The sequence below is a fragment of the Osmia lignaria genome, chromosome 11 (genome assembly GCF_051020975.1).
Source record: "Osmia lignaria lignaria isolate PbOS001 chromosome 11, iyOsmLign1, whole genome shotgun sequence".
In the NCBI taxonomy this organism is placed as follows: Eukaryota; Metazoa; Arthropoda; class Insecta; order Hymenoptera; family Megachilidae; genus Osmia; species Osmia lignaria.
The window spans coordinates 1,308,329-1,380,417 of record NC_135042.1 but is presented as its reverse complement, the minus strand read 5'-3'; the positions used below and the strand labels follow the sequence as shown (position 1 = coordinate 1,380,417).

Sequence of the window (72,089 nt, the reverse complement as noted above, 5' to 3'; positions counted from 1 at the left end):
AAGTCAAAACAGCTCGAGAATCGCTAATGCAACGGAGTAATACATAGAGATAAGTGACGCAGAAGGATACAACTCAAAGATAGGTTAGGTTATGTTGGTTTACATAAGTCAACACATCCCATACCCTACTTACATCAGCAACCGATAGCAAAGCCACAAGGATTGTACACAACAGGTGACCATAAGGCAAGGAATTAAATTAAAAGACCAATCGTGCCATAAAACATGAGAAAGCTGATCAAATGAGAGGTAAAGTAACGCTATACACTAAGTCTGTCAGGCTCAACATCTAAGTGATTGCAGGCAACCAGAGGCGTCCACCCTATCCTAGGCAGGGAGGAAGGGAATAACAACAACCGAAGCACGCAACGCACCAGGAATTTTAGAATGCTGCAATACGCAGCCACCAGCTTCCAGTGCAATTTGTATTTGTATCGTAAAGAAGGTACACCACAAGCTGCAACTACGAGAAGCAGCTCATAGATGATAACACCAGTAAGAGTAAGGTACAAACTTGTAACTCAAACAACTGAATAGTCAATAAGCGCGAGACATAAAGCTAATCAGCGTTTGCCCTTAATTGATTTAAGGAACATAGCCACGAATGAGCCTAGGATGAACAAGACACCTACCTATGTAATGTATTGTCCGCCAAAAGTGGTCCGTACCTCTCATGTAGAAAACTACCAGACGCATTACTTGATAGTAACACAAATAAATCAATTCAAAATTAATAAGATAATTTATAGTACAATTGGACATCCAAAATAGCTTAGTAATTACAGTAGCAACGCTGATAGAGTCTACATTGAACAGGATTTGCTTTACAGCTTCTAAATCATAATAGCAATTATGCAGTCTGCGCCGGGAAGTACGACTGCATAGACCGAGAATCAGCTGCGATCCACGGCCAGATCTCACCTAACATCAACGGCAAGCTCAACGAGTGAGTAAATGATCTTATAACTACGTAAGACACAGTAGAATAAAGCAACAAATAGTTAACATTTATGTTAAATGATTGACGAGTCGACGGCGACTTAGGGGAGAGAGAAGAGGGGAGATATTCCTAATGGCAATAACGATGGGTATTAAATTGCAGGAATGAGAATTTACAAAGCAGCCGCGCTCAGCTCACCGTCAACCCCGCACTACGAGACGTAAGAAAGGATAAGGCTAACAAATCAACACCTACAAAAGAGCAGGTACAATGCATCAATTAACAAAGATCGCTATCAAACTATTCTACCAGGCGTAACAAAGTTAAGGCCAATACTTAATCAATTCCAATGGTTACATCAAGGTGACAGGGAGTAGAATGCAGGGGCGAGCATAGTATTAGCAAATATTGGCAAATGTAAAACCTGATATAAAACCTAAGAAGAAGGAAGGAAGGAAGGAGAGAGATTCATTGTAAGAAAATCACAGGAGTAGCAATGACAAAACATTGCAGCAGTACAACTGATGCAGCTAATCGATTTATAAGTTAAACAGTGTCCCCTCACCATACACGCATTAACAGAAATTTCCAAGGCGAACAGCAAGCACTGTAAACATATACAGCCATCACCAAAATAGGTAATAGCCAGTACTTAGCGAATTAGTTAATCAGCCAATCTGAACCTGCAATCTGTGAATTTCCAGTGCGCACGTTACACTGAGTCATACAAGGAGGGTATACTTGCACAAGGTACAAGCTACAATCTCCAGAAAGTGTCATCCATGCAACAATAACTACAAATGTAAGTGAGGAGTACAAATAGGTATTGCAATCCACAGTTACAATTGTAAGAAAATCAATCAACATAACCACACACCGAGCCCTCAATTAATAGTCATCAAACACAATCGAGAAAAGCAAGGACAAGACGTCTGCCTATATAAATATAAATGCATAATCAGCTCAGCAGCCCGGGGTGACCGCTCATTAGCCATGGAAGGTAAGAAATAGCAAGATATACCATTCAATAAATTTTAGAGGATAACATCCACCTGCAGAATAGACTATGTCACCGATCAGGATCAATGCCCATAGTGATCCCATGGCTGCCGGGAGCAATCGCACCATAGCTAGAATAACTTCAGTGATGTGCAGCCAATTACTCAAAATAAAGTAAGTGCAGAAACAACCTCATAAAGTCCCGTCAACCCCCATCCTCACCATTCGCACAATCATACCAGCACATTGTTCCCGCAGGTAAAAGAAGGTAGGGATAGGCCGGGGATAGGTAAGCGCCCAGAAACCAATGATAATAGCCAATCAACGCAACAATATTACAGCCTCACACTGCAACCAAATTACCGCAGGTTAACCGCCAATCACGAATCCTGCAGACGCGGTACAAGTCAGTAAAAGAAGCCAATTAACACCAGACGATGGTAGGTGATAAATGATAATCATGCGTGCCAGCCAATAGGATACAGATGATCAACGAGAAATGGAATGGGTATGCACAACAAGGACAAATATTATCAGCCAGCCATTTATTAGCTACAATATAAGAATGAGACGCGCCCAGAGGAGTTAAGGAACGATTAATCTCGCATTTCAGAAAGCTATTATTATCATTCGATAGGTGCAGGGATGACCAACAGCGACCGTAAGTAGGAGAAACGAAAGAAAAGAAAAGCATGCGTCTTACAGTTAGGCAAGGCATATCATAACTAAACTCAAATTTACAGGGACACATACACTCAAGAGAGAAAACCGGCAATAAGCAAGATTGTCAAGGGAGGAGAAACCATCAGTAATCAACAGGAATACGCAGAATTGTGACCAAGCAAGATATCACACATGCAGAATAGATAGTAATACCATACGTGTACCGGCCGGGCAATCCACACTCACCAACAATGCTGTACCAACATATCCCATTTCTAACCCTATTGTATTCCGCACCAACAAGCACCGTACGCCGGTAGCATAGTCAATAGAATTCCGTACGACTCCATGTAATAATGAATAAACAAACAATACTGTAGCAAATTGAATCATAATAAGGCCCCAATTCCCCAATCGACCGATTGAACTGCACTAAATATTACTAATTATAAATTATAAGTTGAGCATCAAATGACACACCCATTCTATAACAGAACAGCGGCAATACTTACCAGCCATGTCACCCAACCATCACGAAAGGTATTAACAGGAATCAACAGTATTGAGTAAGCATGGATCAAGAAATTCAGAGAATTAGTTAGAATTGATAGAAGAAGGGAGGAATGAAGAAGCGCGGTGCATCAAGGAGGAATTCACATATGCAGTGCATATCACGCCCAACTCCCCTCCATCGTGTATAAGAATGCACCAACCAATCCCCTGCCCGTAAAGTCGGCCATAGCCCACACTCCTCTTGCATAGCAACGACTCGCATAACCCATTGAATCGTCACAGAGGAAGGTTTAGTAGAGATTTCAATACGACGCATCAGTCAACGCATCGAATTCGTACAACGCATTACGAGCCTGCTTTCCGTAAGTAGCAGCCAGTATAGAAAACACATCATTTAATCAGTCGTAAATCATACAAACTCGCGAAGTTATTACATACAAACCATCCGTGCTAAATCCTAAATAACCGACCCAAAAGCACATTTACTCGGTCGCCAGCCCATTCAACAGGCGGTCAGAAACATCCATTAAAACCCTGTGACAGAAGAATTAGCACGAATACACACAAATTCACACGCCCGCACACCGGAACCACTTCGAGTTCTCAGAAAGAAAAGAGGCCAGAAGAAGGGACAACAAAGGGCGTCACAGAAAGCAGGATCAGGAAGACAGAAATTCTCCCCCGATTTACAAGTATGTAAGCTACCAAATTATTAGATGAAGTCAATACCATTAATGCCATAACTGACACATAGAGCAGGCAAACAAGCGCAATATCTAAGCAATTGAAGTGACGCATAAGTAGACAAAACGAACAATACTAATATCTCAATTTGATTCGCAGAAACGGAACGATAACACGATAATGTCCTCCTTCACCGTGCTGCAAGCGAACCTAAATCACTGTCGCGCAGCACAGGACATCCTTTGACAGGCTGTACACGACTATCAGGCCGACATCGTGATTATCAGCGAGCTGTACCGCCCACGCCCAGAATGGTACACCGACCCAAGCGGCACCCTGAGCATATGGTACGTACAGCGACCGCCGCCAATCACCGAGCTAGGCGCAGTACGTAAGATACACACCTCTGATGGCTGCGTCGGCCTAGAAACCCGCGACTTCGTAATATTAGGGTGTTATTTTTCCCCCTCCCTGACGGTGGCCACCTACGAGAGCCAATTGGACGGTTTGACGACCGGAATCGTCTCGACCAACAAGCCCACAATTATAGCCGGAGACTTCAATGCACGATCCGTACAGTGGGGGTCAGATCGCACCGATGCACGCGGTTATAAGATACTTCGCGTCTGTGAACAAACCGGCCTAATACCCGTTAACAGCCGAGGCGGCCCCACCTTCATACGTAACCGCCAGCAATCACGAATTGATGCGATGGCATGCAGCCACGGACTGCGATCGCGCCTGGCCCGTTCATTCGTATCCACAAAATATACCGGCTCTGATCACAATTATTTAATTCACCGCTTCGCCGCCAAACTCACATTCACCAACTCCTCAATGAATTCCGAATGGAATATACAGTATAGGCCACCCGATATGGAAGAATGGGCATCCATAATAACCACTAATCTGTCCCTTCCACCAGAAACGCCCATGTGGATTCGTGAGCTCACCATACATAATTTCGAAAGCACAGCAGACATAGACAATGCCATAAAAGAATTGGAATCGTGGTATGAGGCTGCACGAGTACCGAGAACCCTGAGAAAAAGAAAATATGTGTCCTGGTGGAACAGGGAATTGTCAAAGCTTCGATTGACCGCAGCGCGATCACGCACAAAATGGCACCGCACGGCCTCATGCATATCTAACGTATCAAATGTTCTAGAACACCCCCTGCGCCAGCGCATGCTATCCGACCGTCGCGTTTTAATTAAGGCTATCCGCCAAAGCAAGGAGGCCTCATGGACCGACATGATTAACGAAATAGCCCGAGATCCATGGGGTAAACCTTATAAAGCCGTTATGAAAAAATTAAAAGGAAACTCGCAACTAGTTCGCCTTAACGAGATCGAATTCAAATCAGCAGTATCACAGTTATTCATTACCGAACCCCAAACAGTTGCGCGGAGCGAACCAGCCTTTACACCCGCACCCATGAATTACTCAGTAGCTGCCTTTACAACCGTCACAACCGCAACTGCACAAAATCGACCTCCCAGTCCACAACCCGGGCCCAGCAATGCCCGCCCAGGATACCGGTCCTCAATAAATTCAGATATCCCGCCAGTTGACAATGGAACCACCTCCACTATGAATGTCGTTCCAAACCTAGCAACCAGTATACCAAGCCACCCAGAAAGACCGGAGGACCCACGAGTACCCTATCCGTTCAGCACTCGCGACGTTGTCACAGCCCTAGGAAAAGTTGCAAAGGAAAAAGCGCCCGGGCGCGACGGAATAACTGGAGAAGCCCTTCGCCCCATCTACAAATTGGCACCAGAATGGGTACGCGACTTGTTTAATGCATACCATCGCTTAGCATACTTCCCCGCGTCCTGGAAGGTAGGTCGCCTAGTATTAATTTCCAAACCCGGAAAACCCTTTAACTCATTTGCAGACCTACGCCCTCTCTGTATGTTGTCCAACTTCGGCAAGGGTTTCGAATACGCCCTGCGGGAACATTTGGAAAAGGCCGTAAAAGATTCCGGAGATTTATCCCCCCGTCAATACGGCTTTCGTCAAAAGCGATCAACGCTGCAGGTGATGAAAGTGGTAATGTCTGAGTGGAATCGCGCCCGTGAATTTGGAAGCCACTGTCTACTAATTGGCCTAGACGTAAAAAACGCCTTCAACACCGTACGTTGGGAGAACATAATTTCCGCCGCCCGCTGTCGCAATTTCCCGCCCATTCTGATAGCAATGCCTCGCAACGTAACAACCATCGCGTTTGCAGACGACCTTGCCCTAATTATACTAGGTTTACTGAATGTAGTACGTGAAAAGGCCGAAATAGCATTACAACAACTTAGTATATGGTACCGCAGAAATGACCTAACCCTAGCCACGCACAAAACCGTAGCAGTACTTTTGACAGGGCGTCGAGTACCCGCTGGTCTGCTACTACAACATGAAACCTCCGTGATACAAACCATATCTTCTATGCGGTATTTGGGCGTAATGTTTGGCAACGCCCGCGCCTTTCGAAGTCATTTAGCGAAGGTAACCGACAGAGGAAGCAAGGTCGCGCAGAAACTAGCCTGGTTTCTGCCCAACCTACGCAGTGGGGGACGTACACCACGCATGCTGTATTACCGTGTTACCGAGTCGATAGTACTATACGCCGCACCGGTATGGCACGAGGCCGTAAAGTATAAAAACATGATCCGCTACCTATTATCCACACAAAAATTAGGCTTAATACGCGTAGCCCATTCCTACCGCACAGTATTACACGATGCCCTAACCGTTTTAACCAGCTGCATGCCCTGGCACTTGATAGTGCAAATTCGCCAGCAACTATTTGGTTTTGAAGCCGACACAGTGGATGAGCATAATCAACACAGCCACCGTACGAGGAGAGGCTCACGCCAGCTGTCAACGTCACTGGAATAATACACGCCATGGCGCATGGACCCGCCGCCTAATACCAGATATAGGATATTGGATGAAGAAAAACGGGCCCTTATACCTAAACCAGGTTCTAACCCAGGTTCTAACTAACCACGGGTGCTTTGCCTCATTCCTATACCGGATCCAGCGCAGCAGGACGCCAAACTGTATATTCTGCAATCCACCCGTAATTGATGATGCAGAACACACCGTGTTCCACTGTACTCGTTGGGCCGCCGAACGCACACGAGTGATAATGGAAGTGGGGGTACTGTACCCAGAGACCCTGATCGACTGCGTCTTAGATGAAAATCGCCGTACCCCCCTATTGACATTTTTAGCAGAAATCCTAAAGAAGAAGGAAAGCATCGAACGCGCGCGAGAACGTGGAGGCCTAATACCGGCTCGTCGCAGAGTGCGACGCCGGCGAGCATAACCCCTTCGTGCAATTATTAAGCAACACAAGGTAAGACCAAGAAGAAGTAGACAAAATTATCCCGCTTCATTCGGCTACCACCCATCATAGTCAAACAGCAAGGTAAGAGGCGTGTCTTAAGGACCACAGAATTAATCAATAATCCCCTAATCCCCCAAAGAAAACCCTTAAAATATAATCATTGCTCACAGACGCTGCAGCGTCTAAAAAAAATAATGAAAATGAATGAGAAAATAATGAAAATTTTGGAAATAAAGTCGAGAAATGAAAGGGTTAAATCCATGAGTATGAATATGATAGAAATAAATATAACCATAAACATGAAATCAGTATAACGTGTCTCATTCATTCAATTATCCCCGACACACCCCATCCCTGTTACCATTCAAGAACCAGCCGCTCTGGCCGTATGCAACAAAACATCAGCTGTCATAGAACGAGGTAGACAAACAAATCGCTGGACAGATGGACCAATGGACCGTAGTAACAACCGGACGCCGCAAAAACCAAGCGCAGCAAGGCGCACACCCTCCCTCCCACCTATTCACCATATTAAACGATTATAGGCCAGAACAATCAATAGAAAAGAATTCTAAATGCCAGAAAATTAAATTAAATTCTATATTACGGTAAACGATTCAGATATTAAACCAATTAGCCGACCAATTAACCAAGGACGCACAGTAGATGAGATGAACAGCTAAATTGATTAGCAATAAACAACACGATACAATCCCAAAACGCCATATTAAAGTCCAGATCAGTCTCAGATCCCAATTCGGCATGAAATTAACAGTAAGTTAGGTAAAGATAAAATAAACTTCAAAACCTGAAATAAACCTCAAAATTCAGAATCTCGTAGTTGCTTACTTTAGGTAGATGAATGGGAAGACCAACACACTTAATTTCCTAACGTTAACGTAAATTAAGCTGGTGAGTTAACTCAATACGCACGCCAATAATGTCCGAACAATAAATATCAGAATAGAAGAAGCAGTATCTCACCAACCCGAGTTCACCCTGAATTCAGATGTACACCCGCCAGATCAATCAGGCCGATCAACTGCAGCAGCAGCGCAAAGAAATCGACCCGAATAAGCAAGCAGGCAAATAGAGCGTTAAAACAATCAAGAAAGCGCTATCGATACTGGGATACCAATAATACAGCGTCCCTCTTCAATGTAAATCAGTCGGTGGAAAACCCGATTCATGAACTATCCGCATCAATTCAGCAGATTAAATAACAATGATCAGCAACAGGATTCATTTCTAAATACGAAAGTATCATATATACGTTATCAGGCTAATTGATCAGACCGAATTGCCTGATCGATATGTAACAAAAAAATGCTGTAATAAGATGAACAGTAACAATTGACCATTAGCAAATAGTACTAATACAATCAAATTCACCGAATCAGCCAAATCAATCAACACAACAGAATCGAGAGTGAAATAATTGAGATAATAAATAAGTAATTAAGGAGCAAAAGAGTAATATTACCCCTGAAATACCACCACCTGCCCAACCCCGATCCAAGCAATAATCGAAGCCCATCCATTAGTCCGACAACCAACCGATGAACCCGAGTAAACGCGTGAATTAAATAAAATAATTAATAAGTGAAATAGTTCCTGGCCCGAAGATTCAAGGTCCCAAAAACATGAAAGAGAGAAAAGAAAAGGAGTAAATAAATGAGTAAGTGAATAACTAAATAATAGTACAACCTTCAAGAATCCCAAACGCCAAACTCAAATCATCAGACCGATGAAACCAGACCGAGTTGAACCGCTCCAATCAGTCAGGATTGCGCAAGCTCACATTCAAGCATACATGGTCAACCAGGCCAGCAAACTGTCCCAACGAGTAATAAATAGATGCACGCTCAATTATATGATTAAATGCTAATTAGTTAATGAACCATGATATCAGTCACAAAATCCATCATCCCGCACTAATCCGCCACAATTGATCATGAATCAGCAAAATAAACAATCAATTGCAGGCCTACACATTGGGAGCCTAATAGGTTAGCAAACAAGAAAGCAACAGGAGTGGTCATCCACATTCCAGATCAGCCGTTAAATCGAAACCAACCCAGTCCCAACTGCAGCTTATCAACCTAAATGAATTGAATCAATTATATAAAAAACTTAACCACCTGAAACAAAACCATCAGGGAAAGGGAAAAGGGAAAGGGAGCAGTATAAGCCCCAGAATTAGGAATACAGAAAACACCCGCGAAAAGATCCTATAATCCAAGTCCAACTGATATCCGGGTTAGAGTCATACTCGATTAACCGGTCAAGAGTAAACCAGAATAAACAAACTAATAATTTAAATGAAGAGCATATGAATAAATTAATAATAAATAAAGAAAGAAACAATAAATAAAATAAATAAATAACTAAATTAAAACTAGCCATACAAAGCCCGAAGTCACGAAGCACGCTTGAAGCCGTCCCTCATCCCACCTAATTGGCAAGGCAGATCAATCATTCAATCGATTAGCAACCTAAGTCAGTCAACCCGACAACCCGACCACCGGACAACATGCAATTAATAGTCATAAATTATAGATTATAAATTACAATGTATGAACAAATATCTAAGAAAATGAAGAGAAGAATAGCGTCAGCACATATATACGGTAGTTAGGATAGGGAGCCGGAACCGAAATAAGTAACCAGAGTAGCAGCCATCAGGCAGATCACATCAACTTATCTTGTCAATCAGTCAAACCAATCAATTATTGTTAACATCAACGGGTTATTGCATAATGTACATAGGTGTAGAAAGCACATGAAGCACCTACGAGCATGCGTCAGATGGCTACCGATGCCAACGGACAACGTCAAGGTAGAATATATGGATATAAAACAGGTTTAAATTTAAAGTATAAAGGTACAATGAAGAAATAATCTGAACATAAAGCAAAAGCAAAATTAGGTCAGGATTTAAAATTAAGATTAAATTAAGAATTAAGAATTAAATCAAGTCGCAGCCTTACTTAATAAACGGGAGCAATGACTGGGGATGTAAAACAAATCATGGTAATAACACAAATTTCCCAAAGGGGAGCAATAGTTACGCATAGAGTGGACAAAATTGGAAGCAAGCGTAACAAACTTAATGTAGAGAATATGCAAAGAAAGCAAAGCAATGTTGTTTAATGCAAAACCAAGGAGATAATCAATATAAATAATAATAACACCGTGTATTGAGCACTATAACATGTGCCATAGTAGAAGTGATAGACATAACCATAAAGAGATATTAGCGTTATAATAGGAAATTATCAATAACAATAAAATAATTTTTAACAAAAAACAAATCCGACTTCGAAATGCACTAAAAAGTGTCAAATAATTTCTATTTCATTTATAGCAATATTCCATAGCTATTAATAATATCTACTTAATCGTTAAATAGAATACCAAATACATTTCAAAGTTTTCGGAGGCGGCGCAAAATTAAAAACTTTTCCTCTACTAAGAAGATCCTAACTCGGGCGTCGGCAACCTATGATAAATCACCCATTTGATAATTTCAAGTAAATAATACTCAACGGGAATCAACAAACCCATTGCGAATTAACTATACTGCAGTTCACAAGTGACCGCACTTAACTCGCGCAGCTAGTGACCTACTGAGGTCTAGGGAGATTTTTAATAGTGCGTGTGAATCCCCTTTACAGCTTGCTTCTTACTTTGCGTTCACATCAATTTTTTTTTGCGACAAATAATAGGAATTTCATTGTATCGTGAAACTTTACAATATCATCACCGGTTATCAATTATCGTACGTCATATATTTCTGCCCGCCATTTATATGATCGCAAAGTATAATAAGAAGCAAGCTGTAGAGGGGAATAACACACGTTATTAAAAATCTCTCTAGACCTAGTTAGCGGCGCGAGTTAAGTATGGTCTCTTGTGAACTGCAGTATAGTGCATGTACATCAGGAGTGCTGCTAATTTCTCATACAATCGTTACAATTACAAATGTTTTCAGCCGGACCTATAATTTTTCTCTTACGGCTTATTAATTACCAAGTTTGCCCTATCGCAATCAAATCGTTATTGGCAGCATCGTTTGTTCGGGTATTTTTAATTTTGCGCCGCCTCCGAAAACTTTGAAATGTATTTGGTATCCTATTTAACGATTAAGTAGATATTATTAATAGCTATGGAATATTGCTATAAATGAAATAGAAATTATTTGACACTTTGTAGTGCATTTCGAAGTCGGATTTGTTTTTTGTTAAAAATTATTTTATATCACACTTTTTAGTGAAACCTGTAGTATTTTTAGGATAATGTAAGGTGATTTTGGGTTTCTGTTATTTAGCTAATAACCATAAACCTAAAAAATATTGACCAAATTTAAATGGTTAATAAACAACCAATTTCATAAATTTTTGCAAGTGGGGTAATCGCGGATATACAGAGTGTCACGCGACTACCTCTACAGCCGAAGAGGGATGATTGCTAAGGTGATTCTAAACAACTTTTTCCTTTTCCAAAATGTTGGTTAAGGCTTGTTCTTCTAGTTATTAACAAAAAACACCGACCAATCCGAGCGCGTACAGCGCGCGGGCCCAGGGACTGCAATGTCGGCTATGAAAACCGGGCCTGACGTAGGTCGCGAACGAACGGCTCGGCACCCCGTTGGCATAGCACAATAAAAAAATTGGACGAGTAGAACATTTTTAGTCGTTGTTTAAAATGAATGTGGAACCTAATCTCTTGTCGCCTATCATAATGTAAAAAATGAAATTCTAAGCATTCTAAACAACAAATGAAAATGATTGAAATGGAATAATTAATAAACATCTGAATTGGAAGCCACGTTAATGATGAAAAATTTGAAAACAATATAAATGAAACTTTCGCATTCGTTCCTAAATTAACCTACTACGCTGAAAGCAGATAATTGTCACTGGGAATCGAGGAAACACGTTCGGTAGAACAGCAGTTTTCATGATCGGGCCAGTGCACTCCCCTCATTTATTGCACTTAGGTGTGAATAGTAGGCGAGGAGTTTCCTCATCGAATGTCCAGAATCGACACAGTGATCTAGTGGGAATTATTTGCTTTCAGCGTAGCAAGTTAATTTAGAAACGAATGGGTAAGTTTCATTTAAATTGTTTTCAAATTTTGCATCATTAGCGTAGTCTTCAATTCAAACGTTTATTAATTATACCACTTCAAACATTTTTATTTGTTGTTTAAAATCCTAAGAATTTCCTTTTTTACATTATGACAGGCAATAAGAGATTAGGTTCCATATTCATTCTAAACAGCGACTAAAAATGTTCTACCAGTTTAGTTTTTTTATTGTGCTATGCCAACGGGGTGCCAAGCCGTTCGTTCGCGACCTACGTCAGGCCCGGTTTTCGTATCCGACACTGCAGTCCCTGGGACTGTGCGCTATCCGCGCTCGGATTGGTCGGTGTTTTTTGTTATTAACTCGCAAACCAAGCCTTAACCAACAATTTGGCAAAGGGAAAAGTTGTTTAGAATCCCCTTAGCAATCATCCCTCTACGGCTGTCGAGGTAGTCGCCTGACACCCTATAATTCCTACCAAATATGAAAGATTTCATCGCGAACGATACATTCCTTGCAGAGTAACATGAAGGCGTAGATTTTTTGCTATGACAGTAGTTATTAACAAATTCAATAAATTTTTGCAAGTGATATCATCGCGAATATACCTCCTACTAAATATGAAAGGTTTCATCGCAATCGGTACATTCCCTGCAGCATAAACGCCAGAAGACATAAATGAAGTATTACGTTTTTTGCGATATGAGTCGTTAGGAATGAAAAAATACAAACATTTTTTTGCGAGATCAATCGAGAAATACACTTTACAAGATGCAAAATTTTTGATTCGATTGGTCCATCCGTCTCGCGGTAATCGGTAAAAAATATAAGTCAAGCATTACGTTTATTGCAAAAAATTCGTTAACAATGAAAAAATGCAAAATGTTTTTTTAACGGGACCAATCGGGAGACATACTCTACAAGATGCAAAATGGTTCGTTCCGATTGGTCCATCCATCTTGGAGTAATCGGCGAACATATATTTAGAAGAAATAGCCGTTAGGAATGAAAAAATGCAAAATATTTTTTTTACTGGACCAATGGGGAGTTACACTCTACAGGATGCAAAAAGTTTCGTTCCGATTGGTCCATCCGTCTCTGACTAATCGGCGAACGTACGTCGAACGTACATCACACAGTACGTTTTTTTGCAATAAAAAGCGTTCGGGATGAAAAAATGCAAAATGTTTTTTTAACAGGACCAATCGGGGGACATACTCTACCAGATGTAAAAGGTTTCGTTCCGATTGATCCATCCGTCTCGGCGTAATTGGTGAACATACATTAAAAAAAAAAAAAAAAAAAAAAAAAAAAAACATACATACACATCGCATTGAGTATCCTCCTCCTTTTCGAAGTCGGATAAAAAATAATAATAATTTTCCAATTAGTAATGCAGCACACATAAAAATTGAAGTAAAAGTAAACATTAAAAGCAATAAAATAATAGAGAAATGGTAACATAGTATAAAAACGATAAAACAGATACAGTACAGTAAAAATACCTCAGATACACTTCTAATTCATATATAATATAATATAACACTGACGCGACGAGGTAGCTAACCAACCAGGCCAGGCCACTAAACGATAGTCGTCAGCCACCAGTCGACAACAGTCCGATGATCCGGTAAACCACATCAATAACGGCCGCGACCGCCAGACGATCCACCACCCCCCCGCCAGACGATCCACCACCCCCCCGCCGTCGCCGGGACCCATCGGCAGAACCAACTCTAGCCTGCGCGCTCCGTACGTCACCAGAGGAAGCCGCAGACCCCAAAACATCATCGCCCTCCCTCTTCCGCTTCCTCTCCCCCCGCACGCGTTCGCGCTCGCAAACATTTTCGCGTTCATCAGAACCATCGCCGCTGATTCGTATACACGCCGTACTCCAACCAATCCGTAAGTTGCCACTCAAAGCAATAACCCGTTGCAGCACCTCCTCAGCACATTCCAATTTAATCTGCAGCCTGCCAGAGCAGTCAAGTCCCGAGGAAAGAAGCCGGATATTCCTATCATTGTCTACCTTAGTGTCAACTGCACCCACTGCACGGCTAACGATGTGGGTGACCTCCTCCGCCTCCACGGTTGGGTCGACCTCAGAAACATCTACTGTGAAGAATTTACGCTTGACCCAGGCTTTCCAGCCTTGACCGAGCCGATTCGCAATCCTGGTAACAAATTCATCAGCCACGCGCTTCATTCCCTCAGCAAAAATGAAAAGGATCAATCCATCCTCTATCCGACGGATTCCGACCACAGTGTTCTCACCCACACAGCCGCCTGCATATTTCTTCACCTTGCGAACAACCTCAACGTAGCCATAACCTGCACTGCACGTGACCTGCACCACCGTCTTCTTTCCCCCTCCGTCTTCAATCGCAACAGGCGGCACACATACAGATTCAGATTGTTGTTGCAAATCAAGTGGTTCTAAGTGCCTGACAGATTCCGGACGCATACCAGTTTCCATTTCCATTTTTCCCGGAACTACCTCTACCTCATGAGGCTTATCACTGTTGTCACCCTTGTTGCCTTTATTGCCTTTACTTCCGCAGTTGTCATCGTCTTTGCTGTTGCTGTTGCCGCCGCTAGCGTTTACCGCACCAGTAACAGTACCGCCAGCGACAGCCACCACCTTAGCAGAAAGCGCCCCAGCAGAGTCCAAACCCGAGGGCCTCAATGACCTTGCCACTTTTAAGGGAGGAAGTATGGATTCCTTATCGCCACCGTCGCCATCATCGTCGTCATCAAGAATTTCAACCACAATGGCCGGCTTGCCCCTGGTTTCACTGGCTTTACTGGCTTTACTGGCTTTACTGACTTTCTGTCCTTCCAGCGCACCACTAACTCTACTAACTCTACTAATCTTATCAGCCCTTCCCTCAACTGGCAATAGCAATAAATCCTTCTTTCCTCTTTTTCCTATGTGCCCAGCAGTAGCAGCATCATCCCCGAAAATCTCAGGCAAGACTTCCTGAGTCTCCGGGATCACACGCGTCCGCACCTGCAACATTCCGGAAGCCTCCGGCACCCCAGGCGCTGCCACCCCTACAGCCGACGTACCAGCAGCCGCAGCCGCGAGCGCCGAGGATGTCCGAGGTGATACAGCCGCCCCAAGCACCGAACACTCAGATAGGGCGCTTAGCTTTTTCAGGGTAGCAGACGACAATCCGGATCGCCCTGGTTTATGTTTCAATTGGATATTCGAGCCTGTTCGTCCGCCTTTTCCTCCCTCGGCGGGCGCAACGTTCCCTTTGAACTTGTCCTTAACCTTATCGTGTACTTTCTCAGGTCGCGGGGGGCACAAGACGTCCATTCTCCGCACCACCGGGCCAAGGACCCTGCCCCGCGTTCCATGACCCCAGTCAACGCTCCCGTTATGGAAGGTCCCTTAACCGCCCCGAAACCCTCACGAATCCATTGATCGTTGCGAGCAGGCAAATTATCGAAGACATCCGAACTACTTGAGACACCCGTAATACTCTGCGAGGGCGCGATCCTTTCACCCCCCTTACCCTCTTCCTTGTCGTCCATTGTCCCGTACACACTGACCCTCCCACTCGCGTTCCCGAGTATAGGAGAGCTATCAGCCGCCGTAGCACCCAGGTCACTGCCCCCACTCCCGGATCCAGACCAATCGGTCGCACAAATTTCCTTAAGGGCCTTAGTAAAATGATCACTTTCCTGGCTAGCCATGCCAACTGAAAACAGTAAATGTAACTACCAAATGTAGTCGTAGTTATTCCGATGACAAAGTCAAGGTTGAGGTAAATCAAATATCAGATACCGGATGCCGTCAAATAAATAAATATTGTAATGCTATTGCTACTGCAATGAACTATAGAACCAGCTGGACGGCAGTTATGCCAGAATGTAGAAACATAGGGCAGAGACCACACAAAGGCTATATGAAGGTCCAGCAGCAGATTGCACAGAAAAAACACGACACTACTAAAAGTAACGAGCCAGAAGCAAGAAGAGACAAAGTAAGACTGTTATAGAGAATCCGTCACTGTTCCCTAACAACTAGAAATCAACAATAGGCAATCAGCCAAAGGTGAAGTGTATACTCAAAGGTACAAAACAGAAGTAACCGCTCGCAACACGTTGACAATTCCGTATCCATCCGCAAGCACGCAAACCCTGGTAATTCCCCCCCTACAGTCGGCAGTCAAATCGCCAATCGCGACAGAGACTCCTCCCTTGCTTCTATCTACCAAATACAAGGATGGCAGCACCAGGCGGCACCCATGCACGCACCTCAAAAGGGTATCGCTCACGCGCTTCACACGTCCGCACAAATAATTATCGACAATGATAAACCTCAGAGCATCTAAGGTAATAAAGTAAAAGTAGAAAAAACAACAAATCGTAAATAGATAAGAAGAATAAGGGATAGATAGAATAACGAATAGTAAACAGAATTATCAATTATTAATTAAGTAGAGCGAAACATATAATAACAAGTAAATGAGAGGGTTTGCCACGATATCAGAAAAAACACACCAAGGTCACCATTATCGAAATCTGCTCGCATACATGACCAAACTCAATGAAAGAACAGAGATGCCAGATAGCGCGCCGGCCAATCGTACAACGAAGCAGTGGACCCAATAATCAAATTCGCACACCGTACACACCCATAACTGGTGCCGACACAGTTAAAAGATGAAAGGCAAAAGCAGCCAAACACCAATAAATAATAAAATAAAATAAAATAAAATAAAATAAAATAAAATAAATAAAATAGAATAACATAAATAAAGTGACTCAACACTTAACATTTAGTGATATAAGTGAAATGAAAAGTCTAACCGTAGGATTGATATTAGAATAAAACTCAATAGATATATATAAGCACCAATACTCAGGAAGCTAGAAGCAACAGAGGCAATAGGCAGGAAATACAGTACAATACAATATCGGCAGCACAAATTAGGCAAACATCACACATCAAGAGGCAATTTCCCCGTAAGAGACAAGCTTAACTTAATGACATAGCATAAAACAAAGTATATAACATGTATTCAAGGTGAATAACCGAATAGATAAAAACATCGTATGACCGCAGGTTTCGGATGCCGAAAGACAAAGTGACACTAATCGTAAGGAAGTCCAATCGTAAAAGCGACTGCAAACCCCGCCACAAATGAGGCATTGGACCGATGAAGACCAGGAAAACTAAAGAAACAGCAAGCAACCAGCAACATCTGGCAACAGCAAGGCACCAAGGTCACGAATCGCAACAGCGTTGTTAAAAGGTAGGCAGTAATGTACAAGTAAGAAAAGATAAGGAGGGGTCAGATAGCAAAGCATAATAACATAAAAGCGCCTCACAGCGATGTCATGAGATTGTTCAAGAAGCATAAATAGCTGAACGGAATGACTGTAACATAGCATATAATTCATTAAACATAAATAATTAGATACAATACAATACTAGAATACAATACATCGAGCTTGAAATTAATTACAATATCAGCACGAGAATCAATCCATCCACCCCCTCAATCATAGAGGGTCCGATTCAAAATTGAGAGCAGTAACCAGGGTTCCAGTTGATTGAATGGGGTAAATTCAATATAAAATATAAAATAAATAAATCATGAATCGGTGCCTCGCTGACCAACTAATAATAGACTCAGAATTGACAACAGAAAGTCATGAAAATGTCAGCAGTGAAGAGATACCGAGCAATGAAAACAATCGTGATCCCAGCCAAGTAAACAATCCGCTAGAGATAAGGCAAGCGAAATACAACCATGGAAAGAAAGAAAAGGTCGCTTGCCCAATTGGAGAAGGGCCGTAAGCAGATATAGCCATACTATCGCGTTAGTGCCAATCCCATTATTGCAGAGATTAAACAAATTAATCAAATAAATTAATTTCCCTATGCTATATCAAATACAAGTAATATATTGGCTGCTGGATATACATTGAGCGCGTCAGAAGAAGTGAATAGTAAATAATAATAATAATGGGAAGCTGCTGCTGTTATTAAACAAGGCAAGACGAACGTCCCGTCTAAAATCAGGGTCAATCCAAAACCGTACCGAAATAAAATATACCAAGTAAATCATCGAGAGTAAGAACAAGCCAACCATAATTTAGGCGGTGCCCATCGGGAATAGAATAAAATTTACAAATTTATTGCAGTTGCAACGAGGGTAGAACCAAGTTCAACCAAGCTGATGATAAGAATAAGACCGAAAATAATAAGGTCAACCAAACCGAAGCCAGCAATCAGCCTATCCCATGATAGGATAAAATTGAGGCAAAATTAGGACAGTTCATGACAAATCATATCTTATGAACCCGAGTGCATTAAAATCGAAACCCTAGTTAATCGACAGCGAGTACTCAATCAGATAAAATAAAATTGAACTGATATCAGGGCCGTAATCAATTAAATGAATCCGCCATGAACCAAAATTGGAGAAATGTAGAAAATCAAAGTGAAATAAGACAACAGAGATCAACACAATCAAACTAGAGCAATATAAAACGGACAGGTACCAGCACACCGCACACTTAAACGACTAGATATATATAGCATTGTAACATCACAGCACCGCCAACATAGCAATGCTGACAATGCAGTCAAGTAGACAAACATGACCAATAAAGCATGCAGGACAACCGGAATGATAAGTAACCACATCATTCCAATCGATACAATAAATAATTGTACATATAAATAAATAATTGAAAATATAATTACAAATATAAATACAAATACAATTTAAGATAAAAGGCCAACTCCGGTTCCAGGACCACAGCCAGTCAGCCTGAAGAGAACAATAAGTTGAATCTAGATTCTTAAGGGGTAACACCACTGTAAATTTTTCGAAAAATCGATTTTTTTTTTATTGGCTTAAAAGATGCTTTGAACCTTCTAGAATATGGGGCAAAAGCGTTATTACCTGAAAGAAATTTGTTTCATTGAAATTTCGAGCTCTTTCCCAAGCGCGTCGGACTGCTTCGAAACGACTACCGGTGTCAAATTAATCCGTGTTGGGAAGGTACAACCTAATGTCCTACCTTTTGATTTCTACCTTCTCTAATACACAATGGATGTCTTTAGAACGTTTTAATGTTCAGTTAGAAGCATGTCCAAAGATCTTATTCAAAATCTTATTCAAGCGGCAAAAAAGTCTTGAAAATAGCGACTGATATTGCTGTGTGCAATTTTAATGATGGCCTGACAAACATTCTCCGAATTATGAACGTTTTGGAGATAGATATTGGTGTCCAGTCATACAATTTTTGTCTGGAAGCCGACGCTAAGCGGATCAACCACGCCGAGCGCTCTTTGACAGATGCGGCAAAAGAGGCACGCTCTACATTACAATCTTCGAGGAAAGAGAATGAGGAAAAATATTTAAACATGGAAGGGGAGCTTTATGTTCCTGAGATAGCAGATTAATGATAAAAAATTTAAAACAGTCGAATTTTTCATTTCTTCATGTCCATAACACATTTCAAAACTTTAAACGCGTTTTTCTCGAAACACGATTTTTCAAAACGGCACGCAGCATAACTCGAACAATTTTCATTCTTTTCATTCGAATTTTTAACAATATCTTTAAAATAACATTTCGAAGTGAAATACGTACGGGATTTTCGATAAGTTAATTTAAACATTACTTATTAACAAATGATTGTCCTCTTTTTAGAGAAAATTGAACGCTTTTTATTCAAATACTCACCAATCACACAAAAATCAATATTTTTAAAATCCCATACGTATTTCACTAGCTATAAGCATGTAGATTAAGTGATATTTTTTTCTTTCTCATAGATTCAAATTTGCACCAGCTACACTGCGTGCCGCAGAGCGCTGAAAATTAAACATGCCTTGCTAGAATGGCTTCAGTGCCGCCATTTTTAAATATTTCTCAATTGAAATTTTTTTTTTTTAATACCTAAATATATGCTTAATAACTGCCCCCAATATTATTATTCTATTACTTTTCCTTCCATCCAAGAAAAATTGCCAAAAAAACGCTTCTTTTCGAGCTGTTACAGTGGTGTTACCCCTTAATGAGAGTAGGGCTAATTCCAGCACATGTCGTACTAAATAGTGAAAATACGCACTGGCTTCAAATTATATTAAGATTTCAGCCAAAATGGGTCCCAAACCTAAATCAGCATCAAAATCACAACCAATCACAATTGGCGTAAAAATAAACTAATTACGAGTAGAATAAGCATTAAGACCGTAGTCAGTATCCAATCAGTGCATCAGTGTAATAAACGAAACGAAACCCGACTCGCGCCAGGTTCTGCTTAGAATCAAATAAGATAAGATGAAGATTGTGGGGTAAACAAGCCTCATCAGATAGAATCGAGTGGATGAAGGTGTAAACAAATGAAGAAAAACTATTTCAGGCGCAGCGCTAACTAGATCTGAACAGGTCAAGCAAAACGAAATCAAATGAAAGGAGAAGCGAGGCCAAGACATAACCAGCTTGAAAGCCACAGGGTAGGGTCACGCCGTCCAAGTTGCGTTACGAATTCACTCATGAATAAAGTAAACAAAGCAGCGCGGGACTAGAATGATAATGGCAGCAAGGGTCATCAACTGTCGATCCACGGTGAAGTACCCACTTCAGTAAAATGTAAATAAAATTGAACAAGGACCGAAACTGAAATTAACTCGGAATGAATGTCAAGAGTGATGTCTCGATCAGAGCCGAAATCGAATGGGGAATTAAACTAAGATTAGGTTCGAGTGCAATTACACTAAGACCAGATAAATTGGACAACTATATAACTGAACCCAGAACTATTATAGTCTCGGATGGACGAAAACAATTGTAAATCATAAATGAGATTAACAACAAAGCCCACAGAAGATTAAAATAAATACAAAATAATAAGATTGATTCGATTCAGCTGTACATTGAAGTAACGAATTCAAAATCAGAGGTAAATAAATAAACCTATGCATTGAAAACAAAGAGCGAAGAGTCGAAGCTAAATCAAAATAAGAATCGAAATTCTTGATGCAATCAGAGCGGATCACATTGCATATCAAACGATCGACAGCCAGGCATAACAGACCTCGGGTCACTAAAGCCGTCGAGCCAAGTACCAGGGTAGCTCCAAATCCTGAACACAAAAGGAAAGCAGGCAGAGTGACGTTAAGGAAGTTCGACCATAAAGTCGACTTCAAACTCTGCCACAGATGAACCGGTAGACCGGTGAACCGATCGAGGAGTGGTCAAAGGAACAGCAAGCCATCGACAAACATCTGGCTATGGCGAGGAACAAATAACAGGCTGCAACAGCATTCTTGAAGCGATAATGAAGTAAAGTAAGAAAATAAAAGGGGAAGAATCGAGTGATAAAGCAACATAAATAAATAAAACACCTTATAAATAAAGCTCCTCACCGTGATGCCATGGACATGTCTAGAGTTATAACCATTGAATATTGAATACAGAACAGTAATGCAGTATAAACAATTTTATTCAATTCATTAGACATGAATGATAGAATATAGAATACATCAAGCTTAAAGTAGGTAGTTTAACGATACAAGGATAGAATCAAAATCCATACACCTCACTCAGTCACAGAAATCCGGCTTTAGAGTTGAAACAGTAATAAGGCTAAATGGATTGAGTGAAGCAAGTTGAAGCACCAGATAAATATAAATAATAATCAAATAAACAAAATAAATCATAAATCTGTGCCCTATTACCCCAACGATAATAGGCAGTTCATCAGGATTTGCCAACATGACTCCGTGAAACGTCACATAATGCAAGCAGACCTAACAAGCGAGGTGGACGTAGTCCCGACCAAATGAACAATTCACTAGAGACAGAGTGAACAAGAAAACAACAATATAATAGGAAGGAAAGAAGAATACTCATATAGTGAGGTTACGAAAAGGCCACAATGGGATACAACATATATTCGCACCCGCATCGGCACCAAGCTCATGGCAAGGATGAATATAAATGATATGCAACAAAACAAAATAAAATAAATAAATAAATCACTTCATTGAGTTGTGTCAAATAAAGCAAGCACCTTAAATATATCTAAATATTAAATATTAAATATATTATTAAACCCACCAGACACGTCAGACATTGAACGTGCATTGAACGTAGCGGATATAATGGATAATGGAATAGCCAGGTAGAATATCGATATTAAAATGAGATGACATCGCGTCTAGAATCGTAACCGGGTGAACGCATACCGAAATGAAATACCCTAAATGAATAAAATAAACAATAAAATTGCATTTAGAACAAAATAAAATTATATTAAGTCAACATGGAGTAGACGGTGAAATTGAAAACAGATCAGAATCAAAATCGGCCATAATCATAATCAAAAGCGAGACCCTGAGCAAAGAATAGGGGTTATATTGAGGCTACACTAGAGCTACAGAGAAGATAAAATCAGGTTCAATTAAGTAAAACAAATTAAAGTGAGATCGAATACAATAAAGGCTAACCAGATCAGAATCAGCATTCAGTTCCCATGATAAGACCGAAATGAAGACGAAATCAAAACAATTCGAGACGAATCGGCAATCATATCATATGAACCCGCGCTAATTAAAGTCGCACCCTGGTTAAATCGCGTCAGGAATCAGGTAAAGGTAATCAGTGTCGTGATTACATTAAAATTAAAGCGAGCCCAAAATGTACACCCCACCCCCGGCTTGTTTCGCAAATTATCAATTATTAAAGAATGAGAGCAAATTACGCGAAAATTAAACGAACAGAATACATTGCGCTTCCAGAAAAACTTGTTAATACCCATTTATACATCTATGATGCACAATATCAATCATAGTATTCGCTCGTCCAGTGAAAACACTGACCTTGAAGTTCGAGTTTAATCACAACAAATATCATAAATCCGATTATTTAATAAAAAACGTTAAAGTAAATAACATAACCATTTGATAAAGCCCTTGAATATGCAACAATCAGGATTTAAGGAACTTAATTGAAATTACAAAATACAGTAGACGAACAAACACTAGTACCAACAGTGCACCACGATAAAGAAGCCAAAGTCAAAACAAAGCATCAGCATACTAATGTCAAACATCAATGAAAGAGGCTCCACTAGCACACAGCAATGGAACAATCAATTGTTCATCTCAGACAAATCACCGGGAACCCAAATTGAAATTTTAACCCAGATTAAAGTAACTACAGAATATAATCGACAAAAGAATAAATGTAATGTAATGTAGTACAATATTAAGTATAACATTAAGCAACAAGAAACTCAGGGTGTAGACTACGTAGATCAATTATAAAATTCTGAACTACTATGTCATCACAGCAATATCAACGCTTTAAAGTAAAAATAAATAATGACACTGCATTACAGTGCGCAATGCAGCTGTACCAAATTCCAAAATGAACAACCTTATGGATCCACTAACACTTCACATATCCTTAAACGTGGAAACGTGGAACTAATGCCGTTTAGTAATATGAATTGCCAAGGTAAGCAAGTAAAGTAAAATAAAGCAGAATAGGCAAATAAGGTAAGGTAAAAGCAAACAAAGTAGGGTAACGGAAGAGCATGCAATATAATGTAAGGTGAGGTGATGCGCGAATAATAGAAGAATTGAAATAAAGAGATTGAGAACACAAAATGGGGATTGACCTGCGAAACCAGTCTCCTCAGTGCCATCAAGTAGGCCCTTTCCCAGCCATGTAAAGATCCAGGATCAAGATCTTAGTCATAAATAGGCTCCAATTCGCCACATAACTAAAGGTAAATGCTAAATTAACGTCCGGTGCGACTAAGAAGGGTCAGAAACGTAACAACGAGAAAGTTAGATAACCAGACTACCCTAGAAAAATAAAACCGTGAAGATAAAGCACGCAATGGATACCCCAATAATATGGATCAACAGAACCATGCAATTTCTGTCGCATTGAGCAATTGACTCAATAATCAACTAGCGGGTAACGAAACCAATTGGGTAGAAATGTTAATAAGGGAAAGAGGGCAACCTCAAATTATCCTCGTAAAACATTGCGAGCAATTAAGATACAAAACAATCACTAATTAGTTCTCTCAATCCACTGCAATCCACGCTGGACAATCCCCATTTAGCAGCAAACTGAGAAATTAAATTAAACATATGCAAATGAAATAAATAAGATACAATCTGCAGATGCCCACAATGGGATATAAATAAATCATATCAAAACCAGTCAAAAGGTATCAGGAGGTCCCACCAGCAGTCTCATGTCATATGCAAAATCGCAGCAGGTTAGACTCCTCAATACGCCAACACCAACACGCCAACAGGATTACAAGGATTAGCGGACGAAACAATTAATAAATTACACACGTCAATTAATAGTTTAATTAAATTTAATCGACAAAAATCATTTCACGCAATACTTCTCCTTATTAAACCAAATACCCGGCACGCATACGTGAATAAATAAACAACACGACCACGAGGATTGCAGGCAAGATAGAAAACCGAGTCAGGTTTGAAGTTAAGTTTGACAAGCAGCGACACGCGACGTAGCGGCGAGTCAGCGAACCAAGAACTAGTAACCATAGACTATGTATAGGTCCGCCATCTTGAAATTTAAACTTCGAAACTTCAAATTCAAACTCAAATATGTACCCCATCTCCCAATTCACTTAACAGCATATCAATTTCTAACGAAGTAAGATTAAATAGCAAGCATAGTACCCCACACTTATGGGACAGAAGTACCCGTACCTGCTCGCAGCCCATTATGATTCAATGCATTGCATTATGATGAGGAAGAAATATCGAAGGAATAATCAAAATCGGACATCAATATGCTAATGCGTAAACTAAAACATCAATGCAGATAGTTGCCCTGGCATGCTGATACAGAACAATCAACCATTCACCTCAGAAAGGTTACAAGTCACCCAGTTGAAGCCCCAAAAATGCATCCAATTGGCCTCCAAAAGTAAAGCGACAATAGAATAGGAAACAACAATAATTGACAGGTGAAAAGAATGTAGTCTGAACAACCCAAAACAATGTAAGGCGTACGATTAATTAAATCAAGTTCAAGATATAAATTGATCAATCAGTTCATAACTAAACTACTATACTGTGACAGCAGCATTAACACATTAAAGTGGATGAAAGAAAGAAATACTACTAGACGTTATACTGTAATATATGAATGCAGCTCTGAGATTTCTGAACTGAAATGAACATCCCAAACCCACCAGCAGTCGCATTCTTTAGCAACATGAGACTGGTACCTTACAGTAACAAGAATAGCCAAAGGAGAGCACACTGAAATAAAGCAAAGGAAAAGGAAGCATGTAAAGCAAATAATGTAAGACAGTGGGCGAAAATGGATGTAGCAACGAAATGCACTATTGCAATCACAAAAGTGGGAATCATATAGAGTAACTGAAAAGAGCGAACTCCTCATTGCAATCAAATAAGCAGTATATTTAAAAGAGAATTATATTTAAATGGTGATTATAACAGAAACTACAATCTACACACCATCAAAGCATTCGGATGGACAAAGACTTTCGAAACCATTAACTCTAGAAAAGCAAATGCACTGAGTGAGTTAAATGAGACAAATGAGACAAATGAGACAAATAACAAATCATATCATAACACTTATAACTTCAATAACAGGATTGGTTGGATAAATGAATAGATAAATAATAATAAATAACAAACAAGTAATAGAGGCTGCCGAGTCTGAAGATGAATGAATGAGTGAATGAATGAAGAATGAGTGAAAGACAATGGGTAATGAACAAATTAAGGAATAAGAGAAACAGTAATTGAAGAAAAGAAAGGAAATTAAGGCAACTAGAAATTAAAGAAGAATTTGACGAAATTAAAGAAAGAAGGGAAAGAAAGGGAATGAAGGAATGAAAGCAGTTAATCGATCAATCAAATAAGCCTAGTCGACCAACAGATAGACGCCATACATTTATCGCATCCACCACTCACTGCACTGTACCATTGAGACTCACACTTGACATAGAACTGGAACAAAACTAAACTATAAAAGGAAACCATCTGAGCCATCATTGGAATAAGAAATGAACGCAACTAAAGTGAGGAACGGGGAAACTGAAAACTGGACCGAAGACTGTGAAGTTGAAAAGCTGAGAAGCTGAAAGCTGTGCAGTAACTGAAAGGAAAATAAAGTGAAGGCAAACAAGCAGAGGTAGTAAGTACCAAGGTACCAGCAAACCAGTACCAATAACTAAAGCGAGAATTAAACTGTAACTAAAACTAAGACTGGAACTAAACTAAAATAGAACTAAAGCTGAAACTGGAACTAAAACTGAAACGTGAAACGGAAATCTTAAAACTGAAGGTGAAAACTACGGCCAAAACTGTGACTAGAACTGAAAACTGAAACGGAAAGCTTAAACTTAAACTGAAAACAACAGCCAAAACTGTAATTAGGGCTGAGATCAATACTGAAACTAAAGACTGATAACAAAACCGAAGGCTGAACACTTAACACTGGAAAGTGAAAACCGAAAACCGAAAACTAAAACTGGAAAACTGGAAAACTGGAAACTCAAAACACTGAAAGCGCAGAAAACGCTGAAACTGAAACACTGAAAACCTGAAAAACCTGTAAAACTGAAAACCTGAAAACCTGAAAAACCTGAAAACCTGAAAACCGGAGGGTAGTCAATTAATTAAAGTAAACTAAATAAACACATAGACACGTTCAATCGCAATAGCAAAATCAATAAATAAATAGATAAATCAATCAATGATCACATATTCCGAATTGTTCAATTCATTCATTTAACGACACTTGGACACATTTCATCTCACTGCACCGCCGCCTCGTTGCGAATAGGGAAAATAATTTCGATGCCTTGAACAAAATAGAATATTATTAGAAGAAGCAAGAAACATGAAACTAATTATGGATCGCGAACTGAAAATAAAATCAACCAAACGAACCAGCCGAATAACCAAGAAATTGAGAAATCGAGAGACACATCGAGAGGCATATGTCAAGATAACACAATATGCAAGCCAAATGGCCCATCACGTTGTACCATTGACAATAGAACAATAAGAACAGTAATGATAATTAAACACGGTAATAAGGTAATGGACGAACAATAAATATAAACAACTGTAAACACGCTCAGTGCAGTACCAATGCACATAAGAACCAAATAAATGAATAAATAAAATAAATAATAATAATAATAATAATAATTAGAACTAGTAAAATACTCGCGGTACCGTAACGTCAGTGTCGTGAGTATGAAATATAGGCGTACAAAATATGAAAATGTGAAATTGTGAATATGTTGTATTTATTTATCAATTCCCAATCGGGATTTTCAGGCGCTTTTGATTAGGAGCGGTCCCGAACCTTTACATAATCATTTCTCCTCTTGCCGCACCTGTATCAAAATATAATATCAAATATCAACTAATGACTATAAAAATATAATGCAATATCAGACTCTACCAAACTTTATCAACACTTATACCCTATGCACTTATCCTACTATACATTTAGATTGCAACTATACTTATAATACTGCCGCTGTATCACATTGCCTCCCGTGTTTCCTATCAGACCTACTCTTGATTTCCCTTTTTCCTTAATCTATCAGTCTTACACTGCACACCACCTCCCCATTTACTTTCCTGCCTTTCTCGCTCCTACTTTCTTTCCTCTTTTACTTTTCCCTTTCTCTTCCCCTTATTCTCTGTCCTATTCTCCGCATAGATACACTGATTTTAAACTGAAAATACCAACTAAAAACTAAAGATACTCTTTGGCCATAAAACAAAAATCAGAACAAAACAAAATATCAAAACAAAATAAAATATCAAATTAAACTACCATACTATAATCCTACACTTAACAAAACAAAAATCTATCTTATCAAATTAACCTAACTTAACTTAAATTGTCCATGGTTTTGTACATACTTTTCTGGCCTCAACTATTCTATTCTTTGCTTAACTTATACTAAACTCTTAATTCTATGATTTCGCCTTCTTCTTGCTCTTCTCTTCGCTCTTCCCTTGTTTTCTCTATTCTCTTCCCTTTCCCTCCTTGTTCCTGTCTTCTCCTCCTTCGTCTTGACCAGTCTTCATCGCTTTCTCAATCCTGTCCCCCAGTATTTCCTTTCTCCATCCTCCTTCGTCCTCGCACCATACTAGCTCTTCTCCTTCCACCCAAATTCTTCTATTGTTATATACCACCCATCTTCCCCTTGCCCTCTCTTGTTTCGCCTTCTCCTTGATTAACCATTTGACCTTTCTTTCTTCTTTTGAAAGGTCCTCATCCACCTCCACACCCCACCTTTCCCAGATTCCATTTCTCATCCACACCATTTCCTGTTTTCTTTCTTCTTCCTCCAACTCTGTTATTACAATTCTTCTCCCCCCATCCCCTTCTCTTTCTATTGCGGTCCTTATACTTGTCTTCATCCCCAGTTCCTTTTCTAAAATCCTGTTTATGTATGTGATCTTTTCCTCCAAGCTCTCTCCCTGCACTCCTTTCCAAATTAGGCTTTTCTTTCTTCTTTCTCTTCTCATCCTCTCCATACCTTTCTAACTTCTTTAATAATACTGTCATATCTTCTTCCCTCTCCGCCATTAACACCACGTCGTCTGCATAGGCCAGGGTGCATATTATCTTCTCCCCGATCTTGATCCCTCCTATCCCCCCTTTCCTTATTTCCTCTTCCAGGTCTGCCGTCAGCAGATTATATAAAATTGGGCTCAAGGGGCATCCTTGTCTTAGGCCTCTTGCCGTCCAGAACGGTTCTGTCACCCCTTCTCTCGTCCTTACCCTACTTTTAGTCTCTCTCAATACTTCCCTTACCCTTTCTCTTAGCCCTTTCCTCACCCCTCTTTCCCTTAGCGCTTCCATCAGCACTCCTCTGTCCACTGAATCGAAGGCGGCTTTCAGGTCGACAAAGCACGCCACCACCTTCCCCTTTTCTTTCTTTATCTGCCTATTTACCACATAATTCATTGCATATATATTGTCCATAGTTCCCATTCCCTGCCTAAAGCCCGTCTGGTTGTTTGGTATCATTCCTTTGTCTTCAGCCTCTTTCCTTATTCTCTCCGTTAACACCGCCGCGTAGATCTTGTACAGTGTAGGCATCAGAGTCACTCCCCTGTAGTCACTGGTTTGCTTTCCTTTTCCCTTTTTTCTAATTGGTGCTATTATACCCTCCTTCCATCCCTCTGGCCACCCTTCTCCCCTCCATACTCTGTTACAGATTTCCCAAGTCCATTTCGATACTTCCTCCCCTCCATACTTCCAAACCTCATTTGGGATTCCATCTCCACCTACTGCTTTCCCATCCTTCAGCTTTGCTACCACTCTTCTAATTTCCTCTCTGCTTATTTCTTCTTCTTGCGTCCCCTCTTCTTCCTCCTCGGGCTTCCTCTCCCCACCCATCACCACTTTTTCTTCCGTTCCACCTAGCAGGTTCATAAAGTGGGTTTTCCACTCTTCCTCCTTTATAATCGCGTGAATCTGTTCTCTTTTCTTCCTTTCTCTGTTCACTATTCTCCATACCTCCCTATCTGTTCTGGCCGCCTCCACTTCTTTTATGAACCTCTCGTTTTCCTCTCTCTTTTTATCTTTGCATAATTTGTTGTACTCCCTCTTTGTCTTCCTGTAGCTTTCTCCCTCCGCCCGCCCCTTCCTCCAGTCTCTTAATACTCCCCTGAATTCCTTTTTCCTTTTCTTGCACTCCTCATCCCACCATCCTTTTTTCTTGGACATCTGTCCCTTTTCTCTGCTTTTTTCTAACCCTCTTTTAAATTGCTCTATCATTTCTTCCATATCCTCTTCAACTTTGCCACCCCTGCTTTTCGTCCAATTTAGTTCTTCCGTGAACTTTCTCCTCCCCTGCTCCGTCCAGTTTCCTCTCGCTATTGCTCTCCTTTCCTTTTCCACTTTCGTCCTCTGCTTCCCTCCAGCCCTCAGCTTCACTATCACCGGGTGGTGGTCTGAGTCCACATTGTCCCCTACTTCCATGCTTACTATTTTTTCCCTCCCCTCTGCTTCCGCTATCACATAATCAATCACCGTGTTTCCTCTTGCCCCTGTGTAGGTGAATTCTCCCTCTTCATCCCCTTCTATGTTTCCATTCACAATTGACCATCCCGTCTCCCTTAAGGTTTCGAGCAACCTTTTTCCCTCCCCGTTGATCTTCTTGTCCTTGGATCTTCTTCTCTCTTCCCCCTCCTCCTCCTCTTCTTTTTCTTGAGCTCCTCCTTCCTCTCCTGTTCTCGCGTTGAAGTCACCACCAATTATCGTCCTTCCCTCCCCCCCAACTTCCCCGAGACATGGTTTCAATTCTTCTATCTTTGTTTCCATGTCTCCATTTACGTACACCCCCACCAACGTCCACTTCTCCTTGCTCCCTTTGCATTTTGCCACCAATATGCCCTCACTTTCTGCTTCTTTTCTGAATCCTCCTCCTTCCCCTAACATCTCTTCTTTCACTCCCATTAACATCCCACCCATTGCTCTTCCTTTCTTGTTCCTTCTACTCGCTAGTTGTACCTCCCACCTATACCCTCTGGGTAGTCTATCTCTCATATTTTCCCACCCCCATTCCTCCAGCCATGTCTCTATGAGTACCACCGCATCCCATTTCTTTATTGTTTCCCAAAAATCTTCGTCTTTGTTTCTTACTCCAGCACAATTCCAGTATCCTACTGCCCATACTTCCCCTTCCTCTCCTTCTTTGTTTCTCTTCTCTTCCGCCCTTCTGCTTACTTCTCCAACTGCTTTTCCCTTCTTCTCACCTCTCCTTCCGCTCCCCTCTCGCCCTCCCCCCTCCGCTTTTTTTTCCTTCTTCTTTTCTTTTGCTTGCGTGTTCTTTCCAAGCTTTCTTCAGCCCCTATATCCCCTTCTCCTCTTCCCCCTTCCTTTGTCCTTCTCCTTGTGAGGCCTTCCACTCCCTCCCCTCCCAGTCTACCAACGCTCCCTTTTCCTCATCCCATCTCCACCATTTCCCCTCTATTCTTATTTTCCCGTGGTCTACCCACACGTATTTTCCTTTCTCTCTTTCTTCTCTTCCGATTTTTCTTAATGTCCATTGCATCTTCCTCTCCGCCCATGTTAGGTCGTCCTCTATCCTTTTATCCCGTCCTTTTAGCATCTTTTTGATTTCCATTACTCTCCTTTTTAGCTCGCTCGACTTTATTTTTACAAGTACCATGCTACCGTCTTTTCCTTTTTCTCTTTCTCCCCCTCCTACTGCTTTTGCTTCTTCTATTGCATCCTCCACTCCGATTATCTTTAGTATCTCCTCCGCCTTCTCCTTCGCCTCCTCTCTTTTCACTTTCGTACCTCTTATTATTATATTTTTCTTCCTCTCCTCTCTCTCTTTCTTCTCCCATTTCTTTTCTAACTCACTGATCTTTTCACTGACCTTCTCACCTCCTAACTCTTCTTTTCTTTTCTCTATAGACTCCTGCACCGTTTTGTGCACTTTCTGTTCTATTTCATTCCATCTTATCCCCTCTTTTCCTTTCTTTTCTAATTCCTCAATCTTCTTTATCAACATTTCTATCTTCCCTTCCATTTCTCTCTTTTGTTCCGCCCACATGGCCTCTCTTCTCTTCGTATCTTCTTTTAGCTTCTCCATTTCTTCTCTTACTTCATTTCCCAGGGCCCTCATATTTTCCTCCACCCTTCCCATCCTCCCTCCCAGATCTTTTCCTAGATCTTTTATTAGCTCCTTTATTTCCCCCACTCCTCCTTCACCTTCTCTTCTTTCTTTTTTCTTCTCTGGTGACCTTCCCGTTAGGCTACTCTCTCTAAACATCCACCCGCTTGTTTGCCTCCTCTCCTCCTCCTCTTTCCCTTTCTGGGGTCCTTCTTCGTTTCCTTCCTCTCTTTTTCTTTTCCACATTTCCTCTAAGTTTGACATACTTCCCAAACTCAGCGTTCTTTCCCTTCTCAGGACTTCTATATTTGAGGGCCTGCCTCTTTTTCCCCCTTTATCCGGTTTCTCGACTTCCTCCCTCGCCTCCCCTTCTTTCTTCTCCCTCGCCTCATCTTCCATTCTCTGTATTCCCGTCCTCTTCTTTACCGGCTATTCCTCTGTTCCTATAACCGCCTCTCTCTCTCCCCAGGTGTCGCTCCTTTCCTCCTCTCTTCTCTGCTTGCCGCTCTTTTCTATCTCTTCTGTATTCTAACCTCACCAACACTGCACTTACTTAGCGACGATTTTCCTCCTCTTCCCGCAAAAAATGCTTTTTCCCCACCCCCTCTCTCTATCCTTCCCGTTCTCGCTCACCCCTCCTGCAACCTTTGCACTTTGAATCTTCGCTTTTATAGCTTACCCTCTCTTCATTCGCTCCACTTATCTGGGCCCACGTTCTCACACGTCCGTCGCCTCTCTAGTCAAAAATACATTTTCGAAATTGTGAATATGAAATATGAAATTATGAAATAAGAAATATGGAATATGAAATAAATATGAAATAAATTCTGCATTATGAAATTATGAACTATGAAATAGAAAGGTGTGAAATGTGTGAAATTATAAGGTATGAATATGAATGAGCAGATAAATAAAATAAAATAAGAAACACAAATAATATATACAAATATATAAATAAGACGGAATAAAATAAAAAAATAAAATAAAATAAAGTAAAATAAAATAAAAAAAAAATAAAAAAATAAAAAGAAAAAAATAGGGTACTATGAATGAAATGAAATAAATATAATTAACGAGATAGGATGAGTAAAATAAAATAAAGTAAGATAAAATAAATGGAAAGAATAACATAAAAATAGAATTAAATGAGAGGAAATAAAACAAAATACATAATAGAAGGGGTAAACTAAAATAAGATAAGATAACGTAGTAAAATAATATTAAACTAAGCTAAACTAAACTAAACTACAGCGGATATTGAAAATACGAACGCGATACGGAATATAAAAGAATTATGAAATATGAAATATGGTCTGAAAATGAAGTCAGAAGCAAACCGAAGGTGAATGTCAATACAATACGAAATATAAAATATAAAAAATATAAATACAAAATATAAAAATACCCACACGACGAACCAACAATGTTGCAATGTAGCCACATAATTTGTCCTACTATATTTGTGATATTAAGCCGCCAAAACGAATCAAAACGAATAAAGAAAAAAGAATAATGGATAATGAATAAAGAATAAATAGCAATAAATAGCAAATTGAATTGAAGCAAGGTGAAGTAAAACTCGAAACACTAAACATCAGCAGCGAACATGACAAAATAACAAAACGACAAATGAACGTTAAAGAAATAAATAAATAAATAAATAAATTGAACAATCAGCCAAGCAGACAATTAACAATTAATTAACAATTAAGACGTTGATCGCGAAGGCTTATCAGACGATACATAATAATAATTATACCGTCGCAGATAGCAATGAAAATAAATAAATAAAATAAAATAAAATAATACGATACAGTACACTACAATACAACCGAACAACCGAACACTAGTAAGCAATAAATTAATAGTAATATCCAATGTAATAATAATAATAAGAATAAGAATAAGCTAAGGTAAAATGAAATATCAAATATAAATATAAATCTATATATTGTAACGTGGTGACACCCGTGCCCCCCCGTTACAATCGCTGCGCTTTCCCCACTTTACACTTCCACCTCAAGACCACCCGTAACCCTTCCCTCACCTAACCCTTTCCCCCTGCTCACCGGTGTCGGGCCGATGGAGGCGACGGAAGACCTACAAGGAACACCCGCAGAAGGAGCTACAAGGCCGGCGACAGACCCCTAACCCGTCCTCCAAGGAAACGGAGCAATATGGGACTTCGAAGAAATAGACGAAGCTGCCCAACTGATGCAAAACGTCCACCCGGAGCCATCTGTCGCCGAGCCCGAAGACCTCAGCCCACCCGTCATCGCGGGATATCCGCCAGCCCCATCGACCCCGAGCACCGGTATATCGAAGATCGATAATCGATCTATCCCGTTGCCGGAAGAGGCCCCCTTCCTAGTCCCATCCCCTCCCCAAAACCATCCCGCGACGGTCTCGTCGTCGCAGCAGCGACGGCGAACCGTCATTGAGCCCTAGGCTATCATTGAATGAAAGTAAAGAGCGTCAAAGCGAGAGAGAGAGAGATTTAGAGAATTCGGAAAGCGGTTTGCGATTTAAGGATTCGTGCGATTGCGAGCGAGAAGTTTGGGTGAGTCCCTTGGATTACTAATATTGTAAAGCGTGAGATCGAGGCAACGGCCACCTTCGCCCGCGTACTTACGCGTCCGCGTATCGTCGTGATTTTATAAAGATTTCCACGTCTTGCGAAACCCTTATCCAACCCCTTCTATTCCCCTCTGTAGTGATCCTCCTATGCGTAACGTGTACGAACTTCCTGGGAACCCTTCCTAACCCTGAGATCTTCTTTCCCCCGATACTCCTCCTTGCGTACTCCCCCGCGAGATATTGTAAGGGCGTAAGTGCCCCGAGACCCATCCCCTGTGAAACACCCACGATCACCCCCCTTTCCCTTCCGATTTCGATTGCCACCGCGAGTGGTTGGCGCCCAACAATTGTAACCGATTCTAACGAGGATAAAGTTTGTGTCAATAATTTTGTATAGAGTGAACCCTCGAAAAGGGTCACAATATGTATAATAAATTTCAGATATTGAAAGAAAACATCAATGCACTTTATACTTTATAAATCACTTAATAAACCGTCGCAATAAACGTAAACAAAAAAAATCCGAAGCAAACTAGATCCCAATAATGAAATGTAAACTAAGTATAAAGTAAATGTAAACTAATACGTCACTAGACCGCTGACCAAATTTCACATCGTCTGTCCTCTTCTAACCATGGCCCGAACCGCGCGTGCAGGTTGACTATCCTTGTCTAACCACAGCGGCCATCTTGAAAACCTGTCCAATCCTGCTTGCGTTTCCTTCTTCTAATTCAAATTCTTGTTCTTAAAATGTCTTAAAAATCGCATTAAAATCGCGTAATTTCACTGCAAATCACCACAAATCGCTTATAATTATCTATAGTGAACCCTAAATAATGTCAATGTTCATAATTAACGACTCGAACACCGGGAATACGCCGCGAAATCACGCGTAACACGCACAACGAATTTTAACGTATAATAATAATAATGATAATGAATTATTGCACTATTTAATCAAAAAACACATCAATAGCACTCCCGAACACGTAATAAATACTAATTTACAAAAATTTACAAAAAACGCGAATCAATAAGCCGCTTTTCACCGCGTTGCGAAACGGACCACAGAGCGACCACGAAACACGTCCGCTCTCCTCGACGCGCCGAGCGGGAATCCCCCTAACCCTAACCTTAACCTAAACCTAACCCTAACCCTAACCCTAACCCTAACCTAACCCTAACCCTTTTTTTTTTTTATTTGATAGGAGAGGAAAATGCCTTTATGCACGCGCAGGTTATCCCCTTGTCGCACTATTCGGCTAGAGGGGGCCCGGGCAGTGTGGGACTCATATCCCCTGAAGGGGGGCCTGGCTCCCGTTTGGTGAGAGCAAACCCAAAGAGGCAACCCAGAAGGGGCAATCTGATAGCCCAGAGGAGGCATCCGCGGCCTGATATACTACCCACTAAAAACCTCTCCCCTGACGTAGGCCGCCGGTACCCTTTCATCCGTTGAGGATATCCCAGTTGTACCGACGATAGCCGCAACGGCGCTTTAGCTCCCTAGCTTTCATATGCGCTTTCGTGTACCCTCAATCCGCCGTGCGCTAGGCAACCACAGGGGATTGAGGATCCACGCCATTACACCTCCGATCAAGCGGTAGGACATTTTCAACCTCTACGAGGATTTTTCTTCAGTCACGATCACAACCGGAGTACAAATCTACCGGGTGACCACCGGGGTACAAATCTACCGGGTGACCGTCCAATCTTCATCCATGATGATGTGGCTTATCCTCGAAGTCATCACGCCCACCTGACCTTCCACGAGGGCAGGCCATTTTTCTTCAACCACGACCGGCACCGGAGCTCCTGCTCAACGGGTGATCGGGCCGTGTCTTCACCAGCCTGCCATTAGCGAGGCCAGGAAACTCTCTCTTCGGCCACGACCAGGAACCGGAGCTTCTGCTCAACAGGTGATCGCGCCCCCACTTCACCTGCCTGCCATTAGCGAGGCCAGGAAACTCTCTCTTCGGCCACGACCGGCACCGGAGCTCCTGCTCAACGGGTGATCGGGCCGTGTCTTCACCAGCCTGCCATTAGCGAGGCCAGGAAACTCTCTCTTCGGCCACGACCAGGAACCGGAGCTCCTGCTCAACAGGTGATCGCGCCCCTACTTCACCTGCCTGCCATTAGCGAGGCCAGGAAACTCTCTCTTCGGCCACAACCAGGAACCGGAGCACCCTGCTCAACGGGTGATCGCGCCCCGTTTCACCCGCCTGTCCTGCGAGGACGGGTCTTATCTTTAACACGGCAAGGTCCCGGGGCGAGTTCTTCCCCCGGTCAGCCGTGCCACGTCTTTTAGACTCCAACCCTCGGTGTCCCGTTCTATACATACTCCCCACACACACACACACCGCCCCTAACAAGCATAGCGCATCAAGTGCTCAAACAAGCCAAGCAAGTAAGAGGAGGCGTGCAGATTACCCATAAAGAAAAAGAAGGTAGGCACATGTGAACCCGGCATAATACGAGTAACTTGTTCAAAAGAAGCGTCAGCAGTAATACCAACCCCAACACCAAGCACGTGGCGCCGTCGCGCCGCCAAATCGACCGTCAGAATAAATAAGAGAGTAAGAGAGGAGAAGAGAAATGCAGATCAAGCAAACCGCAAAATAATCAATAAATAACACGAACACGAGATAAATGTACCCTCAGTATGTTAAACATCTCAAATATATAATAAAGCAGACAGGAACAATTCTAAACATGTTTACAGGAAATTCCCTGAAAGGAAAAAGGAAAGGAAAAGAAAAGGAAAAGAAAAGAAAAAGAAAAGAAAAAGAAAAGAAAAAGAAAAGGAAAAGAAAAGAAAAAGAAAAGGAAAAAGAAAACTCTCAGTCCGCACGGCACCCAGCAGGGAAACGCCTAATGATCAGTGATCCGTTGATAATTGCCAAGTAGTCAAAATAAATTCAAAACTCAAAGACAAACGTTATCCTATGTAGATATAGATGGCCACGCATCGTCGCGAGACATTACCATTATAGGTACCTTTAATGGAGCAACAGCTGTATACCCAAAATTAAAGATTAGAGCGATAACAAAATATAATCTACAATAACAAAAGAGTGTAAATTGTATACATTCGACAGAATACAAGGAGCAGCATGTACAACCGAAGCAAAATATAGCTTACATAAATCATCATAACGCCCAAGATTATTATACCGCTAACCCAGTAATAATATATTAAATATTAGAATAAGGAATTTAATCCTAATTTCCAAACAAGTGACACAGCACAATGCATCATGTAAATGCTACCAGATCATACAAATTACAACATTATCGTGACCCCATTTGCATATCCATGAAGGAACTTAACACTGCAATTTACAGAAATAAAGTCAAAGATAGAAGATTACCAGCGACAATAGCCAAAACAGAGAAATGACTGGCCATACTGTATTAGTACAATAATAAGAAATAATTACATCCAAACAATCAAAATAAATTGGAAATTATGGAACTTAAATTAGAACTGCAAAAGTTAATTCAACTCCTTGCATTCCAGTCGAAGTAAACCGCTCCCAGGGCCCGTCAAGACTAATTTAAATCCAAACACGCCCTGTAGGTAGTAGTTAGTAAAATAAAGATAGTTAAAGTTAAATTGCCACTAACAAAAGAGTGATAACAAGCAACTGTAGCAGCGAGAGTAGAAAGTTAGTTAGGGGATTATAATAGTAAATACTAGACACACACGATCAACATCCAAATTAGATCGGCCACACAAGACTGCGTTGAGCTCTGCTGCATTGAGTAATAACTAAAATAAGCAGTAAAATAACTGATAATCGAGCTAGACTGCCAAAAGAAAACAAATAATCCTTTTGAGCGTAAACATCAATTTCTACCAACAATATTGCGCTTGCTTACTTTTAATCTACAAAACTATGTCCATACAATATTATGCAAAAAGAATTAAGTAAATGTAAGTTTATACATATACTATGTATATGAATTAATATGATCAAACATAACATAATAATGACACATAAGTAATCATGTAACACAATACAACAGAAAGCGCAAGAGCTCACGCACACCACGGATTAATAAATAAAGTATATTCATTACAATAATGATTTAATAGTACAACAGCCAATTTAATTCAGAGTAATTATATTTCATGTACAATTAAGCACCTGACAGATGCCAGAGCAGAAGTAAACAAACATACATAACCGATGAAGATAGGAGACCGAGTTTAACAAATAATAACCATAGACTATATAAACCCGCAGTTCAAAATTAACTCCTAAATTATTTCGTAGCAAAATAGCAAATAAGCAATGAATGTCGGGAACACCCAGTTCATCCACCTATCACCTATCCACCTTTTTTTCTTTTTTTTTTTTTTTTGGCGAGGGGATGGAAAATGCTTTATGCACACCGGGCAGGAGGGTGCAGGCCCGGTAGTGTGGGACTCCTGATACCCACTAAAAACCACCCGCCTCGTACTTACCTAGTGTCTGCAAAATGGATCCCCTAGGAAGCCGGAACTGCGTATGGCATTACTTCGGCTCCCTGGTTTTTGATCCCCTGTATCCCGTTACCTGTATATATCTTCTCCCAACCTTGTCGTTCATTGAACCTTATTCCCTTTCCTTATTCGGCATTTAAACCCTCCTACCGTGCCGTACTACTTTTATACTTCCATCCGGAGAGTACTGTTTCGTTTTCTGGTATTATTGATACGAGTAAACCCAAATTCCACGTTATCTACCTTCTCTCCCTTCCCTAGAGTGATTTTCCGTATGTAGGGCAGCCATTTCCCGGGTTATTTCCCTCTCCGTTTTTGTGCAGTGTCTGTTGCAATGTTATTAATTGTACTTATATTCTACACGTAATTCCTTGTTCCTACATTTTCCGCCTTTCTGTATCTAGTATCCTGCCTCCTATATTCGCTGTGGTTAACCTTCTGTATACTTCATCATTTTGTCTAGTCTGTATCGCATGATATTGCCACCATTTCCCTCTATATACTATATATATCATGGCCCCACTTATTGTGGAGGGTTTACCATCTATGTCCTATTGTTTCGTGTTCAAGTTGCTAGTTTCCCTTCTAACACGTAATACTTTATACCTGTCAAATTCCTTCTGAGCCGTAACTCCCCATATGCTGATATTTCAGCTTAAACTAAAAATAAAGGCCTTCCTTTTTCTAAACGTAGTTAATTGCTCGCGGTTTTTACTTTACTGTACTGTATTTTTGTTGTGCGTAGTGGCCAGTGATTTTTGCCGTCCACTCACATTCTTCTACGGAGTTATATCCATCTTCTTTGTAGGGTTATGTTTGTATACTATTCTTATGTCTGGTTTATTGTTTTACAGGATATATGGTTCGTTCCCTGCGCAACCGTTCCCTCCTCCCGTAGGCGAGGAGCTTTAAGGATCTCTACTTCTTTAATTGATCACCACGTTTCCGCATTTTATTTCTCGGTAAGTTGGACTACTCATACTTAATCCAACTTTATCTGCTCTCCATTTTCTATTTATCAGTTTTAGCTACTGTTATATGTAATTGACTCCTCGCTTGAACTAATTGGATAAATAAATAAATAAATAACCAAATAAGTAGGTAAATAAATAATTTATATGAAGACCTAAGTGAATAAATAAAAACCCAGATAACTATATCGTCAGATAAATAAAATAAATAAGATAAATAAGATAAATAAGATAAATAAGATAAATAAAATAAAATAAATAAAATAAATAAAATAATGATACGTCCCGGCGGAAAATTTGAAATTTATCCGCCTTGCGTCCCTTATCAAGCCCTTTTGGGTTACGAGAATTTCTCATGTAAGGGGCGTACAGGCGGGTGTTTCGGTTTTCCGCCAATCTTTCCATTCCTCCTCCGCCTTATACATTCTTGTCAAGTCTTTCGAGGTTACGAGGATTCCTCATGCGGGGATGTACGAGGAAGAGTTTGAGTTTAATTCTTTTCAATTTTGGACTTCCTCTATCGCTTTCTCTTCTTTACCTGCTCTACCCTGGAATCGTGTATCTTGTCAAGCTCTTTCGAGGGTTACGAGAATTTCTCATGCGAGGTACACGAGGAAAGGCCCTTTCCATTTTCTACTTTTCAATAGTTTACGTGACCCTCCTTGAAACTATCGTCGCCAGCCATTGTAATAAGAGACTAATACGCATAAAAACTCGGGTTAGTTCGAGTGAGAGAGAGAGAGAGCCGTAGCAATAACACCAGCGCTACGCAGTTAGCCAGTGCTTCGCATTTCGGGAATTTCCCTTGGTAACTGCGTAGAAACGGGAAAATCGTAATAACTCTTTTGTTAGAAACCTCTTTCTCACTCTGTTGCACAAAGCGTCAGCCGGTCCAACAAGGATCATCTTTACCTGATTGTAACAATAGTATGAGAGAGTGGATGGATGAAACAAATTTAAACAATGAAAGTAAGAATTGAGAACCCTGTTACGTGCGGAGCAGGTGTAGTGGTAGGTGACTAGTCTGCGGATTGATATGATCCGACGCAACGCTTAAACACCTTCTTTGTGAAGGTAAGATATTATAGGATTCGGATTCGGTCCAGACTTATACAAGCCTCTCGCTCGTTGGACACAAGGTTTGGGAAATACGCACTAAATAATTATCGAGATTGAATAAATAACTATTATATATTTTGCCAAAAGAAACGAAGTATGAAAATATAATGGGCATTCAAAAGATATTACAATTTTCCTTAATTACTGAGGGCAGAGTATCCAGTTTTTAATCGCACTCACCGGATATTTAGATGAACAGAAACGGTTAACGAGTTCGATCCTTCGCTCCTTTCTCTCTCTCTTCTCTCGACGCACGGATGATGATACAATGTTCTTGACAAGATGAAACTATGACTCTACACTAACAATAAATCTAAATATTTTACACTAACAGTTTTAATTACAAATGGTTTGAAAATTTGAGTCTTATTAACGAGAAAACTGAGTCTTTTCGCGTGACACTTGATTCTCACGAAACTCTGCTCGACGTATTCTGCAATACTAGATGTTTCTCGGACAGAAAGACCGCGCACCTCGTGACGGTATGGCCGTCTGTGTGGCTATTGTCCGTAACTGGGTTTTTATGAAGGCTGAAAATGCTGATTTCGCATGATTAAGAAAAGAGTTCAGTAGTATACTGACCTGTTGGAATGTCTATGCGTTGCACATAATTTTTGACGCAGCGTTTCGAGAAGAAGAGAGAATTTGTTGACGCTGGTGACTCTAAGGAGGTCAGTCAATGAACCGATTTCCTGATTGCTAACGCTTTTGCAACTTGAAATTGGAGAGAATGGAATTTCCTTTGTCGGGACGTAACAACCCTTACGAAAGCGAACGTCGCGAACGTTCGACCGCCGTTCGAAAATCAAGGGTCGTTCGGAGCAATAAACACTATTGTATCGAAATTCTAAGAACTGCCTAGCGATAACGGCAAATTTTGAACAAAGGAGCGTTCTCGAAGGAACGTTCGCCAGATCTAGAATTGTTTAAAATTTATAAAATGCGAAATGCCGAATATATCGAGGCGATAGTTTTAATGCGCGATAGATTGCATAATTCGCCACGGCGTTACAACCACCGTAAGCGCGTCATCCGCTTTTAAATATATTAAATCATACTGTGTTTTTGCAATCGGGAATGAATAATTTTGATCATGATATACGGATGACGGTTTCCTATCAGACCCGATATTTCGATTTCATCTATATTTCGATTTCATCTATATTTCAATTTTGATCTATATTTCAATATCAAATCTCAAATTGCATTCCAACTAAACTAATAGTTATATCTCGAATAAATGCCGTTAATTAATTATATGTATAAAGAGAAATACTGCGTAGTTTCTGAAAACCGTTGAGACTATCATGGCGACGAAGGAGAAAAGGAAGGAACACCAAAGAAAGGGGATGAAAGATCTTCGTCTAGCTCGCGCGTCTTAGCCAATCACCGGGCACGCGACACTTCCGAAAACGGGCTACGATTCGCTAAACCGTCTCCTCCAAGGACGATGTTCGCGCGACGGGCCCTTCGGCCGTCGATCGCGCACGAAATTTGTCACTCTTGATCGATCAATCGTAAGTACATGATCGGGAGCCCGTGTGTCCGAGAGACAGAGTTATTTGGAAGTTCGCGATATTTTCTCTGCGGTAAAGTCCTCCGCGTAGCGAGGCAGAGTGCCGTGCGAGTTAAAATAATCGGAATTCTGGATAAGGACTCATAGACGCGCACGTAAAATCTTCTCTCTCCCTAAATTTCTATCTTTTCTTTCTGATTTTAAATCGTTTGCTCGCGTAGTAATTTCGTATTAACTTCACTCCGCGTAAATCGTATATTGATCGTTTCGTAATAAATTGTAATTAATCGTAATTCGTTATTCGTTTGTCTCTCGTCGACGTACTCGTCCGTTTTAATTCATTTCCGCCGCGACAAGTGCAGTGATCAACGTCTTACCATTTCTTTGGTGTTCCATCATCAGGCGAATACAGAGAAATTTAGCTAACGAATATTATAATCTTGTTTCGCATTATACAGCGTAACGGTAAGTCGTTTCAATTACATTTTTCGATCACGACGTTCATTGATTGGCAAAACGGGCGATCTGGTCCAGCCCTTCAGGGTTACGAGAATTTCTCAGGTCAGATCGTTCCACCGTACGAGGTATCGATATCATTCAATATTAAATATTATTTTCCGTTTATTACAATTTCGAAAGTCAGTTTCTTTCCATCATCCAAAGGGCACCTTAGTCCAGCTCTTTCTATTTATTCAGTGAAGAGGTGTTTCGTCCTCTTCCTCACACCTCGGGCATAATGTCTCTTCTGTGAGTCTCATGCGTGCGAGGTGTTTCCTCGTGTACCAGTGTCCTGTCACTAGGCCCACGAGCATGCGCAGTCGCGCCCTGTCCAGGTGAATTAGGGTATCACCCAGCTTCTGTGACGGTCCCTCAAAAAGGGCCCTCGCGTGTCTCATGCCATTAGCGTTATTCCAGAGCCTGGTGAATTCCTGGTTTAACCAGTCCTTAGCCAGGCCTTTCAACGCATAGGTTGAGACACCAATGGGGTACTCATGGCATGGCTGGGAGCTTGTCGCCCCCAGTCGTGCCAATTCGTTAGCCCTCTCGTTACCTGGGATGCCAGCGTGACCTGGTACCCATAGCAGCTTGACTCTGTTGTTCAGAGATAGCTGTCTCAAAGTCAGTATACAGTCCTTGACTAGCTTAGACCCTACCTCCACTTTATGGATGGCTCCAAGCGCAGCAATACTGTCACTGCAAATGTAGATGTGTTTGCCCGCATGGTCTTTTTCCAAGTTATATTTGGCGCAGGCCCATATGGCAAACACTTCTGTTTGGAAGACCGTAACGTGGTGGCCCAGTTTATAGGTCATTTCAACCTTTGGGCTCTCCCCCGCTATCCCGGCTCCGGTGCCAGACCCGGTCTTGGAGCCGTCTGTAAACCAGACCAGCCCCCCCGGAGTCAGGATGCCGCTAGGGTCCTCTAGCCATTTCTCCCTTTCTGGGATAATCACGTCATATTCCCGTCTGAAGAGGTACACCGTCTTGCAGCGGTCACCACCGTGGGTCAGAATTAGCTCCGATCCCCGATCCCTTAGGATCTCGGTGTGCCCGCCGCTCGCCGAGCACCATTCTTCAGCTTGGTGTAGGCGGATGGCCGCTCTCCAAGCCGTTGTCATCACTGTTAAGTGGGGTGGCTTGATGTCGAGCAGTGCACCCAAAGCCATAGTGGGCGTAGTGGGAAGCGCACCTGTTATCCCCAGCAACGCTAATCGGTATATTCTTTCTATTGTCCTTCTGTGTGCTCCCCTCTTCATGGAGGTCCACCACACAATTGAGGCGTATGTTATAATTGGTTCAAGGATGGCCTGGTATATCCACCTGACCATCCCTGGTTTGAGTCCCCATGTGGGGCCAAACAGCCTGCGGCAGGCCTAGTAGGTGCTGATTGCTTTCTGGGTCTGTCTGTTTACGTGGTTCTTCCAGGTGAGTTTATTATTTAGTGTGACACCAAGATATTTTACCTCATCTGTAAGTTGTAGTTGCGTCCCAAAGAGATGAGGAGCCTTAAAATAGAATCTTCTTCTCCTTGTGAATAGGACCAACTCCGTTTTGCTCGGGTTTGCCGAGAGCGAGTGTGATCGACACCAGGATTCCACAAGTGTGATAGCCTTTTGCAACCTCCTCGCTAATTCCAACGGGTGTCTGCCTCTGACCGTGATAGTAAGGTCGTCGGCGTAACCCTGAACCGCAAATCCTTTTGTGGTGAGTATACGTATGAGTTCATCAACCACGAGGGTCCACAGCAGGGGGGACAGGACTCCTCCCTGTGGGCAGCCCCTCGCAACGTCGGCCCTCACCGTCTCCTCTCCCAGGCTTGCTGTGACTGTTCTGTTCGTCAGCATATTGTGGATCCATCTTACGACGGAATCCTTAATATTGTATCTCACCGCGGCTTCCTGTATAGCATCGTGGGGGGTGTTATCAAACGCCCCCTCGATGTCGAGGAAGACGCAGAGAGCAGATTCACCGTTCGACAGAGCATCTTCGATGGAACCTACCAGGTTGTGAAGTGCCGTCTCGGTGGATTTGCCATTTTGGTAGGCGTGTTGTGAGGGGTGCAGCGGTTTGCTGGCCAGAACCTCATCTCTGATGTACCTATCAACCAGCCTCTCCAGCGTTTTAAGCAAGAAAGAGGTGAGGCTGATGTGTCTGTACGACTTAGCAAGGTCATAGTTGTCCTTCCCTGGCTTCGGGATGAACACTACCTTGGAGTATTTCCAGGCTTTGAGCACGTGGCCCTTCGCTAGGCAGGATTTGAAGATCTGGCCCAGGCGCCTGTACAGGTCCTCCCCGCCCTCTTGTAGGAGTGCTGGGAAGATCCCGTCAGTTCCTGGGCTCTTGAATCTTTTGAAGGAGCCGATGGCCCACCTCACCCTATCCGTGTTAATCACCTTTTCAGCTATTCCCCAGTCCGCTGGAGCGGGGTCGGTGCGCGCCGTATCATTACGGCGCTGCTCCCGATCCTCTGCTACTGCGCCCGGGAAGTGTGTCTGAATGAGGTGCTCTAATGTTTCCTTGTGGTTGTTCGTTAGCCCTCCGTTTGGGAGTCTAAGACGATCCAACTTCGGTGAGGGGCCTATCGTGAAGACCTTCCTTAACCTGGCAACTACAGGTAGTGCTTCGGTTTCTTTGCAGAAGGTCTTCCAGGCCGTCCTCTTGCTAGTTCTTATCAACTTTTTGTAAGCTTGCTGGGACTTTTTGTATTTGTCCCAAGCTGGCTCCGTATTTGCCTTCATGGCTTTGTTCAGTAGTTTACGGGTAACCTTCCTGGCTTGGTCCAATTTCTTGTTCCACCAGGGGACCCTCTTACTACTGTTTCTGATTCTGACTGGGCAGGCTGCTTCATAGGCTTGAGTGATGGCGGAGCTCAGATGCTCCACCGCTTGCTCAATTTCTCCTATGGTCCTGGGACGCTGACAGTTCCCCTTCAGCCTCCCTTCTAGGCCCTCTTTATAGAGTGCCCAGTTGGTGGCCTTTGGGTTCCTGTAAGCCTCCCCAGTACCGCCGTCCCTGTCACCTGTTAATTCGAAGGTAATAAGGCGGTGGTCCGAGAGTGTGTTCTCGTCCCGTACCTGCCAGTGTTTTACGACCTGTGTCACCTTGGCGGAGCCCAGGGTCATATCAATCACCTCCTGTCTGCGGGAAGTAACAAATGTGGGTGAGGAGCCTTTGTTGAGGATCTCCAGGCCCGTGGTGGCGAGGTACTCCAGCAAAGCTGTGCCTCTGCCGTTGATGTTTGTGTTGCCCCATACGGTGTGGTGCGAGTTAGCGTCGCAACCGATCACCAGGTGCAGACCGTTGACAGCACAGTGATCTATCAGAGCCCTGAGTTCCCTCGTAGGTGGAGGTTCCTCGGAGTCATACGGCAGGTACGCCGAGCACACCACCAGCTCTGACGTATTCCCACCGAGGTTAAGTTTAACCTTAACCGCTGAAAGATCAGCTGTACAGAATTCGTTAAGTTTCAGGGCCGCTATCTTCTTCTTGACAAAGATGCAGGCCCTAGGCCTTGTGGATGTGGTGTCATAATATAGTGAGCCACACCCCGTGTTAAGCCCTCCTACACGTTCCTTGTGAATCCAAGGTTCTTGTAGGAGGGCTATATCTGTCTGCCCCATCGTTAGGCGGCGCAGAAGAATGTCTGTTGCCGCCTTGCAATGTTGCAAATTGATCTGCGAGAACCTAGTACCATCTGACACCTTGTTGGTGTCAGACGTGGTCCGGTCTCGCTTAGTCGGAGTAGGCGTGTTATGTTCCCCGCCGGGGCCCATTACGCCTACTTGTGAGGGCGGCCCCTACTGGGGCCCATCCCTCTCTTTCCCCTAGTACCGGCCTTCAGGGTGTGCGTCAGGGTACGTTGACTCCCCTTTTGCACCGCCAGAAGTCCGGTACGTTTCGTTGCCTCCGCTGTGGTCGGCCTTCCCCTTGGCATTACTGCCTTGGGGATGCTCCCACTAGACGGAGGTTGCGTTTCCGTGGCCTTCGTCCCTTGTGAGGGTCCGGCAGCCGCCATCTCTGTGTCCCACCCCCTTTAGGGTATCGGCGCAGGGGGCGAGGGTCTCCGAGGTCGCCGTTGCCAGCGCCCTGGGCTCCTCCTCTCCTCCATCCGTCCCGCTCGTCCCCGCCCCCCTTCCTCCAACGCCGGGGCTGTTGGTCCCGGTTTATTCCCGGCGACCTTGTCGGGGTTCCTCGCGTCCTCCGTGGTTCCGGCAGGTCCCTCTCTGAAGAGTGCCCTGCGTAGCCCCACGTGGACCTCCGAACCCTGCCTCTTGATGAGGCTATGTGACGCAGGGTCAACCCCCAGGACGAGAGTTACCGAATGCGGTCCCTCCCTCCTGCTCCATACTCTCCACAGATTAGTGTGGAGCCCCGGGTTTTGACCCTCCATCATCTTCAGTATGGCCTCCGTTGACACCGGGGGGCCTGGGATGACCGTCACCATCCGTTTCAGCTTAGGGAGGCGCCGGCCGTCCAGCACTTGGAAGTCCGCCCCCTCCCACGGCTTGATCCTGGTGGCAGCGGCCCTCAGCCATTCCACCGCTCCGGTGTCCACGCAGGTCACTAAGAGCAGGCCCCCTCCGAACCGGCACTCGTCGAAGCGCGGCATGGTCTCCCCTTTTTGGAGCCCACACAGCGCTCCCACGATCGCCTGTTCGATGGTGGAGGCCTGCGCCTCAGTGAGGGTTGAGTTCGGGTAGTCGGCCGGCGCAATCGCCAGCCTCCTCTCCGCCGTCAGCGCCTCACTGAAGCTTTTTGGCCAAGGAAAGACCCTTGGTCTCTTCTTCGCGCAAGGCTGGGTATTTGGGGAAACGGATGGTCGGGTCCTTTTGAGCCCCTTACCATCCGTTCCTTTGCCGCCCGCCTGCGACGTCTCTACGCGGGGTTTCCCGATGACCGGGCCCCCCCTCGCAGCGGCCGTCGCCGGGGCCAACCCCGCCTTGCACACGGTCTCAGCGGTAGCAGTCCCGTCGGAAGTCCCTGGTTGCGCTAAGCGCGCCCTGCGGGGCTTCTTCCTGGCTGCTCCGCTGAGCTTTACCTTCTTCCGTGCTTCCGGGTTCGGTTTCGGGATTTCTCACTGGTCGTCCCCGGTTGCATCGGAGGAAGGCTCCTCATTGAGGGTGAGCATGTCCAAAGCCGGCAAGGTTGTGACCTCGCCTGCCGCGGACATGCTCCCCCCAGAACCGCCCGTCAGCGGTGGTTCGGAGGCGGTCCCCAAAATTGGGTCCCCTCGCTCCTCACCTAGCCCGCTAACGGGTGGGTTTATGTAGGTGTTTGTTTTCCTGTTTGTGTCCGTGTTCGTGTCCGTGTTTGTGCCCGAGTCTGTATAAGTGATTGTGTTCCGGGTGTTTGTTTTTGTTGTAGTATTTTGTTCCATGTATGTCCCACGAGTAGTCGGGAAGTATAGGTCCACCCCTGCAGAGCCCGCTTGCAGGGGTAAGGCTAGATACAATGGGGGGACGCCTGGTACCCCAAGGGCATCGTTCGTGACACCATTACCCCGGTGCCATCCAGCTCTCGGCACGTTTGCTTACACCTTAGCTTGGGGAGCTGGTCCGCGACGGGGCTTTAGTTCCCCTCCGAGGGTTTTTAGGCCTTCAGGGGTCCCTTATAGCACCCGTTGACCGGGGCACTATGTAGGCACACCTTCCCCGTATCCCGGTCGCCGGAGGCGTCCCGTTCCACGGTACTCGAGGCCCACTTCACGCACCCGGTCGTCCTCCTATCCGCCACTCGGAGACGCGCTCGGTTGGGGCTCAGCCTGGACGACCAGAGGTCGTCCTGGTTCCCCTCGCCCCTTTCGGGGGTTGGGGCACTCCGAGAAATAAATGAAATAAATGAAATAAATGAAATAAATGAAATAAATGAAATAAATGAAATAAATGAAATAAATGAAATAAATGAAATAAATGAAATAAATGAAATAAATGAAATAAATGAAATAAATGAAATAAATGAAATAAATGAAATAAATGAAATAAATGAAATAAATGAAATAAATGAAATAAATGAAATAAATGAAATAAATGAAATAAATAAAATAAATAAAATAAATTAAATAAAATAAATAATGTCACGTCCTGTGACGCATTCTATTTGCGCGTAAATAAACATAAGTTTCCTTAATTTTGTGATTGATTTCACACTTAAAATCAGTACAATATATGTATTGTCACGTCCTGCGACGTATTCTTGAAACTCCTATTTCATCACCCAAATTCTTTAAACTTCTATTGCACCATCCAAATTCATCGTTCCGCAAATTCTGAGTGAGCAACTCAGCCGGGTCGTCGTACGGCGAGAACGCTGACGATCCGAACGAGGTGTTTCACCCGAATTGCCAAATCAAATGTCGACCTCATTTATCAATATAAAATAAAGCGACCGGGCCCGCCCGCACGCAGTCAAATTTTACCAATAGTTCTCGTAAGAAGTTCTCATAGGCGCAGTTCTTATCAGTACATCTAAACGGTTCATCGACTTATCAACATAGTACGAAACCGAAAGTATCGCGATCAGACTAAATCACTCAGACCATCTGAAAATCATTAAATCCGCGAAGATAATCCGCGAAGTACCGCTCAGAGTTCGACACTCTAGAATCTACACGACTCTGCTACGAAGCTCAGTACTTCGACAGAGCAAGATTCCGGTAATATCAATAAATTAACTAAGTCTAGCGTTTATGACTCTGCTACGAAGCTCAGGGCTTCGACAGAGCAAGATTCTGGAAGACTCGATTGTAAACGTGCGCGAATCAAGAACTGTACCAGTAACGAATAAACATTCATTGTGATCGAAAGTGCGTGATCTTCACTCGAACGTCTACCCTACCGCTCCAACACCTGGACGACACACCACCACAGGTTCCGTCCATAGATAGGTTCTACTCGTCCAGCGAAAGGTAAGTGAGAACCTCTATCTACCTGACAACGTAGATCAAATTACATAAAGTACGCCGAGGACTCAGTGAGAGAGAGAACTCCGCGACATTACAGTGGTTCCGGTACGAATCGAACGCCAACGAACGCTACTAACCTGTAATATAGGGTAGATTCAAAAAAAAAAAAAATTTAGCTCGAGAATATAAATCTTTGTCTGTAACCTTAAAAAAATCCAAGTCATTCACTTTCGAATCAATTTTATATACAACACAAGCAATTTATTGAAATACTGGTACAAAGCATACATAAAAAATACTTAAACATAAAACGAACTCATTTATTCCCTAAATAATAACAAATAATGAAAATTTCAAATGAATAATAAAAATTTTAAACCAACGGATAACAAAAATACTACGGACGGAAATAGATTAACAAGAAGCAGGACACAAGAAAATCCTGAACTTAAAAGTATCGTAGAAGATCGTAATTACGCATCAGCTTTTTTACAAAGCCGTAAAACACCGCGTTCACCAACAGAACGAAGAACATTTGACTTCACATCAGAAGTCACAGCCGAGGTGTCAAACGCGAATACAAATCTAGGTGCAATACCCAAAACAAAGAACGTTAAAAATCTAGGAATAAACACTAACCAAACAGAAAACGGAAGTGCCAACTGGCAAAACAAGAACATAGGATTTACAATTAATCCAAGTAACGAAGCCGATAATAACAAACAAACAGGAACTTTCGCATCCCCACTAATCCGAATAAGTCCCCAGGATAACAGAAATAATACCGAAACACTAAACGAAACAATAAACAATAGCTACAAAAACGACATATCCCTACTCGAAATTGAAGGAATCACAGAGCAACCAAGCCTAATAGGAAATCTGGACGGAGAGAATAGCGAAGGAAATTTAACACTCACCTGCGCAAGTCCGAAAAAGAAAATGACAGACCAACAAATTCAAATCCAACCCCTAAGATTACCCCTAAAATACGTAGCAACCCTAGTACCCGAATTCGACGGGAAAAATATGTCAGTCACAGAATACATAGAAAAATTAAAGCACGCCAAAAATATCATAACACCCACAGACGAACCAGGCCTAATTCAAATTGTGAAAGTAAAACTAAAAGGAGAAGTATACAAAGCATTAATAAATACACCCTTAGATAGCTTAAATGATTTTATCACAGCAATAAGAATACTATTTCCATCCACTGAAAATATACACACCCTATATGGAAAATTAACGGAACTAACGCAAAGACCGGACGAAACAGTGCTCATTGTCAGTTACGGGAACAGACTACAAGAACTAGTAATCCAGATCAAAGAACTAAAGAAAACAGAAGCAGGTATAACCCAGCAAGCTATACAAGAATTCGACAAAGCCATAAAAATCGATGCAGAAAGAAGCTTTAAAAACGGACTAAGGCAAGAAATCAGATTAGAACTAAAACAAAAAGACAATATAGCTGCCCTTATAAAGGAAGCAATCGAAGTAGAAACAAAGTTAGGAAAACAGGACATATTGAGAAACAAACCGGCTAACATACTGTACAATCTCGGGAAACACGATGCAAACTCAGCAATATACATGTGTCAGATATGCCAAGACCTAAACCATGAAGCCTTATTTTGCAAGAACGCGGCATGCGTATATTGCAAAAGCAAGGATCACATATCGTACAACTGCAAACTGGCCAAAAAGAAAATAGAACTCATTTGCAAACATTGCAACACTCCAGGACATTCAACAGATGCATGTAAGATGAACAAAGTAAAGGGAAAGCACTGCCAATACTGCCAAATAAAGGGGCACACGGTCAGCGAATGCCCATTTATAATCGAATATGAGACATGTTGGAAATGCGGAGGAACCGGTCACGACCCAAACACCTGCACGAAATTCCCAAAAATTACAGAACTTTGCGAAATCTGTAATAGCAGGTATCACACAACAAAAGATTGTCCAACACCTACGTGCCAACTGTGCAACGAATTGGGCCACACAGCAAAAACTTGCCCAACAACAAAAACCAACGATCTCCAATTAGTCATGTGTACAATCTGTAAGGAAGAAGGCCACAGCGCGGCAAATTGCGAGGAAGCAAGAGTTTTCCAAACCAGAACAAATCAAATTAAATGCCAACTTTGTAAGCGGTTAGGACACTCGGCAGAAGACTGCCACGAGCCAAGAAAACCTCAACAAAAATCAAATGATTCATATAGGAGTAACTACCACAGAAAATACAATCACAACGATAGTAATTATTTTAAAAATAGTAATGACAATAGGGCCAATTCGAAACACACAAGCGAACTACGAAGATTTTGCGAGTATTGTAAAACCCCAAATCACACAATAGAGGAATGTAGGAAACTAAAAGCCATCGAACTACGAGCACAAAAAAGAGATATCTGTTCCTACTGCAAAGAGCCAGGACACCAAATAGACGCATGCAGGAAACTAAAAAGCCTGGAAAACAGCGCCGGAAAAATCTGCAACCTATGCAAAAGTACGAATCACACAACAGAAGAATGCTACAGAGGGCAAAACCATCAACAGCACAGACCGGGAAACGAATAGACTCCTCCTGGAGAGAGCGCATAAGGAGGAGCAATGATGAGCCGCTCAAAACACATAAAATTAACAACAGTACAAAGCCGAATGAATCAGAACAAAAAAAAACGCTAGGACCCAACTTGCCCGAAAATCAAATCATAAAAGAAGAAAGAATAACAACAAGAATGGCAACGTATTCACTGAGATTGGAAAACCTATTACAATACATTACAATAGAAAACCCTTACACAAGAAAGGAATGCAACCTCCTTATTGACAGCGGTGCACAACTGAATATTATAAAAAAAGACCAAATTCCTATAAACGCAATATTAGAAGACAGAAAAATATTACTTTCAGGCATTACAGACAAACCATTACAAACTTTGGGAGCAGTAAGAATACCGATAAACTACCAATATTTCGATTTCCATGTAGCACCACAGGACTTTTCAATACCATATGACGGAATATTAGGAATAAAAGTACTCCTAGAACAAAAATTAAGATTAGACGAGGGATACGTAGAAATAAACAATGGAAGATTCGAACTAAAATCAGGAGAGGCAAATATAACAAGCCAAACATTAGCTTTACATCAGTTACCAAAACTAACAGACGAGCAAAAATGCTTCCTCAACAAAATACTTCAAGACACGACTCACGCGAACGAGACACTGACCCCTGTACATACGGACGCAGGAACCTTGCACCAAACAGGAATCAGCGAAAACACGAGCGACAAAGACAGTGCAAACCAAGACCTTCCGCAACCGGATAATATGATAGGAAACTGGGACGTTAGCCTCAATAACGACACACTACATTTATTAAACATAGTGGACAAATTAAATAACGAACCAGGTAACGTAACAATAGACACGGAAAAGACGACGTCATCAAATCCCGAGGAACATTTAGAAACAGATAACAAATACATGGGACAGATAATAAATAGTATAAATACAGTACTCGACAATCAAGAAGAAAAATGCGAAATAGACTCATACGACTATACAGAATTTTTAACCAAAGTGGACGAGAATACAAACATCAAATTCAAAAACGAAACCGACCCTTTAGAAAACAAATATAACTATGCTTCGTACGATGTAGAAGATATACTGGAAGGATTTCAAGAAACAGAAAATCTACCAAAAATAAACGAAAGCGAAATATTAGAAGTAGGAAAAATCAGTTTTGCAGAAAACAAGGAAGATAATATTGCGACGGAAAGCAAAGAAACGGAAAATCGACGAGACAAACTATTAGGAAAAATTCGATTAGGAGATCTATCAGAAGAAAACAGAACTATAATGAAGGAATTAATTGAGGATAATAACGATATATTTTGGGTAGAAGGAGATAAAATAGAATCATATAATACAGAACAACACGAAATTAACCTAACGGACGAAAAACCTGTATACGTAAAACAATTCCCTTTACCACATAGATTAAAAGAAACGGCAGTGAAGGAAACAGAAAAATTAATTGCAAACGGTTTTGTCAGACATTCAGAAAGTGCTTTTAACGCTCCAACTTGGGTAGTCAAAAAGAAGGAAACAGCTGAAGGAAAAAAAAGATGGAGACTAGTGATAGACTACAGGAAACTAAATGAAAAAACGATCCCAGATCCATATCTACTTCCAAACATAACTGAAATTTTCGACCAGTTAGGACAAGCAAAACTATATCACGTAATAGATCTAAAATCAGGCTTCCATCAAATCAAAATGAACCCAAGGGATATACATAAGACAGCTTTCAGCATACATCCACTAGGACGATTCGAATTCAACGTCCTACCTTTCGGATTAAGAAATTCACCACGAACCTTTCAGAGAGTAATAAATACAACCCTAGGAGATTCAATTGGAAAAATTTGCTTTGTTTTCATCGACGACATCATAATATTTGGAGGAAATTTAGAACTCAATACAAGATTTAAAACAGTCGCTCAAAAATTAAGAGATGTAAAATTAAAACTTGAGCCCGAAAAATGCGAATTTCTGAAACCAGAAGTATGCTTCCTAGGTCACATAATAAGTGGGGAAGGAATAAAACCAGACCCAACAAAAACAGAAGCTGTTCAAAAATTGCCTACTCCTAAGAATGTCAAGAACATAAGAGAATTCCTAGGACTCGCAGGCTACTACAGACGATTTATACACAACTTCGCAAAAATCGCAAAACCTTTAACGACCCTATTACAAAAGGATAACAAATTTGTCTGAAACACGGAACAACAAGAAGCTTTCATAAAACTCAAAGAAATATTATGCAATGCACCCATACTACAATACCCACAATTCGAGAGACCATACATTATCATGACAGATGCATCTAAATACGCTCTAGGTGCAGTACTATCACAAGGAGAAATCGGGAAGGATAAACCAATTGCATACGCATCACGAGTATTGCAAGAAGCCGAAATTAAATACGACACCTACGAAAAAGAAGCTCTGGCAATAATGTTCGCGATAAAAACATTCCGAAACTACATTTACGGGAATAAATTTACAATAGTCACAGATCATAAACCATTACTTTGGCTAAAAACAGCTGACAATAATACCAGAGTACAAAAATGGAGACTAAAATTATCGGATTACGAATACAATATAGTATATAAACCGGGTAAGCAGAACGTGAACGCCGATGCATTATCAAGAAATCCGGTGGACAACATACACGTTTCCGTTACGACAAGAGCGCAAGGAAAGAAAGAAATCAGCGAAAAATCGACACCCGTAAAAATTCCAAGTCAAAATAAAGTAGAAACCCCAAACGACAATCATACCAAAATCAAAAGAGGAAGGGGCAGACCAAGGAAAAAGACCCAAGAACCGTTAGACCAAGAGGCAACTTCGAATAGCAACAATAAGGGAAGAACGACTAAGCGCAAGAAACAGGAAAATAAAGAAAAAAAAGACAATATAGAAGAACAGGAACAAAAAAATTTAATTTACACAAAAAACTCGATTCAATTTAGAAACGATAACATCGTACAAATAATTACTCAACAAGGCATACCTCTAGACAAAAACACCAACGCGTTAATGGAAATCAAGAATATAAAAATTAATCCCAATCTGTCCGAAAACGAAATTGAATTAATAGAAGTAAATAATAAAAAACTCTTTATCTTATGCTTAAACGTAGCAACATCATCGGAGATAATAAAACAAAATCTGATAAAATTATTTAATACATTAAAAGACTTACTTATACGGAAAAATATAAAAATCTTCAGCATTTCAAAAGACATTAAAATATTAAACATAAACTGGCACGAAATAGAGGAAATACTAAAAAACACCTTCAATAAAACAAACATTAAAATAATAATATGCTTAAACAGTATCGAATACGTAAAATCTGAAAACAGAGATAAAATATTTGACCAATTACACTCTACAAAACTAGGAGGTCACTCAGGCGTAAATAGAACATACAATAGAATAAAAGACAAATTCTTTTGGGAAAACCTAAAACAAGACATTCAAAACAAAATAAAAAAATAATTTTTAACAAAAAACAAATCCGACTTCGAAATGCACTAAAAAGTGTCAAATAATTTCTATTTCATTTATACCAATATTCCATAGCTATTAATAATATCTACTTAATCGTTAAATAGGATACCAAATACATTTCAAAGTTTTCGGAGGCGGCGCAAAATTAAAAACTTTTCCTCTACTAAGAAGATCCTAACTCGGACGTCGGCAACCTACGATAAATCACCCATTTGATAATTTCAAGTAAATAATATTCAACGGGAATCAATAAACCCATTGCGAATTAACTATACTGCAGTTCACGAGTGACCGCACTTAACTCGCGCAGCTAGTGACCTACTGTGGTCTAGGGAGATTTTTAATAGTGCGTGTGATTCCCCTTTACAGCTTGCTTCTTACTTTGCGTTCACATCATTTTTTTCTTGCGACAAATAATAGGAATTTCACTGTATCGTGAAACTTTACAATATCATCACCGGTTATCAATTATCGTATGTCATATATTTCTGCCCGCCATTTATATGGTTACAAAGTATAATAAGAAGCAAGCTGTAGAGGGGAATAACACACGTTATTAAAAATCTCTCTAGACCTAGTGAGCGGCGCGAGTTAAGTATGGTCTCTTGTGAACTGCAGTATAGTGCATGTACATCAGGAGGGCTGATAATTTCTCATACAATCGTTACAATTACAAATGTTTTCAGCCGGACCTATAATTTTTCTCTTACGACTTATTAATTACCAAATTTGCCATACCGCAATCAAATCGTTATTGGCAGCATCGTTTGTTCGAGTATTTTTAATTTTGCGCCGCCTCCGAAAACTTTGAAATGTATTTGGTATCCTATTTAACGATTAAGTAGATATTATTAATAGCTATGGAATATTGGTATAAATGAAATAGAAATTATTTGACACTTTTTAGTGCATTTCGAAGTCGGATTTGTTTTTTGTTAAAAATTATTTTATTTCACACTTTTTAGTGGCACCTGTAGTATTTTTAGGATAGTGTAAGGTGATTTTGGGTTTCTGTTACTTAGCTAATAACCATAAACCTAAAAAATATTGACCAAATTTAAATGGTTAATAAACAACAGATTCCATAAATTTTTGCAAGTGGGGTCATTGCGGATATACAGTGTCACGCGACTACCTCTACAGCCGAAGAGGGATGATTGCTAAGGTGATTCTAAACAACTTTTTCCTTTTCCAAAATGTTGGTTAAGGCTTGTTTTTCTAGTTATTAACAAAAAACACCGACCAATCCGAGCGCGTACAGCGCGCGGGCTCAGGGACTGCAATGTCGGCTATGAAAATCGGGCCTGACGTAGGTCGCAAACGAACGGCTCGGCACCCCGTTGGCATAGCACAATAAAAAATTGGACGCATAGAACATTTTTAGTCGTTGTTTAAAATGAATACGGATCCTAATCTCTTGTCGCCTATCATAATGTAAAAAATGATATTCTAAGCATTCTAAACAACAAATGAAAATGATTGAAATGGAATAATTAATAAACGTTTGAATTGGAAGCCAGGTTAGTGATGAAAAATTTGAAAACAATATAAATGAAACTTTCGCATTCGTTCGTAAATTAACCTACTACGCTGAAAGCAGATAATTGTCACTGGGAATCGAGGAAACACGTTCGGTAGAACAGCAATTTTCATGATCGGGCCAGTGAACTCCCCTCATTTATTGCACTTAGGTGTGAATAATAGGCGAGGTGTTTGCTCATCGAATGTCCAGATTCAACACAGTGATCTAGTGGGAATTATTTGCTTTGAGCGTAGCAAGTTAATTTAGAAACGAATGGGTAAGTTTCATTTAAATTGTTTTCAAATTTTGCATCATTAGTGTGTTACGTCGCGAGCGAGAGAGACGGCGCGCGACGTACAAAATAAAGAAACGAGAGTTTTACTATGTTTTATTATGTTGGCTGATACGCGGTTGAGAACGGTATTAGCGCTGCCACCAATCCTAATCGCTCGAGACGATGTTAGATCCTTCGCGATTAGAACAATAAAAGAGTTGCTAGATTGATTAATAGTTAATTAAGATATTAATCGGGTTCGTCAATGCTCTAGTCCCATACGGGCCCCTCGTGTGAATTTGTACGAAGATGGTAGGCGTGAAAATGCAGGAAAAAAGTGGTTTGAAACGTAAATGAATTAAAACAGGTTAGGCGTAACAAAAATATAATTTCAGAAAAGTAAACGTGACAATAAAATGGTTGGTTAACAGAAAATGCGAGCTGTTTGAAATACAAGGGAAAATAAATGCATTGTTAAGAAAGGTTTAGATTATATGAAAGTGAGACTATTGATTATGGAATAATTAATGTTTGATTAAACGATTCGACGATCCGAGCGACGATGTCGTATAAAGAATTAAACGCGAACAAAAGGAAAGAACGGTCCCAGAGGGTAAACTACCAGAAACACGGTTTCGTGGGGCCGCCTTCTTTTGTGTGAAATCGGAATTTTCTAAATATTTTAAATATTCGATACCTTATGTCTCTATTGTGAACGGAACGATCTAGAGGGAAACTTTCCAGAATACGCGGTTTCGTAGATCGCCCGTTTTGCCTCGCTACGTCCAGATTCGTCGTATTAGATAAAATGAAATGGACAACTTACCAGGAAACAAGATGAAATAATATCTGATAATACGTTTGATTGTTTGCTTATTCGCTGGTATCGTTGAGAAATCTGGAAATCAAAGAAAAGATGAGGAAACTGTCACTGCACTACGCGTTCGCGATCGGCCTTTATTACGGTGTTACGAGACGAATTCAAACTATTACAAACGAACACAAAGTATTCTTAAATCAACGCGGCGCGGAAAAAGAAAGAAAAATAATTAATACACGAGACGATATAAAATGAAAGAGAAAAGATAGAATTTGAAGAGTATGAAAATGAATTTAACGTATCCGTTTGAGTCCTTGTCACAAAACCCCGAATCGAAACTCTCTCGACACTCTGCCTTGAAGAGGACTTGCCGAGCAATCTAATTACGCGGTTTTGATTAACAACTCTATCTCTACGCGAACACGGGCTCCCCGTCACGCACCTTGCGACTTATCGACGAAGGGTGATTTGCCTCAGTCAAGCGATCGTGTCTCAGGGTTCGACCCGCGATCAAGGGCCCAAAGTGGGGACATCATTTGGCAAATCGGGGTACGTGACGGAGGGGAAATCCCGCGCGTATTGGGCTAGTTGGCCGCTCTTCCTAGTTCCCTCATCCCTTCCTGGCTTTTCCTTCTACCTTCGTCTAAGGTTGTCCATTTCTTTCTACCCCTCTAACGCTACAACGGATTTCATGCGTCGCAATTCTAAAGTTCTGGAATATTCGAAATCTGTTACGACTTAATTTCCTTGAATTTGCTAATTAAAGAGGCTTTTATCATGATATTTCCGGTATCGAAAGAGGTCTTCATTTTATTAAAAATATTTGGTTTACTAGTTTGAATGACCATTAGTTGAATATCGTTAATTATTATTCATGCGTTAATTGTTCTGTTAATTTTGTTGTTTAGCGGTTTACGCGAGATGCAGCCGGTGTTTTATAATCGTCGACAAATTGGATACATGCGTGTCGCATTTAATTAACATTCATTCCGCGCTCATTAGTTATTAACATTCTTATTCGTATCTCGACGATTTACGTATATTCGAACGTTCTACGTTTAACGTTTAACGGCGATGTTTATAGACTCGGTCGACCTTTGTCTCGAACATTCGTGAACGATTTCGAACTACAGTGGTTGTCACGCAAACCCTCGCATTCCAATATCATTCAAATAGTTTCATTCCGTTAAATTCCAATTGTTCTGTTCCAAATCACATGCACTCCTCGTGGAAGGGTCGGCTGACGCATGCTTTGCAGGTATGAGAGGTACCTCGCTAATAAAATAGAAGAAAATTCCTTTTATGTTGCACGGTTAAGTTGGGAAATTTCCAAGTGCGTCGCACTGCGTAACCGCGCGGCGAAGGATGTTTATGGTACCTCTCCCTAAACGGTTTCGACTTTCGAAGTTTTTGTCGCTGCGTAGTTTCGACAAGGCAATCATCCTAAGGAAAGGTTGACTTGTATTATTTGAAAGAACTAAATATAGCCTCCTTTGTGTGCCTCGCCTGGGATTATCTCCAAGTGTTTCGCACTGGCGAGGTACACAAGCTCGGTATATTGACGGTTAAACTATTGAAACTAACAAGAGGAAAGAAAAAGGAGAATTATAATTTTAATCTCCAACTCCTTTCTTGTGTTCTCCGTGAGGAATCACTTCCAAGTGCTCACGCACCCGACGGAAGAGCACAGGATCGGAGGAGCGCGAACAGGTAACGATGAGAAGAAATAAATTAGCAAGGCCCTTCCTTGCGCCCCTCACGTGGAAAGTTCCAGATGCAGCGCACCCGATGAGGAACGCAAGGTCGGGTTAATTGAAAATGTACCCGGACGTAACAAGTGTAGCCTTTAATTCAAACGTTTATTAATTATACCACTTCAAACATTTTTATTTGTTGTTTAAAATCCTTAGAATTTCCTTTTTTACATTATGACAGGCAATAAGAGATTAGGTTCCATATTCATTCTAAACAGCGACTAAAGATGTTCTACCAGTTCAGTTTTTTTATTGTGCTATGCCAACGGGGAGCCAAGCCGTTCGTTCGCGACCAACGTCAGGCCCGGTTTTCGTACCCGACACTGCAGTCCCTCGGACTGCGCTCTATCCGCGCTCGGTTTGGTCGGTGTTTTTTGTTATTAACTCGCAAACCAAGCCTTAACCAACAATTTGGCAAAGGAAAAAGTTGTTTAGAATCCCCGTAGCAATCATCCCTCTACGGCTGTCGAGGTAGTCGCCTGACACCCTGTAATTCCTACCAAATATGAAAGGTTTCATCGCGAACGATACATTCCTTGCAGAGTAACATGAAGGCGTAGATTTTTTGCTATAATAGTAGTTATTAACAAATTCAATAAATTTTTGCAAGTGATATCATCGCGAATATACCTCCTACTAAATGTGAAAGGTTTCATCGCAATCGGTACATTCCCTGCAGCATAAACGCCAGAAGACATAAATGAAGTATTACGTTTTTTGCGACATAAGTCGTTAGGAATGAAAAAGTACAAACATTTTTTTGCGAGACCAATCGGGAAATATACTCTACAAGATGCAAAATTTTTTATTCGATCGGTCCATCCGTCTCGCGGTAATCGGTGAAAAATATAAGTCAAGCATTACGTTTTTTGCAAAAAAATCGTTAACAATGAAAAAATTCAAAATGTTTTTTTAACGGGACCAATCGGGAGATATACTCTACAAGATGCAAAATGTTTCGTTCCGATTGGTCCATCCATCTTGGAGTAATCGGCGAACATACATTTAGAAGAAATAGTCGTTAGGAATGAAAAAATGCAAAATATTTTTTTTACTGGACCAATGAGGAGTTACACTCTACAGGACGCAAAAAGTTTCGTTCCGATTGGTCCATCCGTGTCTGAGTAATCGGCGAACGTACATAAAAAAAAAAAAATACATACACATCGAATTGAGTATCCTCCTCCTTTTCGAAGTCGGATAAAAAAGTGCGAGGAATGTCAAAGAAATAAATTAAAAAGAGTTAAAACTAGACAACCGATGGTTATAACAGACACACCAATAAAAACTTTCGATAAAATCGCAATGGACATAGTCGGTCCACTCAACGTTACAAAAAATAATAATAAATACATCTTAACCATACAAGACCAATTATCGAAATTATTAGTAGCAGTACCTCTAAAAGATCAGACAGCAGAATCAGTCGCAGACGCTTTTGTAAAAAAATTTATATGCACTTTTGGCTCACCTAAAATAGTACTCACAGATAGAGGAATAAATTTCACTAGCAAAATAATGAAACAAGTTGCAAAAAGATTTAAATTCTCAAAAATCGAAACAACAGCTTTTTCACCCCAATCAAATGGATCATTAGAAAGAGCACATCATCCACTTTGCGAATATTTAAAAAACTTTTCAACGAAAAAATGTGAATGGGATGAACTTCTAGAGCTAGCACAATTCAATTATAACACAAGCATTCATTCCAGTCATAAATTCACACCACATGAACTGGTTTTCGCTTATCCAGCTAGGCTACCTTCGACTGAACCCCTAAAGAAATCAGAACAACTACCTACACACAGCGATTATTTGGAAAATCTAATAAAAAACATGAGAGATATAGCTAGTATGGCACGCGAAAATCTAATAGACTCAAAAATGAAATCAAAAGAATACTACGATAGATTCATTAAATCGGTAGAATTTAAAACCGGATACAAAGTATGGTTACTCAAAGAACCCAAACCGGGAAAATTAGAAAAAGATTGGTATCTAGGGCCATATGAAATACTAAAAATAGGGGATAACAATAACATAACAATCAATTACAAAGGAAAGCCAAAAACAGTTCATGCGAACAAACTAAGCATTTAGCAGCACAGGAAATAACATAAGCCTTCTTTCTAGGAAAAGAGCCGACAATGAAGTTAATTCTATTAATTTATATCAGCACATTCAAAATTAGCCAAGCAATAATCGGATTCGATTGCGGCGCAACCAACCCGATCGTATCGACATATTCTTTACTGGACACCGGGGAATGCGACTTCCACCATGCAGACGTTAGTATAACCAACACCACAATACGGCTACTACAATTAGCGGAATTCAGAACGGTCCCAATCATACAATGCAAAATAGAAATTCAACGCACAATTTTTCGATGCGGAATGTTCAGTCACTTAGTACCAGTAGAAAACGCGATACAAGAATACCTTTTAGACATAAGCCATGAAAACTGTAAATCCATACATAATACTGGAATATTTAGATACGACAACTTTCATACAATCGCAAATTTAAAAATAAACTCTACAAAATCCGTAGGAATAAGTCTTGCGGGAAACGCAATAGAAAGCTCATGTACAGGAGCGTCCTATTCCGATAGCTACGGAACATGGAATAAAGTATACGTACAGGGCCTTATAAAAATCACGTTAATAGAATACATCGCGCAAGTTAGTCTTAACAACGATAAATTACGCTTAGCATCAGGAACAGTTTGTAAATTTTCGGATGAACATTGTATCGACATGGAAGGAGGACACACCTTCTGGTCAGCGCTACCGAGAGAAGACTGTTTGAAAACTAGATACGACGTACTATACCGAGGTCCGGTAACAAAACTAACATCTAAAAATCGCGAAACACTATACACAATAGAAACAACCGACATCTCATTCGCGCTAGCAGCGAAAGGAGACATCAAAACTTGCAATAGAATACTAACAAAAACCGAACACCCAAAATTAATTATATACGAAAGAACACAAAACAATATACTATTCGATAACGACGTACAACCGTCAAAGGAAATATTAAACCTAGACATTCTTACATATACTAACTCAAAATTCGTATACGTAGAAAAACACTTCAGGGCTCAAATACAAAATTTATACTTAGACATTCTAAACGAAAGATGCAAACTAGAAAAAAGAACAATCTATAATTCCCTATCCATAGCCTCTATTTCACCAGACGAATTCGCGTACAATCTAATGGAAAAGCCAGGATACATTGCTAGGATTGCAGGAGAAGTGCATCATAAAATGCACACCAAAGGAAGTACAACTATTTCACACAGACAAGTGCTACACGCAACTACCAGTAACCTCCGGGAACAAAACACGATTTCTAACGCCTAAAACACACATACTAATGAAAGCAGGAACGCAGATAGAATGCAATACAATTATCCCGCAATATTACAAATTGAACAACAATTGGATAGCACTAACACTAACACCAAGGAAAGCGCAAAACCCAGGAATTCTAAAGCCAAATACGAACATCTCCTGGGAATACAAGGAAATAAATTCATTAGCGTCAAGCGGAATGTATTCACAAGAAGACCTCCAAGAACTCCAACAGCACATTATGTTCCCCCTAGAAAAATCAGCCTTGCTGAACACAATAGCGAGGGGCATGCTAGGAGAAGAAAGCGTACAAGGAGGACTAATCAACAACCTTTTTACAGAGAACACGCTATCCCATATCGTAGAAAATACGTGGAATTAATTCGTGGAAAAATTCATCAAGTTTGGCTCTATTAGCTCTGCAGTAATAATGATTTTCATAATCATTCATATCTGCAAGCTAATAATTGACACGATCATAAGGGGATATACATTACATACACTATATGGATGGTCCATACATCTATTGGCAGCCATCTTCAGCTCAATTACATACTTACTAGTGACACTAAAAAACAACAAAACCATCAAAAAACTTCCAAAGAAAAGAAACCTAGCCAGAAACGAGGATATCGAATTGAACGAAATAAAAATAGAACGACCAAACACCTTCAATTGGAGAACGCTACCACCCGTTCCACTACGACCACCTGTAATTAAACCACCTGTACCGCAACTAATAATGCAGAAACAAATACAGGTGTTTACGATGGAATAATCGAACTAAAAATAAGGAAATCAGGGAATACGCATAAATAAACACACGCAAATTCAAAATAAAATAAAAATTTATTCAAAAAAAAGATAAAAGGAGAAGGATTTACAAAATAACAATGTACAATAAAATCCATACGATAAATATTTATTCAGAAAAAGGAAGGGGAAGATTCACTATACAACAATGTACGATGAAAGAAATTTATTCAGGAAAAAATAATAATAACAAATATAATGAAAAAAAAAAGAAAAATCGTGAGCATATGATTAATCTCGCTCAAATAAGGGGGCAATGTCGAGGACCCTATCCTCATCCCACTGCAAGAGCTCCTCCAGGTATCGCCGAAAATCGCTGCGAAATTGACGTACAGCCTTCCGGTGCGCTATGCTAACCATTCCCGGGCAGTATAAAAAGCGGCCATCAGTACGCTGCGAAAGAAAAAAAAAAAATATATATATATATATATATAAAAAAAAAAAAGAGAGAGAGCAAAACCCAGCTACAGTAAAAGCTGGATATATGCAACAAACATTGGGACCCAGACGTTGCATATATCCAGTCGAGGTGTCGAATCTCGGGTTACACGCGACGAGCAGCCAAGCGTGAACGTAGAAAAGGACAGACAGTGGCGGAAAGAGAGAGGTCCGATGATCAAAGGAAAGAGCCGAAACGTATCGGTGTGACTAATACTAATTGAATCAAAAAACTTTTTTATTCTTGACTTTTTTTTAATGAAACTTGTACTAGCGCATTGGTGAAATTTTTGTGATTAAAGTGGTACCAAACACGATATAGTTTGAATTATAATTACTTGCTAAAATTGATGTTAAAAGTGGCGAAAAGCAAAGGACGATTGGAAATGAAAACCGGTTGCGGTGTCAGCACGGGTTTCAAACGTTGCATATATCCAGCCGAGGTGTCGATTCTGGGCATTTAAACGTTGCATATATCCAGCCGAGGTGTCGATTCTGGGCATTTAAACGTTGCATATATCCAGTCTTGGTACCGATTCTGTGTCCGTACAAATCGTTTGTACCGTGCCGCGTTACCTATTCTACGTTCGTACAAATCGTTTGTACCGTGCCGCGATACCTATTCTACGTTCGTACACAACATGCAACGTGTTGCATGTTGCATGTTGCGTGTTTGATGTATCTTTGGTGTACGGCCTGCCTTATACATATGTACAGTTTTATTATTATTTTAATAAATAAATATAATTCAAATCATATCGTGTTTGGTACCATCGTAATCAGAAAAATCTCACAAATGCGTTAGTAAAAGTTTCATTAAGAAAGAGTTAAAAATAAAAAAGTTTTATCGTTCAATTAGTATTAGTCACACCGATATTACGGTCGGATCATATTACACGGTTTCCTCGCCGAGCGGTTCGGTTCGGCTGAGGGGGATCCCCCCAAGTGGAGGGGATAGCGATGTTGCATATATCCAGCCAAACTTTTGTTGCATATATCCAGCTTTTACTGTACTTACCCAGGCAATAAACAACTCCCGGCGTGGCTTCGATATGTCCATCATCGTCGTATCATGACGGATGTATCTGGCATACATGGTGATAGAATAAATAGCCAAACGGTCTGAACAGGAAAAATTTCTTTTCGTCCAAGTGACGAGACCAGCCGATCAACCGAAATATATATCAAACACCCCACCAGATGCGCAAAAATTTCCAAGTAAAGACGGGACATTAACCGACGAAGCATCGATAATACTAGGAACCAGCGCATGCAAGACACTTGCTGTCTCAGCGTGTACCCGCCACAATAGAAATTCCAAGAATTACCAATTTCATTCTAGAAACCTTAAATTTAAAATTAATAAAACAAGCCCAGAAGTGTCGGTCTACAAGATTATTTAGTACACGCACTAGAGTTACGTTACGCACCCCTACCGCCTCAATCTCAGCGGGGAGGGAAGTAAATGGTCAGCCAAAAACCATTTACTCTTTGTAATACACCGATCCGCGAACGCAAAGAAACACCAGCAACAAAAATTACTCAGCGCAACAAATTCACACCAACTAATAAAATATTGTAATTACACTCACCTCAAATTTGTAAAACCTCATCTAACTCATAAAGGTAGAAACTATGAATTTGGACAAATATAACTGCAAAAAAAAAAAAGAAAAAAAATATTTTTTTTTTCTCCTCAAATCTACTTGTTGATATCGTACCGATATGCAACAATCTAGGCGGCCAGGTGTCACGTCCTGTGACGCATTCTATATGCATATAAATAAACATAAGTTTCCTTAATTTTGTAACTGATTTCACAATTCAAATCAGTACAACATATGTATTGTCACGTCCTGCGACGCATTCTTGGAACTTCTATTTCATCAACCAAATTCTTTAAACTTCTATTGCACCATCCAAATTCATCGTTCTGCAAATTCTGAGTGAGCAACTCAGCCGGGTCGTCGTACGGCGAGAACGCTGACGATCCGAACGAGGTGGTTCACCCGAATTGCCAAATCAAATGTCGACCTCATTTATCAATATAAAATAACGCGACAGGGCCCGCCCGCACGCAGTCAAATTTTACCAATAGTTCTCGTAAGAAGTTCTCATAGGCGCAGTTCTTATCAGTACATCTAAACGGTTCATCGACTTATCAACATAGTACGAAACCGAAAGTATCGCGATCAGACTAAATCACTCAGACCATCTAAAAATCATTAAATCCGCGAAGATAATCCGCGAAGTACCGCTCAGAGTTCGACACTCTAGAATCTACACGACTCTGCTACGAAGCTCAGTACTTCGACAGAGCAAGATTCCGGTAATATCAATAAATTAACTAAGTCTAGCGTTTATGACTCTGCTACGAAGCTCAGGGCTTCGACAGAGCAAGATTCTGTAAGACTCGATTGTAAACGTGCGCGAATCAAGAACTGTACCAGTAACGAATAAACATTCATTGTGATCGAAAGTGCGTGATCTTCACTCGAACGTCTACCCTACCGTTCCAACACCTGGACGACACACCACCACAGGTTCCGTCCATAGATAGGTTCTACTCGTCCAGCGAAAGGTAAGTGAGAACCTCTATCTACCTGACAACGTAGATCAAATTACATAAAGTACGCCGAGGACTCAGTGGGAGAGAGAACTCCGCGACATTACAATAAAATAAATAAAATAAATAAAATAAATAAAATAAATAAAATAAATAAAATAAATAAAATAAATAAAATAAATAAAATAAATAAAATAAATAAAATAAATAAAATAAATAAAATAAATAAAATAAATAAAATAAATAAAATAAATAAAATAAATAAAATAAATAAAATAAATAAAATAAATAAAATAAATAAAATAAATAAAATAAATAAAATAAATAAAATAAATAAAATAAATAAAATAAATAAAATAAATAAAATAAATAAAATAAATAAAATAAATAAAATAAATAAAATAAATAAAATAAATAAAATAAATAAAATAAATAAAATAAATAAAATAAATAAAATAAATAAAATAAATAAAATAAATAAAATAAATAAAATAAATAAAATAAATAAAATAAATAAAATAAATAAAATAAATAAAATAAATAAAATAAATAAAATAAATAAAATAAATAAAATAAATAAAATAAATAAAATAAATAAAATAAATAAAATAAATAAACTAATAGTCACCCAATCAAATAGTACTGAAGCTATTTAGTGTTTAATATGCTAGATAGCTTAATAACTATATACAAATATGAATACTCCACCAAGCGGTAAGTAAGTCAGTAAGTATCTTCTGGCACTCTGGCTGATCCCGCCCTGTATAGGTTAAGCCTTCATGTCTACATTTGTACATAATCTCCTTTATTTATTTGCGTTTCCCCTTTTAATCTAACCGCTTCGTCTCACAGACCACTGGTGTCTGCTCCGAAGGTATTACTATCTTAGTCTCCTTTTCTGGCCTCGTTACCCGATGCTGAATAGGTGACTTATATTCTTCCCTCTTTACTAACTCATACTCATTTATTTTTAGCCTAATGATGGAATTACTAACCTATCTATTGAAAGCAGGTTGGCAACACTGTTGAACCACGAGGGATTCAGGCGGCGAGGAAATAGCCAGGGAGGTTCGCGCGCAAGCGTGGTAAAGTTAACGGGAAGGAAAGTGCGAACTATAAACTGTGAACAGACGAGGAAACGACAAGAGGACGAGAGAAAAGAAATGGACTCACGAGAAACACAAATGTGGGAGATGAGAAAGTTGAGAGAGGAAATAAAAAAGTTAAGAGAGGAGCTAAGAGAATGGAGGGTGGAAGAGCGCGGAACAAGAGCGGAGAACACAACAAGAGGGGAAGAAGTAGCTGAAAAAGAGAAAAAGGAGGAGGAAGAAAAGAAGTACAAGAGAACAGAAAACGAAAAAATCAGAGGAATGGAGAGGATGAGAAGAGAAAGAAGAAAGAAAAGCCTAATTTGGAAAGGAGAGAAGGGGATGGGGGGAGAAGAATTGTAATAACAGAGTTGGAGGAAGAAGAAAGAAGAAAGGAAATGGTGTGGATGAGAAATGGAATCTGGGAAAGGTGGGGTGTGGAGGTGGATGAGGACCTTTCAAAAGAAGAAAGAAAGGTCAAATGGCTAATCAAGGAGAAGGCGAAACAAGAGAGGGCAAGGGGAAGATGGGTGGTATATAACAATAGAAGAATTTGGGTGGAAGGAGAAGAGCTAGTATGGTGCGAGGAGGAAGGAGGATGGAGAAAGGAAATACTGGGGGACAGGATCGAGAAAGCGATGAAGACTGGTCAAGACGAAGGAGGAGAAGAAAGGAACAAGGAGGGAAAGGGAAGAGAATAGAGAAAACAAGGGAAGAGCGAAGAGAAGAGCAAGAAGAAGGCGAAATCATAGAATTAAGAGTTTAGTATAAGTTAAGCAAAGAATAGAATAGTTGAGGCCAGAAAAGTATGTACAAAACCATGGACAATTTAAGTTAAGTTAGGTTAATTTGATAAGATAGATTATTGTTTTGTTAATTGTAGGATTATAGTATGGTAGTTTAATTTAATATTTTGTTTTCTGATTTTTGTTTTATGGCCAAAGAGTATCTTTAGTTTTTAGTTGGTATTTTCAGTTTAAAGTCAGTGCATCTATGCGGAGAATAGGACAGAGAATAAGGGGAATGGAAAAGGAAAAGTAAAAGAGGAAAGAAAGTAGGAGTGAGAAAGGCAGGAAAGTAAATGGGGGGGGGGGGGGGGGGGGTGGTGTGCAGTGTAAGACTGATAGATTAAGGAAAAAGGGAAATCAAGAGTAGGTATGGTAGGAAACACGGGAGGCAATGTGATACAGCGGCAGTATTATAAGTATAGTTACAATCTAAATGTATAGTAGGATAAGTGCATAGGGTATAAGTGTTGATAAAGTTTGGTAAAGTCTGATATTACATTATATTTTTATAGTTCATTATTTGATATTATATTTTGATACAGGTGCTGCAAGAGGAGAAATGTTTATGTAAAGGTTCGGGACCGCTCCTAATCAAAAGCGCCTCAAAATCCCGATTGGGAATTGATAAATAAATACAGTACTAACCTATCTATTGCCCGAGCGGTATTGACCGTCCTGGCAGCAATGATTTTTCTCAGGTAAGAGATTCATCGTATAATTTTCACGGTGCTATTAATATCCTCTACTTCTTTTGTCTGTGTCCTGAGGAAGGGACAGGAGACCCAACTGTTACTCCACACCTTTTCTCTTCTTCCTTTTTATTGTTTATTATTATTATTATTATTATCTTTTATATTATCTCTTATTTTTTATTTTTAGGTGTTCCCGTTGGACGTCGGCATTATTCTATGCACTATAAAGTGCCAGGCTGCTGGCATATTCGTTTCTTTAACTTAACTCTTCACCTATTTTGACGTTTAATCCTTTCGAGCCCTGCCCGTTTCCATGTGAGTTCTTATTTGCATCTCTTTTCTTATCTTTTTTCTATGTTTATTTTCGAATTCCTCTTTTTCCTTAAGGCATTCCTCTATTAAATTCCTCACTGGAAAATGTAAATCTTTGTCTTTCAATAGTGTAGCCATGTTATCTTTGTACCACCTCTCTGGGTAAATATCGCTTTCTAGTTTCTTTTTTTCATCATTCCATTTTGCGCAGTCGAAGAGTGTATGTGCCGGATCGTCGATTTCTTCAACGCAAAACCAGCACTTTGCATCTTCTTCTTTGTTGATCTTATTTAGAAAGGTACCATAGCAGCCATGACCCGTCAGAGCCTGTGTTGTATGGTAGTTCAGCGGTGGGGTACCTTCCGCTTTCCATTCTCGTACATTTGGTATGATATCATACACCCACTGTTTGTGAAAGAAAGCATCGCCAACAAATTATTAATAATTAAATTAAACATTTATTGTAATGAAAGGAAATACATTCTAACAATCGCAGAAAATAAAAGCCGTTCTAGAACAATCTCGCGCTAAACCGGACAAAAAGAAAAGAATCGCAAAAAACTGTCGAGCGCGGAGACGAAAAAAGGGCCTGACCCCGGCCTCCGCGCCCCACTCTCCGGCCCGGCACGGAAGAGTGTCAGGCACTCACACATAGACAAGTCGCGAAACATATTACCAAATAAGGCAATAAAAAGGTCACGGAGCCCCCTAATTGGCGCTCGGGAGCTCCGTGAAACAAATCCGTGTGCCTGCCGGAATCTATAAAGGAGCCGGAACAACAAAGGCGATTAGAACAGTTAAAGTAACAATCCTTGGCGAGCGAGTACAGTATCTTTCAACGTTTAAACGAGTTGCGCGAACTGTGACTTGTAATCACCAACCTCCGCGGTAAGCGGCTCTTGTAAAAAATAAACTATCTCCTAGTCAAAGTGAAGCGCATTTATTTAAAACCCGATTCACTAGCGGCATAATAGTGCGGCAAAAGCCAGCTATAAATTCGCAAACAGTAAAAGTGGTCCTTCGAGCCGGATATAGTGATCGGGAGTGCAGTTTGTGCTTAAAACTCGGTGCCTGGGCTTCAAAAGCAGCGACACCCTTTACCGGATTATACCGGGACGCACAAATTTGCCAGCAAAGGTGCCTGGGCTTCACTGAAGCAGCGACACCCTCCAACACGCTACACGGAGTCGATCAACCGACATGGCCTCCAAGGATCTGTCCCTGAAGGAGCTGTACGCAGCTCAATCCGCCTCCAGGGGTCTCATCAGCCGAGCAGTGGACAACTTCACTAAGCTGGGAAAGGCGCAGCGAACCACAACCGTCACCAGCAGCAGGCTCAGCAACCTACGGGGATACTGGGAGAAGTTCGTCCAGCAGCACATGCAGATCCTCGCGCTGGCAGACAAGGAAGCAACTGCAAAGGATGAGTACTTTGTCAAAGATTTATTTGTCGAAACATCTTGTATATTTGAAGAAGCGTGCGATTATTTTAACGAATACCTCGCGAAATTAAAGCCTCCGCCGGTCGCGCAGTCGTCGTTTGACGAAAGTCACGTTGCTAATTC

At 40.9% G+C, this 72,089-nt stretch overlaps 3 protein-coding genes and 1 long non-coding RNA gene across 4 annotated transcripts in view; all 4 read right to left on the bottom strand.

The window, feature by feature from the left end:
- Nucleotides 1–28,553: 28,553 nt before the first annotated feature.
- On the bottom strand, nt 28,554–30,839 carry LOC143305845 (uncharacterized). Its single transcript, XM_076690986.1, has one exon. The coding sequence runs from the start codon at nt 30,837–30,839 to the stop codon at nt 28,554–28,556; it is 2,286 nt and encodes a 761-aa protein (XP_076547101.1).
- Nucleotides 30,840–43,275: 12,436 nt separating this feature from the next.
- Nucleotides 43,276–44,250, bottom strand: LOC143305844 (uncharacterized). The gene has a single exon (XM_076690985.1). The coding sequence runs from the start codon at nt 44,248–44,250 to the stop codon at nt 43,276–43,278; it is 975 nt and encodes a 324-aa protein (XP_076547100.1).
- A 2,867-nt stretch (nt 44,251–47,117) lies between these two features.
- On the bottom strand, nt 47,118–47,693 carry LOC143305843 (uncharacterized). Its single transcript, XM_076690984.1, has one exon. The coding sequence runs from the start codon at nt 47,691–47,693 to the stop codon at nt 47,118–47,120; it is 576 nt and encodes a 191-aa protein (XP_076547099.1).
- A 23,434-nt stretch (nt 47,694–71,127) lies between these two features.
- LOC143305832 (uncharacterized) overlaps nt 71,128–72,089 on the bottom strand; it is a 3,419-nt gene continuing 2,457 nt past the window's right edge. Inside the window, exon 5 of the long non-coding RNA XR_013063030.1 lies at nt 71,128–71,938. This is a non-coding gene — a long non-coding RNA (uncharacterized LOC143305832). The remainder of the gene's footprint in view (nt 71,939–72,089) is intronic.

Bases quoted from the DNA above. Each gene is read 5' to 3' on its own strand.
- LOC143305845 (XM_076690986.1), bottom strand. From the start codon at position 30,839: ATGAGAGATAGACTACCCAGAGGGTATAGGTGGGAGGTACAACTAGCG.
- LOC143305844 (XM_076690985.1), bottom strand. From the start codon at position 44,250: ATGGCTTTGGGTGCACTGCTCGACATCAAGCCACCCCACTTAACAGTG.
- LOC143305843 (XM_076690984.1), bottom strand. From the start codon at position 47,693: ATGCCGCGCTTCGACGAGTGCCGGTTCGGAGGGGGCCTGCTCTTAGTG.